General features: G+C 36.1%; 2 protein-coding genes across 5 annotated transcripts; one reads left to right on the top strand and one right to left on the bottom strand.

The window, feature by feature from the left end:
- The first annotated feature begins 2,600 nt into the window (after positions 1 to 2,600).
- On the top strand, positions 2,601 to 47,992 carry LOC127852786 (mitogen-activated protein kinase kinase kinase 7-interacting protein 3 homolog). 4 transcript variants are annotated; one of them, XM_052386758.1, is made up of 8 exons: positions 2,601 to 2,672; positions 8,834 to 8,950; positions 17,536 to 18,973; positions 20,321 to 20,472; positions 21,562 to 21,658; positions 25,208 to 25,429; positions 38,495 to 38,668; positions 42,397 to 47,992. In XM_052386758.1, the coding sequence occupies exons 2-8, from the start codon at positions 8,861 to 8,863 to the stop codon at positions 42,444 to 42,446; spliced, it is 2,223 nt and encodes a 740-aa protein (XP_052242718.1). In that variant the 5' UTR covers positions 2,601 to 2,672; positions 8,834 to 8,860; the 3' UTR covers positions 42,447 to 47,992. The 4 variants fall into 4 exon arrangements, with proteins under 4 accessions (XP_052242718.1, XP_052242715.1, XP_052242716.1 ...); XM_052386755.1 differs by having other exon boundaries at positions 38,465 to 38,668; XM_052386756.1 differs by having other exon boundaries at positions 2,618 to 2,683; positions 38,465 to 38,668.
- An 807-nt stretch (positions 47,993 to 48,799) lies between these two features.
- On the bottom strand, positions 48,800 to 50,529 carry LOC127852792 (ficolin-1-like). Its single transcript, XM_052386774.1, has one exon. The coding sequence runs from the start codon at positions 50,359 to 50,361 to the stop codon at positions 49,165 to 49,167; it is 1,197 nt and encodes a 398-aa protein (XP_052242734.1). The 5' UTR covers positions 50,362 to 50,529; the 3' UTR covers positions 48,800 to 49,164.
- Between the last annotated feature and the right edge of the window lie 11,474 nt (positions 50,530 to 62,003).

Here is a 62,003-nt window from a genome sequence, read left to right as displayed (position 1 = left end):
ACGTGGTTCATGCTTGCATGAACACAGTTTATAAATGCTGTCAGAATTATAAAATATGCAATTACTATAAATACAAATGCCAGGGAAAAGTGCTTTGTACTAAAAATTCGAATGAATATTACCATAATACATTCTGAATACTTTAGTATGTAATTAAAAGTTTTGTCTGACGAAAATCACTAAATTTTATATATTATTCAAATTCACATAAATCATATTTCCAAAAACACATATTACTTCCAATCCTTTCACACAATACTGAAAAAAATGCACAGTTTCTGATTGTTATTGATTTTATTATTAATTTATACATGTACCCATTTTTTAATCTTGATGCATCCTCAATTGTATAATGCACATCTTAATCTTTTTAACAATTATAATATAAAGAGTAAGGCTGACTCGGTAAATATAATCCATGATTTCTGCAGTACTTGCAGACAAATAGGAATACTGCTGTGATATTATTTTATCTATCTAATGGGATATTAATTTGGCTTCAATAGAAAAAAATCAAAGCATACACATGTATAAAAATGTTGTATGTATATATTAGTTAAACTTAAATTGATTGACCATCGATAAAAAGATATTATAATATATGTATGTATATATATATCCCTTGTCAAACTAAAATTAAATATGTATGTTTCTATTACATCATTTAGGACTTTTATTTTCAGACAAAGTAGAGTGAAGCTTAAACAGTATCCAATTGTAACAGTCAATTTTGGGAAAATCACCTTATATTATTTTCTGTGTTGGCCAATGTCATAATTGGTATAAAAATGTATATTGAACTGGAAGTTTTTCTTTATTTTAAATGATAACATTGCTTGGTTCAGCCATAATTGTCACAATCAAGTGGTCCTTTTTACACTGTAGTTTTCTCACTGACTATGGGTTTGTTCTGAGAATGAGCCACACAAAGTATCGTTGGGGAGATGAGTTGTCAATTTTATGTTTGTCATTCTTTCATAAACCAGTATACCTGTAAAAAGGGAATTTTGTAACTAATAATCACACAATATACACAATTAAAATTGTATGCATTTAGATTTATTTAGTACTGCACATTATCATTTTCCAAAAATAGTAGCAACATTACATTATATAATGCTGCAATACTAAAGTAATTTACTAATTAAAGGTCGCTGATGTGTAATGGATGTGGTGTCCACCTAATGATTTGGAGGTCACTGGTTTGATCCCCCGTGTGGGAGCATTCTTAGAAATCTCAAGAGACACCCAAGTACGGTTCTAGGCACAGAAAACGAACTCAAGAGCATTTCACATACATGTACGTAGTTCGTACTTTAACTTTAATACTTCGAACTAAAAATGGGTTTAAAACTAACAACTGAAACCCTTATTAATACATTTTATTTTGAATCAAGCAATGTGCAAATTCATTAAAAATAATGAGTAAAATTTAAAAATTCTACTTTAAAGTAATCATGATATTTAGATCATTTTACAGAATATTTACTGATGTTAATGATACAATTATATATTCCCTAAATGATAAAAATAAAACATGTAATGTTAATTTATGCAAAAAACGTTTTAATTTTATCAATATCATGGTAATTACAACTAGATACAGGCAATTAGATCAGAAACGTTCATTAATTATATTAACCCATTCATGCCTAGCGTCCAGAAAAAAAGGACATTGCAAACAGCGTAGACCCAGATGAGACGCCAGCATCATGCGGCGTCTCATCTGGGTCTGCGCTGTTTGCTTAAAGAAATTTCTGTAAGAAATATTCTAAATATAGAAATAAATATACCAGACACCCCTACTTTTGGAAATAAATTGATCCAATTTAGAAGGATGGGAGAGTCCACTGGGCATAAATGGGTTAATGAACAACCCAGACCTTTGTAGTGATTTATGGTCACTATTGATTAACGTTCTATACATGACCTGTCATAAAAGGTATTTTTTAGCCAGTACTACAATCGGCAATGATAGTCTGTATTGCATACATATTCCAACGTCTATTATCGATTCGCTTCCTCAAACTGAACAAATATTTAATGTTACATCGCGAAACGTAATGCATCCAGTTTTCACTTTCGGTTTGGTTGGTTTTGTAAACACCGTAATTTCATCTAAAAAATGGATGATAGGGGTGATTAAATATAATGGAAAAGTAAATCACTTGGATAATAGGTCAAAATGCAACACAAATGAACGTTATAGTGCTCTTAATATCAAAGTTCGGTAAAAAGTTTGGCGCTAGTTCAACGCGCATTATGCAGCCTCATAACAATAGACTGACAACCTTTTGGGTAGTAAAGTAGTAATACAAGGCAATATGGCGACCGTTAGCAACGAGGCCTATCTTACGGAGGAATCCGAGATAGCCGATGTATCACGATTGGTTCAGATTGCGGAACTCCTTACGGAGATAGTCGATGTTTCACGATAGCAGGCAACATATTTTTAATAATATATTTTTCTTTATTCTCTTTAAAATAAAAAATATTTAGATACAACGATTTTAAATTGAGGATAAAAACCGTTAATGTATTTTGTTAAATTATTGAGAAAATGTAACAAGGAAATGAAGATTGGTTCTTATGCCAAATGCGCATGCGCGTATATGTCCGCCATATCTCGGACAAGACATTATATCGTAAACAGAAAACAACCCGACAAAACAGTAAATCCGAAGTAGTTCTAGAAATGAAACAACTTTTATGCACCATGCCAAACATGACCGTGCCAATCCCATGCTTAGTATGCAATCATGTTCTTTGCAGTTTATTAAAATACCCATTTTGGTTTGACAGCGCCAGTCAGCTTCATGTTGTGTTGTCAAAATTCTGTTCCATGTTAGTTGTGCGGTCGCACTAGGTTTGGTTTTGACAAAACATTTGCTAAAAGCCTTTTATTATCTCATGCTTATATTAGCTTTTAAATTATACAATTCAATGTTTTAACCTTCAAATCATTGTCCTCCATTTGTTTGTGTATTGATATTCCATAGAAGACACAAGGTAGCCATCAACACTGGAGTCTTGTGATACTTAAGGAATATATTCACTTGAGGACAGAAACCATCTTCATAGATCAGATAAATTATTTAAGAGATGAGCATATTTAACTCTTTTTTTTTCTGACAAAAATCCCACAATATTAACTGCCTTAATTCTCTAAATTTCCAATCTACCTCAGTATTTTTTATTCCTCAAAGCCAGAAAATTGTGTCTGTTTTCCCGGAAAAAAGGCTGTGGCCCTTTCCCCAAAGTTGGTGTTTTGGCCCTGAACATTCTTATCTATGATAACATCCGGTATTTAAGCGACAAAAAGGATAGTACTAAAATTACATGAAACATAAAAAAGACCTGACATGCCATTAAAAGCTACAATCTATTTAGTTGATGTTATTTTAAATAATTTGAATTTAAGCCACAAAAATAAATTCATGGTATTTGAACACTGTTCCAGTATTTTCTTAAAAAATATTAAAACTGAACAGAGTCTGACAAGAATAATTAAAAAAATTGGGTTAAGCCAGAGCTCTAAATAAGGGCCGTACAGCCGTAAATACGGCTTTTTCATGAAGGTTTACGCATTAATTTTTATAAACTGGACATACAATTACGACTTTAATATCCCTTTTGCGCATTTACGAAAAAAATCTGGCCGTACCAATACGTCCTCGTCAGCGCGGCGTGACTTGTTGGTCTCTAACCTAACGGCACTTTGCATTAATTTTTAATTACCAAAAATTGTAGACTGGGTTCCTGATTGTCCATTCTGTCAGGTGATTTGGGGTAACTCGTTAACCCGTCAAAAACAATATGTCTGCGCGCAATGAAGGCCGGGTAAACCGAAAGCGGTTAAAAAACACTTTGTTGTCATATAATGGCTACATACGGTCGTCTTACCATCCTGACATTCAATCTGTAACCCCAAAAAATACATTGTCGTTCCGATATTAAACGATTTGATTGCATCGGTGGCTAAAAACGTTAGAAAACACGATGGTAAATGGATGAGACAGTGACATTAGTGTTTATTTACTTATTTAGTCATGAGTTTTTATTGTGTAGTTGTATTTGCATCATACTTTAGAATGGAAAAACTAATAAAGTAACTTTTTAAGAAGCTAAATATATTTATTATTATTGCTGCAAATTTTCTGTAAAGTCAGTTATACACCCTTCAATATCCAAGAACAGTACACGGGTAGTATAGTACTACCTGTTTTTTTGGATATGGTAGTACATGTACTAATTGATTTTCAGCGTTACTCCGTTTCTTTCTGTCAGTGGCAGTACCGTTATTAATTTCACAAATCCTTATCTGGAGCTCTGTTAAGCAGTTATAATAATGTCTGACCCAAGCTCCTGTATGCAGATAAATCGAACAAAAATAAAAGTGAAAAAATTGATTGGGAAATTTTATTTCAAAATAGAGTTTTAATAAACTTCAGCATTAAATTATGTTCTTCATTTTTAGCTCGACTTTTCAAAGAAAAATGAGAGCTTTACTACTCACCCCGGAGTCGGGGTTGGTTTAAGTTTGTTATAAAGTCATATAACTTTAACACTATCAAAGATAATTAACTCAAACTTAGAATACATCTTTATGACAATAATACAATTGTGGAGGTCAAGGTGCATAACTCTGTCAGCATTATTTTTAGTGTTATGCCCCTTTTTAAACTTAGAAAATTGAAAATTTGGAAAAGTTTTGTGTTTAGGTCCACATTATTCCTAAAGTATTAAAGCTATTGCTTTCATACTTGCAACGCTTACTATCTATCATAAGGGGACTGTGCAGGCAAAGTTAGGTAACTGACTGGCATTTTGACAGAATTATGGCCCCTTTTATACTTAGAAAATTTAAAATTTGGTCAAGTTGTGTGTTTGGTCCATTTTACTCCTAAAGTATCATTGCTATTGCTTTCAGTCTTGGAACACTCGCTTACTATCATAAGGATCTCTTATCTCATGGAGCTGCATATTTTGAGTGGTGAAAGGTCGAGGTCATTCTTCAAGGTCAAAGTTTAAATATATAGCTTGAAAGCCGAGCAATAGGGGGCATTGTGTTTCTGACAAACACATCTCTTGTTTGGCTTATAAACTTTGAATATTTTGTTAAATTTTGTGTTTAAATGCCTTTTACTTCTAAAGTATCAAGGCAATTGCTTTCAAACTTCAAATACTTTCTTACTATCATGAGGGTACTGTACCTGTCAAGTTGAATTTGACCTTGACATGTGAATGACCTTGAATCTCATGGTCAAATAAATAAACGTTGCTTAAATTGCCATAACCTATTTATTTAGGATCAGATTTGATTCATACTTTGGCGAAACAACACTTACCTAACATCCCACAATGGACTCCACCCAAACCATCCCCCACGCCCCACTGCAGAATCCCCCCTCCCCCCCCCCATAAAAGAAATAAATAAAATTGTTTTTCCTTGTTTTTCTTATTTTTGAAAAATCATCGAATAAATGACCACACACCCTCATTATTCCTTCTCTCCGACCCCACCTACAAAAAGAAATTATTTGTTTTTCAAACATGGTAAAAAAGCACAAATATTCATTTTTAGCTCATCTATTTTTTGAAAAAAAATTATGAGCTATTGTCATCACCTTGGCGTCGGCGTTGGCGTTGGCGTCGGCGTCCGGTTAAGTTTTGCGTTTAGGTCCACTTTTCTCAGAAAGTATCAATGCTATTGCATTCAAACTTGGTACACTTACTTACTATCATGAGGGGACTGGGCAGGCAAAGTTAGATAACTCTGGCGTGCATTTTGACACAATTATGTGCCCTTTTTATACTTAAAAAATTGAAAATTTTGGTTAAGTTTTGCGTTTAGTTCCACTTTTCTCAGTAAGTATCAATGCTATTGCATTCAAACTTGGTACACTTACTTACTATCATGAGGGGACTGGGCAGGCAAAGTAAGATAACTCTGGCATGCATTTTGACAGAATTATGTGCCCTTTTTATACTTAGAAAATTGACAATTTTGGTTAAGTTTTGTGTTTAGGTCCATTTTATTCCTTAAGCATCAAAGCTATTGCTTTCATACTTGCAACACTTACTAACTATCATAAGGGGACTGTGCAGGCAAAGTAATGTAACTCTGACTGGCATTTTGACAGAATTATGTGCCCTTTTTATACTTAGAAAATTGAAAATTTGATTAAGTTTTGTGTTTAGGTCCACTTTATTCCTACAGTATCAAAGCTATTGCTTTCATACTTGCAAGATTTATGAACTATCATAAGGGGACGGTGCAGGCAAAGTTATGTAGCTCTGACTGGCATTTGGACGGAATTATGGGCCCTTTATACTTAGAAAATTTAAAATTTGGGTAAGATTTATGTTTTGGTCCACTTTACCCCTAAAGTATCATAGATATTGCTTTCATACTTGGAACACTCACAAACTATCATAAGGGTACAGTAAAAGGACAAGTTGCATAACTCTGGTTGTCATTGTTATGGAATTATGGCCCTTTTTTGACTTAGTAACTTTTAATATATGGTTAAATTTTGTGTTTCGATCCACTCGAAGTATCAAGGCTTATTGCTTTCAAACTTCAAATACTTACATGCTATCATGAGGTTACTGTACCTGGCAACTTGAATTTTACTTTGACCTTTGAATGACCTTGACTCTCAAGGTCAAATTATTAAATTTTGCTAAAATTGCCATAACTTCTTTATTTATGATTAGATTTGATTGATACTTTGATGAAACTACTCTTACCTGACATACCACAATAGACTTCACCCAAACCATCCCCCGTGCCCTCTCCCCCTCCCCCCCCCCTCCCCCTCCCCCCCCCTAATTTTTTTTTTTTTTTTTTTTAAGATCATCTCACAAATGACCACCACACCCTCACACTATACCCCCACCCCCCCCCCCCAATTTTTTTTTTGATTTTTGATTTTTTTTTTTTATTTTTTTTTTTAAGATCATCTCACAAATTATCACCACACCCTCACACTATACCCCCCCATTTTTTTTTAAAAACGGTTATGTTTGAAATACCGTCCAACCATCGCACCCACAACCCCCCCCCCCCCCCCCCCCCCCCCGATTTTTTTTTTTTTTTTTTCGCTTTTTTGGAAGATAATGTAATAAATGTCCACAACCCCACACTATACACCCCTCTTCACTCCACTCCTCCCTCCTTTGTGATTGAAAATGAGAGTCCCTTCACCTTTAAAAAGAAAATAGATGAGCGGTCTGCACCCGCAAGGCGGTGCTCTTGTTATTATTTTATTTTTGAAAGACTGTCCAATCATCGCACCCAAGCTATTGCTATCCAACTTGAAATAGAATCTTATTAGTTTGTATTATGTCTTGACAAATGTTCAATAGATTGTGGAAAATATACCTGAACATTGAACTCAGAATCGTTTATAATGTACCTCTTCTTAAAAACATAAGCGATCAATATGTTTCAGTTATGGTCCTCTCCCAATTAGAATATGACTAATTACCTGGGCATTATTGAATATGAACAATTCACCATGATGGCTTACGTTATACTGTCAAGCACTCGAAAAAATGAGCGCGCTGTCTTCTGACAGCTCTTGTTTTTCATAAAATTACCAAAGATCCAGTTATATTGGCAGCTAGAGATGTTTTCTTGCAGATTTAAAAAGTATGTTACAAATGTTTGTAAATTAAAACTAGTCGCATAAACCGTAACGCAACACCAGAGTAGCTGTCAGAGACCCTCATGTATACCAGGTTTGAGTGTAATTGTTTAGATTTTGTTAGGGTGAATCCATGCAATTTCCCACATTAGATATCAAGGACAAAGTTATTTTCTATTTAAAATTTCTGTTAATTGTACTGAGTGTCCTTTTTGGTAGAAAGGTATTGATTAGGTTAAATTTATACATGTACCTTATTGTAGAAGAGTATTTTTTTAATGAAATACATTCCTAATATAGAGTTTGACACAATGAAATGCTTTTTGTCCCCTACTGGTGAAACCGGAGGGGACTTATGGTTTGCGCTCTGTCTGTCTGTCAGTCTGTCCGTCACACTTTTCTGGATCCTGCGGTAAAGTTAAAAGTTCGTCATATTTTTTCATGAAACTTAAAACATTGATAGATGGCAATATGGAGATTATGCACGTCATTTCATTTTGTTCCTACATCAATAATTCTGGTTGCTATGGAAACAAATATACACAAATCTGACAATGGTGCAGTTTCACCGGTAGGGGACCATATTGCTTGGCAATCTCTTGTTGATAGTGTCCTAATGCTTATGAATTTTGAAAATGAAGTGTTATCCAAAATTGTGTACTACATGTATTTGCAATGTAATTTTGATAGCAATGCCTTGCATTGCCTGAAGTTTCCATACACTATGTGAAAGTATTTTCCAAGAAGGACTTCTCTATCAATCATCATTGCAACTGCATTTACTACAGAGCAAGGTGCAACACCATGATCTTTAAAGACATCATAGAATTGTCCAAAAATTTTACTCATTTGCCGTAATTATTTAGGCAGGCTGGTATTATTTTCTCAAGCAATAATATAAGATTTAAGACATGGTTTTGCAAGTTTTGTATTTCAAGGGCTGGGAACATCATGCATGTTTAGTTGTGCATCCATACTTCCTTGAATGGTCAAATGTTTATTCGAAATTGTGTTACCAGATTGCCACTATTAATTCCAAAACCAAATAAATATCTACTATATTTTCAACATTTGTAGGATTTGTTAACTGTATAGTTGCACAAATACATATTGAAATATTGACTATTTGATACATTTCAGTATTGAATATTTGATATACATGTTTTGCTTGTATTTTTCAGATTTTAAGAAGATGAAGGAACATTGTCATGGCCGACTTGGATCATGATCTTTATTGGGAACTAAAGTCACGTTACCCTGAGGTTCCTGATTCTGTTGTCAAAAAGTATATCCTACAGGTAAATGTTGCTTTTTGAATGGCATGTTTTAAGGGAACTATAAAGCGCTCAAGTAAGTAGAGGAGCCATTCGCCAAAATCCTCTTCGATTATCACATGACCATGGTAAACCCACCTATCTCCTGTACTGTAAGTGTTCTGTCGTGGGGCATGGACGCACTTTTGCCTCATTTGCGCTAAAAACGTAGTTTGTCCCCATCGAAGGTAAATAATGGGGGACAATTAGAAATTCCAAATAATTCATTCAATTTACATCTGGTAATAAAATTGACCAAAAGTTACATGTGCAACACAGAATTTTCTTTTCTAAGTTGAAATTACAGTTGAACCTGACTTAGCGATCACCTGAGAACACTGTCACCTGCCTGCAGCGGTCAGTCTGAATGTCCCTGACAAATCCTTTTATATAACACCTGAATATAGCGGTCATCTGTCTATAACAGCCAGGATATTTCAATCCCAACCCATTTTTCACCTGCCTGTAACCGTCATAGGTCAGCCGTTTAGATGTACGGAAAGTAGACCCTAAAATCACTCTGTACTGGTCTTCCAATAAACTGTTTAAGAACTGTCGGATTTACTGAATGAATAAGATGCAGGCGTTAACAACAATAATTTGATAAACTTATACGTTTAATAATAAGTTTGAATTTATATCAATTTATAAGATGATAAATTATGTTATTGAATATTGATATTTGTGTATTTTTAGCTCACCTGTCACGAAGTGTGAGCTTATGTGACCGTGTGGCGTCCGTATGTGTGTGCGTGTGTGCGTCCGTCAACAATTTGCTTGTGTAGACAGTAGAGGTCACAGTTTTCATCCATTCTTTATGAAATTTTGTCAGAATGTTTATCTTGATGAAATCTGGGTTGGGATTTTATTTTGGTCATCTGGGGTCAAAAACTAGGTCACTAGGTCAAAAAATAGGTCACTAGGTCAAAAACTAGGTCAAATAATTGAAAAACCTTGTGTGGACTTTAGAGGTCGCAGTTTTCATCCAATCTTTATCAAATTTGGTCAGAATGTTTATCTTGATAAAATCTGGGTTGAGATTGTATTTGGGTCACCTGAGGTAAAAAACTAGGTCACTAGGTCAAAAACTAGGTCAAATAATAGAAAAACTTTGTGTAGACAATAGAGGTTGCAGTTTTCATCCAATCTTTATGAAATTTGGTCAGAATGTTAATCTTGATGGAATCTGGGTTGGGATTGTATTTGGGTCATCTGGGGTCAAAAACTAGGTCACTAGGTCAAAAACTAGGTCAAATAATAGCAAAACCTTGTATAGACAATAGAGGTAAAAATTTTCATCCAATCTTTATGAAATTCGGTCAGATTGTTTATCTTGATGAAATCTGGGTTGGGATTGTAGTTGGGTCATCTGAAGTCAAAAACTAGGTCAAATAATAGAAAAACCGTCAACAATTTGTTTGTGTAGACAGAAGAGGTCACAGTTTTCATCCAATCTTTATGAAATTTGGTAGGAATGTTTATCTTGATAAAAACTGGGTTGGGATTGTATTTGGGTCATCTGGGGTCAAAAACTAGGTCACTAGGTCAAAAACTAGGTCACTAGGTCAAATAATAGAAAAACCTTGTATAGACAATAGAGGTCGCAGTTTTCATCCAATCTTTATGAAATTTCGTCAGAATGTTTATCTTGATGAAATCTGGGTTGGGATTGTATTTGGTCATCTTGAGTAAAAAACTAGGTCACTAGGTCAAATAATAGACAAACCTTGTGTAGACAATGGAGGTCACAGTTTTCATCCAATCTTTATGAAATTTGGTCAGAATGTTTGTCTTGAAGAAATCTAAGTTGGGATTGTATTTGGGTCATCTGTGGTCAAAAACTAGGTCACTAGGTCAAATAATAGGAAAACCTTGTGTAGGCAATAGAGGTCACAGTTTTCATCCAATCTGGGTTGGGATTGTATTTGGGTCATCTTGGGTCAAAGACTAGGTCACTAGGTCAAATAATAGAAAAACCTTGTGTAGACAATAGAGGTCGCAGTTTTCATCCAATCTTTATGAAATTTGGTCAGATTGTTTATCTTGATGAAATCTGGGTTGGGATTGTAGTTGGGTCATCTGAAGTCAAAAACTAGGTCACTAGGTCAAATAATAGAAAAACCGTCAACAATTTGTTTGTGTAGACAGAAGAGGTCACAGTTTTCATCCAATCTTTATGAAATTTGGTAGGAATGTTTATCTTGATAAAAACTGGGTTGGGATTGTATTTGGGTCATCTGGGGTCAAAAACTAGGTCACTAGGTCAAAAACTAGGTCACTAGGTCAAATAATAGAAAAACCTTGTACAGACAATAGAGGTCGCAGTTTTCATCCAATCTTTATGAAATTTCGTCAGAATGTTTATCTTGATGAAATTTGGGTTGGGATTGTATGTGGTCATCTTGGGCAGTGCCCCAGATAATTATTTCGGTAATAGGGTTTTCACCCACTGATTTTGAAAAATAGGGTGATTTCATTCTTGGAATAGGGTGAAATGAGTTATAAGATGCATACAGTAAAACCATTGCTGCTTTACTTCTGTTGAAGTTGCACACAATTGTATTGATTCAATAAAACTGTAAACTAATATAATTAACTTTAATAAACTGATGTTTCAATCCTTGAAACTGTCAATAATATAAACTTTAAACTTAAAAAAAATCGATAACACGAATGATTCGGCACTTATTGACTCTTGCTTTCTTGGTTCGATAAAGTTAGCGATCGACACATATTTTGGCGCAACAATTGCGGACGTCTTTCTCTTAGACATTTTTATTACGCATCGTATTAGAAACTGAAAGTACAGACACTTTACAAATATTTGCACAATGAACGACGGATTAAGTCAGATTGAAAACGCATGTATGTCGTCGTAAATAATTTTGTCAGCCGCTTTATTTAACTATGAAATCTAGTCCGCAGAGCGTTTGAATAGCTTTGACTGTTTTATTGCCCCGTCATCCAGGCGCTTGCTGAATAAAAGCGTCGCCGCGTAACGAAAATAATCGCAAAAAAAAACGAAAATGAGCAAAGTTTTTTCGATCAAAGCTATTGTATCGTACGCATCAAATAAGACGAATGTGCGTAAGAGGCAAATCGGGTGCGTTTTCAATACGCATGATATTGTATTTCTTTGCGTTTTTAAACATTTTAATAGGGTGAAAGACGCAGATACGCAGCTTATCTGGGGCACTGCTTGGGTCAATTAACTAGGTCACTAGGTCAAATAATAGACAAACCTTGTGTAGACAATGGAGGTCACAGTTTTCATCCAATCTTTATGAAATTTGGTCAGAATGTTTGTCTTGAAGAAATCTAAGTTGGGATTGTATTTGGGTCATCTGGGGTCAAAAACTAGGTCACTAGGTCAAATAATAGAAAAACCTTGTGTAGGCAATAGAGGTCACAGTTTTCATCCAATCTTTATAAAATTTGATCAGAATGTTTATCTTGGTGAAATCTGGGTTGGGATTGTATTTGGGCACCTGGGGTCAAAAACTAGGTCAATAGGTCAAATATTAGAAAAACCTTGTGTAGACAATGGAGGTCACAGTTTTCATCCAATCTTATGAAATTTGGTCAGAATGTTTATCTTGATGAAATCTGGGTTGGGATTGTATTTGGTTAGTCAGGTGAGCGATTCAGGGCCATCATGGCTCTCTTGTTTCTAAATTATCAGCAGTGAGCCTTTGTTAACATTAAAATGTGTCCAAAAGACTGGGTGGGATAACCACCTAGCGATACCACCAAGTGACCAACCATCAGAAAAGTAGTCCTGGGCTTTTTTTCAGCTTTTTTGGAAGATAGCACCTGGCTTTGAAATAGTGAATTTTATCAGCATTTTCAAGAAATTGGGAAAATAAATTGGGATTTAAAACTACATGAATTAGTTCAGCATCTTTAATCACAAACACCACCATGATCAACAGTTTTCCACATAATAAGCTCACACTAAGTCTTCAGTCACATCAGGAACCATTCTATTAGGAGGCACTTCTTCTTCTGAAGAAGAACTACTGCTTTTAACATATTGAATATCAGTCAGCACTTTGCTTTCGGAAATCAACGATGATGATGCAAAAGAGTCACTTGTTATAAAATAACTATCATTAACAATGGAAAGAGTTTCAATGGGAAGACTTGTTTTTCTTGACGATGTTTGTTTATTTAATGACGCTTGCTTACAAAAAATCAACAGTTTTCATTTTGGCAAAAGGATTTTGCTTAGGAATCTTTTTCACGTAATATTTCGAATTGCGCGACATCTTTGTTTTCCATTCAGCCGAATCACAAAACGCTTGAATTTCAAAAATATAAATATATAATAAGTGCCTGAACAACACAGAATATCGGGCACACGAATAATGCCAACATAATCCAAATTGAGGAATAGTCTTAAACCAGTACGAGACTGGAACGGACTACACTTTGTTAAAAAGGGAAACAGCCAATGTCATTAGTTTTTTTTTCCCAATTTTGTTTGCAAATTTTCGGGAAAAAAGGATACTTTTTGCGATTGGGAATATAGCCAAGTTACGGCTATAAAATCGGGTAAAAAAAACAACCTGTGGTCAACTGTAAACAATGGTCATTTCCCTTGACTGACCGCTGTTCTCATGTTGAACTATATAGCATGCTATCAGATACATGTATGAGGGAAATCACCAAGCCTACAGAATTGGCAAAAATGTCAAGCACCTTGAGAAAACTTTATATTAATACTTTCCGCTAGTGCTATAGTTATAATTCATAGAGGGTAATTATTTACAAACAAGATGACGATGTCCATACCGAGACAGGTATTTTTGCTATTTTATACCCTTAATTACTTTTATTAATTGGTAAAATGCCACTTACTTTCAAGCCATATCAGCAAGAAAGTGTAAGGGTTTATATCGTATTAATATACTGTGCTCTATATCTCGACTGAACACGCCAAACAAAATTCTTAGTGAGTCACAAAATTACAGCTCCTCCAAAGTTTGTGAAAACATGAGTTGTGGGTTTTCAAAATTGCGAAAAAATTAGTCCCAAACTGTTCAAAATTGTGAAAAAAAAAAAGAATTGTGAACTTGTTTAAATTGAATTTTTTTTAGTTGTTTCTTTATTTTGAAATGTTTGACAATTTGAGTTGCGAACTTCTAACAAATGTGAAAACACTGCTATTCTCTATGAAGGACAAAAGCAATGTTCTTATAACTCGAAGAAATGTGTGCCCACCATGTTGAACTCAACACATTGCCAAATAAAACTCAGTTTGATTTGCTTATGGCATGCAAATAATGAAACTCAATACGTTGATATGCTCCCGGTAAGGTGGCTTATAGCAGTCGTACTGTCTGTCAGTCTGTTCGTCCGGCATTCTTTTTTCCGGAAGTTTTTACGCATCCCTTTAAGATCTTGAGCTGATTTTTGGTATGTGAGTCCACGTACATGACCTACAGATGAAGTGTAAAATTCGTTTTGGTCCTTTGATTTTTGACGAAGATGAGTGCCTTTGACTGATGAAAAGGGAAGTAATAAGCTTTGAAGGTAGATTATATTTAAATATCATTAATCAGGTACAGGTCATTTTTGACAAGGGGAAAAAATATAGGTTTTGTATGCAATGCTTTTACCGGTAGATATTAAGCTGATTTTTGGCATGCAAATCTACAATGCCCTACGGATGAAGTTTGAAATCCGTTCCCATCAATTGATTTTTGGCCAAGTTATGGGCCTTGGACTAAGAAATAATTTCTATAATAACTATTTTCTGAAGTTTTATTACTAAACTATTTCATGATTGAGCTGTTTTTATGCCCCTGGTAGGGCGGCATATAGCAGTTGTACTGTCCGTCAGTCCGTCTGTCAGTCTGCGTCCGTCTGAAAACTTTGACATTGACCATAGCTTTTGCAATATTGAAGATAGCAACTTAATTTTTGGCATGCATGTGTATCTCATGCAGCTGCACATTTTGAGTGGTGAAAGGTCAAGCAGTGCTCACGCTGCTGCCAGACATTATCGCCAATGGCGATTATTTAATCCCACTGGCTATTATTTCTTAAAATTGTCTTGAAAAAATGGCGATTTTTTTATCTGCCTTCTTAAAAAAAAATTAGCCTCTACAAGTTTTCCAGCAAATGTGAAACGCCAGTAAATCGGGCCATCAAGCAGGAAAAATCGATAAGGAGATTACCTGTGTACACACTCGACCCTGTGTATTGTAATACACGCGTCAATACTTCTGCGACATCGTGGCCTAGAGCGTTTTTCTGAATCAGTGTCTGACAGAAGTGATATATTTCGTGAAAAACGTCTTTAATCTCTAGTGCTTTACCAATTATCGGTTACTGTTAGATTTTCCTTATTTTTTCGCCTATTATTATTTTAAGCGGCATTATTGAAAAATCGCCGTGAATATTGTCAGCTGGTTTAGTTTTTCACACCGTTTTTTTCTGCAATTAGATTACGTTTATGTTTTCTTGATTAAATAATTATTTAATCGCCATCAACTAATTATCCCCGGCATTAACGCTACATGTTGTGTGCTTCAACATTTCTTGATGTGTGATAATGATTTCATTTTTTTGGTAATTATTTTGTTTGCGTTGCTCAAATGATCCCGTAACTAATTTAAAGTCAGAGGGCGCTAATTGTCGTCTGTTTTAATGTTTCTTTATAATAATAATAAGAAGCCGATTTTGTTATTTTTCTATAATTAATGTGTTTTTGTTGCTAAAAAAACTAATTAACATTAAAAACATTCTACACTTTTCATAGGTAAATAGAATAAAAGCTTGAGTTTTACAATGTTGCTATTATTCATGTTTTCACTACTTTCTGAAAACCGTACCATTCTACACATGTTGCAAATGTCCGCCATCTCATAATTTTAAATTTTGTATCTATGAGTAAAGTAAAGCACTGCAATATCACATTTTAAAGCAATATTTCAACCTATACTGATTGCGTATTCGCAAGATTGCGGTTTTTAGTTTCTGCAGTCAAACGATATGCATATTTTATTTCATGTTCAAAAGAGGTATCTCAACATATTTTCGGACAGTCGTTTTCGGATACGATACCGTTTGTCGATTTTAATTATTTTCTGCGTTCTTTATAACATTTTAATAGAATGACGAATACATATGCGGTGTTACGGATGGTCTGGTTGACAATTTTTTGCATTGTACTAAACTGAACTTGCACCTAGACAGACTTTAAAAATTGAACAATTTGAAAAAGCAGTTTTCTTATTTTATTAATAGTACTTTAATAAAAGTATTTATCTTTTTGTTTTAAAGTATATATGTATGTAACTGTAGCTGATGTCTGGTTTGTTAAGTCACACCCACAACCTTGATTGTATTTTTTTTGTAAAGCAATGATAATATTTTATAAGAAAATAACACTGATATTATGCTTGTTTTAAAATCCAATAGATATACATTGAATAAAACGTAGATAAAATGAGATTCATTGTTTTTTTCTTTTTGCCTTCAGTGCCATTTTGCGGAAAAGTCCGCGTCTTTTTTGGCTTAAATTTTTTTTAAGAAAAAAATATGGCTATTATTTTTTGAAGGCCAGTGTGAGCACTGTCAAGGTCATCCTTCAAGGTCAAAGGTTAAATATATGGTTCAAAGCGGCGCAGTAGGGGGCATTGTGTTTCTGACAAACACATCTCTTGTTTTATATGTGATTCTACCTACATGAGCTGCAGACGAAGTGTGAAATTCATTCCGGTCTATTGATATTTGGCAAAGTTACATGTACTGTATGAGCATAGGGCTAAGAAATGTTCTCTTTGATAACCATTTTCCGAATATTTTTTCGCAAAGCTTTCAGATATTGAGCTGAGTTTTGGTATGTGAGTCTACCTTTATGACCTACATATGAAGTGTAAAATTCATTCATGTCCATTGATTTTTGGGGAAGTTATGGGCCTTCGACTTAGAAATAATCTGTATTATAACTTTTTCTGGAGTTTTTTTACGCAACTTATATAATTACTTCATATTGACATGTATGAATTTTTTGTACATTGTTTTATTTAAGCAGTTTAATTGCAAAACATATTTTTGAACCCGTCAAAGCAGATGAGATATAGAATTGATGTTTTCCGTCAGTCCATCAGTTTGTCGGTTCGTTTTTCTGTTACAAAATTGTGTAAGGGCTATATCTGAGAAACTATATAAGATATCAACATAAATCTTCATGTGTGTATAGATATCAATTAGGAGAAAACCATAATTCTACACTTCTTAGATAAGAGCTATTGCCCTTTTTTTTGTTTTTTCCACATGAAATGTCATGGGTGTTACTGTATTAAAATCTAAGAGGAGAATTGCAATTTTCGGATTTTACTGTATATTAAGAGATTTGCCCCAATCCATTAACAAAATTTTATTTTGCGGGGATTTCAATGCAACGAATTTGCTTTTAAATGAGATTGTGTACAAAAAAACAACAACAAAATGGAGTAAATTAATAATACAGAAAATATTAAAAGACAAATCCAAAATCGTAGATCATTTTGTAATCTACAACGAACATATTTAATAGAGCAATTCTTGTCTGTTTTCAGTACAATAACAATCGCGAGCGATGTATTGAGATGCTGGCCAATGAGAGTCCTAAGTACCTGTTTGAGACCTGTGATCAGCTGTCTGACCTGCACTTTGGGGGTGCGCGCCCACGCAGCAACTCCTCGGGAAACACCATGATTAACACCAACTCAGTGCCTGCCCCACTCCCGTACTCTCGCAACGTGCCAGGCTTCCGTGGGCCCATAACGGCCTTGGAGCATCCTTGCACTGCCCCTGTGATGTCAAATGATATCAATCAGTTCATGACAACTGTGCGGAGACGTGAACAGGGCTCCTGTAACGATATTCCAAATATCAATTGTAACAATGCTCACGGGAGTAGTAACAATTTACAGCATGTAGGATATGGACCAAGAACAAATTATGGCCAGTCCAACTCAGGAAATAGTTCCGCCTCTGCTTCTCCGGTCATGGTGCCAATTGATGTTCAGCACATGCAGACAAATGACAGCCAGCAAAATTTCTTGTGTAGAATTCAACTGAATCCCAGTTCAAACTCCCAGTCTGGAACTCCCAGTCGAGGATGGATTTTCCAACCGGCAACCAACCAAAACATAGCATATCAAAATGTTTTCCCAGGTGAACATAATGTCTTGCAGCCGGATACCCGAACATTGCCGATATCTCAGACATACACCCCTGGGAACCATAGTTGCAGCCTAACTAACTCGCCATACAGTTCCCCTGGAGAGGAACTGCCTGCCTTTTCTGGATACGCTGGTCAGAATAAGGGCCAGCATTCCACACAAAAAACTATTTATTTGACAAATCCCACTGCTAGCCCTAATCCTAACCAACTTTCCACTATGCCCCGTACTCCTGTGCCTGGTCACTATAATCCTGGTAGTGTAAATGATGTGCGTTTGTCTCCAGGGAATCTGTCTAGAAGTAATTCAGCAAATTCTCAACCAAGTCCACAGGGATATCCTGGATCTGTTATTGTTGAAATTAAGACTCCTGTGGGCGCTGGAGTGCAATCACAAATTAAGTACTTTGAAACAATTGGCTCATCAAATACAGGACCGCATTCCACCACTGCTAGTGGAGCATATTTGAGTCACATTTCTCCAAATGAGCCCCAAGTTCCTTCAGACACTAACATTAAACAACCGTATGTCACAAGACGCCCTAATGTGATAAACTTTCCTGGGGGAGCCTCTCGTGAGGAAAGGTTCCTGAAATTCCCGCCTATGCCAAATGAATGTCGTGTTCCGGGCCATGTTCATGGCCAGTTACAAAAAACTCCTAGTTCAGACGCTGAAAGTGTTTTTGTGTCAGAAATGGAGTATAACAGATCGTTTGTGTCGCCTGCATCTAGTCCTAATAGTGTAAGTTCCGATTCCCAGACGGCGTTATCGGAAAGGGAGCGAGCCTTGTACTACAGTGGCAGTTACGAAGAGCCAGCCTATTTGAGAGGTATTCACTTTGTTTGTGTCTGACTGAATCATTTGTTTCCCTCTGTATTTGTTTTAAAGGGGCCTTTTCACAGATTTAGGCATGTTTTGAAGTTTGTCATTTAATGCTTTATATTGATAAATGTGAACATTGGATATAAAAAGCTCCAGTAAAAAATCAAGAATAACATTTAAAACAAAAGGAAAAAAGGTAACCTCAGCAGGTTTTATTAGGCTCCAGGGAAAGGGGCCTTAGTCTTCATATACATGTAGGGGAAAAATAGCAAGTGAAAACATAATTTTGGGAAAACATTCTGTGAAACTGATAGGGAAGGAAATTTGATGAAGTTTTTTTGTTTTTTTTTTGTGGGGGGGGGGGCTCTGCTTGAAGTTAAAGAAATGTTCTATGAGGATTTAAACTATATTTGGTTACAACTAGAAAATTAAAAAAGCTTTTATAACATGATCATGTATGTAAACCTGTTGTGTACCATTCATCTCTAGCTGTTTTTACAAGGAAGAGTTTCAGTTTATTTTAATGTAGCTTGAATAAGCTCAGTACATGTAATGTAGGGTATTTAATCAGGTAGTGTATGGTGTACACATGTATTGCTTTGTATATGCTATTGCTTTATTCTCAACTACAGTGTCTTGTGTCAGTACTACATGTATTAAGGTTATGATACATGTAGGCAGGGCCCTGGTTTGGCGGTTTTGGGGGCCAAAATTGGGCCCCATTCCCATCTTAAAATAGTATACTTTTTTCTACTATTTCAGCTAAAAATTCCCCCTCCAAATTTTTTTTTTTATATACCTATGTTTCCAGCTGGTATTGTGCTATTAACCTTTGATTCAATGTATATTTATGTAAATTACATTAAAATATAGCAATTTTAAGTGTTGAATGGTTGGTGAAAAGATCGTCTAAAATTCCCCTTTTGGCTAAGACAATGCGAAATTTCTCCCTCTAAGGGCCCTGGCCCCAATCCCTTAAAGTGTAGCAAGGGCCCTGGTAGGTAAGCTGGTTTCAGAGAATGATGAAATGTTTACATACATGTACATCTGCTCCTCTTTATGTACCTTATTTACAAAGTCAAGAAAGAAGTTAAGCTCCAATTAAGATTAAACAATGTGGCAATTAGAAAAAGATTACTTTCCATATTTCACTTGCCTAAATTAATGTGAATAGCGTTGAAAATAGTAATTTGTTCATGTGGTCTTAATTGTTGAATTTGTCCTGGGTAATTTTTAAGATACATGTAGCTATGGTCATATACAAGTTCATGGGTTAAAGGGCTGTTGTGAATACCGTTGTAAGATTTAACAGCAGTACAGCTTATGTTCATCATGCAAGTATTTGGTCTTGCAGCGTTGCTGTCCCATCAAACATCGCGTGTGGAGAAGCTGATGTTTGACCTTCAGCACGCTGAAGAGCGGCTGGGGCACCTGAAAGGGGATGTCACCAATCTGGAGCGGCTGTCCATTGAACGCAAACGACAAAAATCAAATGTGTTTCCTTCGGTAGGTGTTTTCATATTAATTCTAACTTTGTACGTATGAAAGAACCGTGTTTCTAGAATGAGCAATAAATATCACTTAGATAATTTGATATCACTTGTAATTAAAGGCGTCTGTATCATAAGACAATAATGCTGGACTAATGATCCAGATATCCAGCAGTTTGATGATAAATGTGAAATTCTTCCAGATTTTATGTGGTTCAATGTTCAGTCCCTCAAGAGCAGTTACCTCAAAGTTACCTCAAATAGTGTATATCATCATAGAATATGTTTCAAGGAGAAAAAACAACAACAATGAATTGCTACAATCACTCGACTATCACATATTTGAAAGTTGGGTATCATGCCTGGGGTGATTCTTCATGTAATTCTTTATTGATATTGTTCTGTGCTTATATTCAACAACATCAATCATACATGTATGTATGCTGTTTTTCAATTAGTCTATTGCTCTATAAAAATGCCTTGTTTCCTGTGTGCATACTTAAGTTATTCTTATTAGATCTAATACTGGTATGATGATAATGTTATTGTTTATAAAGTACATGTATCTAATGTTCGTAATATTTTATACAGATTGATTCTTAAAGTCACTGTCTGATAATCTGATTTGTCCCCATACTTTTCATATCCATGCTATTGTGCTCAGGGGTTTTTATCTGATTTTGGGGAAAGGGCCTGGCCTTTATTGAGGGGAAAAAAAATTGCGCGAAATGCCGGATTTTGGGGGAAAAAATCGCGCAAAACGCTGGATTTTGGGGAAAATAAGGAAAGTCTTAAAATAATCAAATTAACATTTTTTGCTGTTTTTAAAACAAATTCAATGCAACAAATAATTTAATAATGCAATACGTCATATTTTCTACACTGGACCAGGTTGACATTTGTATATAAAGTTAATATATATATTTTATTTTTTTTTATGGGACAAAAGTGAAGTCTGGGGGAAAATTTACCTGCTGAGGGGAAAAAAAATCCAAGGGGAAAGGGCCAAATGTTGGCGGGTCCCAAAGATGGAAAAAAAGCCCTGGTGCATACAGTCAATGCTCCTGTAATATACTGTTCTGAATGTGCCTGTTATGTTTTGCAGTCTGTAGACTTAGCCAGGCTGAGAAGTGATAATCTTCAACTACAGACAGACATTCAAGTGATGACTAGAGAAATAGACCTTTTCAACAATGGACAAAGTACATTTTATTAGCTTGGCTGTTTTTTGAGAAAACCCGAGCTATTGTCATAGCCAGCTCGTCGTCTGCCGTCCGCCGTAGGCGTCGTGCTAAAACCTTAACATTGGCCATAACTTTTTAAATATTGAAGATAGCAATTTGATATTTGGTATGCATGTGTATCTCATGAAGCTGCACATTTTGAGTGTTAAAATTTCAAGATGAACATCATCCTTTAAGGTCTAGGGTCGGAAAAACAAAGTCAAGGGAAGTAATTAGCTTTAAATGGACATAGTTATCTGACCTGCCCACGTATATATTTTTGTTAAATAAATCAAAGCGTCGCAGTAGGCGGCATTGTGTTTCTGACAAACACATTGTGGTAAAAGGTCAACGTCAAGGTCTACGGTAAAAAATACACATTTATTTTTAAGGGAAGTAATAAGCTTTAAAGGGAGATAATTATTCAATATTGAACATGGCCACTTTATATATTTGGCATGCATGTGTATCTCATGGAGCTGCACATTTTACAGTCACAGTAGTGGCTTTTAATTATTTGCTACTAAGAATAGAGATTTGTTAGAGACAATTATTTTCAAGGGAAGTAATTTATATACAGTCGAAACTGACCTAACGGCCACCTGAATTTACCGGTCACCTGCAGACAACGGTCAGTCTGGAATCCCCCCGACGAAAAACACTCTATATTACACTTGAATTCAACGGCCACCTGTCCATAACGGCCAACGGCCACTACATTCCACTCCGAAATTCATGTTTTACCTGAAATCAACGGTCACGCGTCAGTCGTCTCGAGTCGCGAAAAATTAAAAACACAGCACATCATGTGTCCGTCTATTTTTCGGTAAAAGCGTCTGATAGCGGTTATTGTCTTTGATATTATAAAAGCGGCCCGCTGCGAGTAAACAAACAATTTGTGCATCCATGACCGGTATGTAAAATTGTTTCACCATTATTATTTAATTTTCATTTTGATTGCTTTAAAAGACCAATTGTCTGCAACTCATTTTGCTACCAGTTGTTTATTAAAAATATATTTTATATTCGTTATTTTACATGACTAACCCACTCCTCTAAGCCGAAATAATCCGTAAAACAAAATTGTGTCTTTGTGTCGTATGAACGAATCTGCACTTAAACTAAATTTAGGTTCACATCGTACATGCATGATCAGTTGTTTAACGAAAAGACGGTTGATATTCAAATGCATTTTTTTCTCCCTCCGGGATAGTGTTTTAGTACATGTATGTTGATGCTGAATTAACAAATATAAGTGTACATTGTATATGTAGTGAAAATACCAAAAATAAACAACGGTTGCGATAGCCAGCTTTAAACTGTTAGATGCCCATAATATCACTTTAAACAGGTGACATTAACAATAACAATGTGTATTAATAGCAATTATCGTCTGTATGCATAACGCATTAGCGTGTGACAAAGTCAATTGATCTGTATCGCTGATTAAGTGTTAAAACAACATTAAGCTGTCTAGTGTTTTGATAAGAAAGCGATAAGAGGATTCGTGATCAGCTTTAATGGCAAAATATGGACTGATTTGCAACATTTAAAGCGTCTGAAAGCGGTAATTGTCTATGATATTATAAAAGCGGCCCGCTGCGAGTAAACAAATTATAAGGTGTTGAGGAGGTTTCTTTTCCGGGGGTAATTGTGGGTGTATCTCCTAAAGACAATTTATCAGAGTTTATGACTTGTTGAAAGTAATTATCGCTAAATTAAATTATCGCTATTTCTTTGAATTAGAACGGTACAATTACACCGTACTATCGGTTTATGACACCGAATCCGCCTTTTAGACTTTTACGGACGTGACGTCAACGGAACGTGACAAGCTTTATTTACTGAATGAATGAGATGCATGAGAAAACAATTATACCAGCGTTGATAAAGTCATTGTTTAATTTAACATTATGAAATTAAATCAGTCTAAAAGATATTATTCTCTCTTATTCAATGTACACGCGTAAATTAATGCTGTTATTATGCTTTGTTAATGCAATGAGCATTTGTTTTACACTGTATGCAAACGACTGGGTGGGGTAATGACGTAGTAATACTACCAAATGACCAACCTTCTTAAAATTGTGATCCGAATTCAACGGTCACCTGTGGACAACGGTCACTTTGATCATTTCCCTTGACTGACCGCTGAATTCAGGTTTGACTGTAATTATAAATGTCTTATTATATATTTCCTTACCAAGAATTGAAGTTCTTTTCACAGTTACTGTACAGATTTATTATTTTGATTATTTATATCTCAAATGATTGATTTGTCAAAGGTTTTTTTAAAATGATAAAATTATCATTTCTTTCATGTACATAGTTGTTAATAGTATTGTTAATTACATACCTGTGAACTTAAGTCCATAGATACATGATGAACTCTGGCAATGAACTCTTTGATTAACCTCAGGCCTTGGTTGTCAGTGATGTCTGACTTGGTCATTTTTGACTGTCTCCAGCCCCCCCCCCCCCCCCCCCGGTTGGATTGGACATAATTTAAGGGAAGTAATAAGCTTTAAAGCTTAAAAGGGAGATGATTTCTATACCTGCCAAATGATAAATAGAAATTTTATTTCAAAGTGGCGCAGTAGGGGGCATTGTGTTTCTGACGAACACATCTCTTGTTGGGTCACTAGGTCAAAGTTCAAGGTCACTGTGACCTCAAAAAAACAACAACAACAAATCTGACAAGCTTTCGCAGCCGAGCGTGGCACCAGTTATGCGGTGCCATTGTTTGTTTCTTGTGTTTTCATGTATTCATAGTCTGTGTGCGACAAATTTCAAAATTTTTGGTAATCTCACATCATTTTCAAAGTGATTGATGGCGTGCTAATTCTCAAGAGAAACAACATTATCTTAAAGTGAATGTGCCTGGGTTTCATCTTGTCAGACTATAATCTGTCATGCAATTTTTTATCATAAGTTATCAAAATCTTCACCATTACAAGATAACATGATGCATGTAACTTCTTTTAACCTTCCTCATAGGTCAAGGTCAAAGTCAAATTTTGTCATAAAATACTTGTCCAGAGTGTTAACTTTGTCATTTCATAATAGAGTTTAAAATAACTTACCACAAATTACTACATATGGAGACAGTGTGTCCCGTGTAGTACAAATGGATTTAATAAAATATTAACAAGGTACGTTTGGTTCAATTGTGTTTTTGCTTTAGGGAAGATGCTATTTTCAACGAACCAAATCTATTTTGCAGTTAAATCTATTAAACAAGTAATTGTCAACATTTCTGGATATATTATGCTTAACAACTTATTTGCTTTGTAAACTTACAGCTTGAAGCTTTCACAGATTGATGAATGTAACAAAATATCTAAGACTATATATGAAGTTCCAAAATCTGAAAGAAATGGTATATGCGGACATAATTGCCAAAGCAGAGCATTATAGATTGTCCCAGCATTATAAATTGTAATGTAATTCTTTTTGTACTGCTTATACATAGATCTTACAACATAATCCATCACTACGTATCAATTGACATTACTGTGTATCCTTCAGCTCCATTGGGTGTGCTAGATCCCCTAGAACAGCAGAACTTCTACAAGAACATGAACACTGGTCAGCGCGGCTCCATCTACGCCAGCACCAGCCCCGTCAGTGTTCCCAGCATGCAGGTGTCCAGGGTGACCACTAGTGTGAACTCTGTTGTCACTCCTTCTAGGCTCCCACCTGAAATCCCCCCTCAGCTGCCTCCTAGGGACCCTCCACGTACTCACGAATGTAAGTGTTCACATGGTTGTTTTCATAATACTCAGATTGGACTTAAAAATACCTGAACATTTCAACAACATTAGTTTTTTCTATGAGAGTTTAATAAGAAAAATTAATAATGTCATGTTAAAATAAAAAGAATGTATTGCTCAAACAAAAAAAAGGTTCTTTATACTTGCTTTTAGATTTTACTTCTTGTTCAATTTTTTTTTTACTCCTGGGGTGGTATTCCAGAAGCAACTTAAGTTAAATTTTATTCTTATCCTTAAAGTGGGTAATTTTCTGAAGTGTTTCATTTCATTTTGCAATAGATTGGCATCAAGATGCACATTTAAATGAAATCATTGTGCTAATTTTATTTTAGGAATACAAAAAAACACATGTGTTTCCTTATTTAGTAAAGAAATGCAAAACATTGCAATTTTGAACTTAAGTGAAATTATTTAAGAAATTACTTAAGATGTTTCTGGAATACCACTCCTGAGGACGAAGTCTGATTGTGAGCAATTGTGGTCATAAGTCTGTGTCCAGGGTCTTCAGCCATAGTGTGGGTTTTGTCAACCTACTTACGTACATAAGCTTGTGTTTTGAAGTCCTTATTAACTACTGGGAGGATATGTCTAAAACTTTCACAGTGTGATTACCTTCCTAAGGAAAGGTACATTGACTGGAATGTGTTTTGGGAGAATTATGGCTCAGTGTGTGTTTTTCAACTATAGATGCATATACCCCTGAAGGCGGAAGCTTGTATTTTTAACTTCTCTTTATCTACTGGGTGATTTCTTTCAAACTTCCACAGTTGAATGACCTTAATGTGTTGATTCTTGTAAAGAAAGGAATTTTACCAGAATTGTGGTTCTTTTTGTTGAGGTCACTGGGGTCAAGGTCTGTTTTTTTAGCTCATGTGAGTACAAAGTGCCCACCGTAATTACTCTATGTTTTCGGACACTCTTAAGTTTTTGGACACCCCTTATTTTAGCAATAATATTTATTTTTCATGACTCTTAATTTTCGGACACACGAGTTTTCGTCCATAATTAATGTCTGTAAGTTTTCGGACAGTATATTTTACAGCGCTATTTTACCAAATTTCGGTCCTGTTTTCAATATTTAATGACACTTGGATCATGGGGTTTTACAACCAGATAAACATCATAAAACATGGCAGATGCATGCCTGAGGGCAACAGACCATAACATTTGTGTAATTGGGTAAATAACCTTGTAAACAGGTATTAAACAATTGTTTCGCCCGATAGCATAAGCGTTATGACAATTACTAGGGGTAGAGCCAATTAACAGTTCAATTATCTACCGCAATGACATTCTCCTAGCAGAGTGGTCGTTAGTGCCTCAACATGAATATAATGAACTGCAGTGTAAGAGAGTGCCGCAATGGTACTACCCCTTCTCAGTAAAATAACTGTGACAAATACTAAACGCTTCAAAGTGTGATGCACCCTAATGCAAGTTTTACGAACAATGAAAGGTGTTAGACAAAAATTATCAGAAATGAACAAACAAAGAATTCATAGTTTGCTTTTTTATTGCGTTAATTACAGGTTCATACTAGCGAGTATCGGTACATCACATGCCCATCTTTGAACTCGTTGGTCGGTGAAAATACAACCTTGTAGTAACTTTCTGTCAAATATATTAAGCATTTAAAATGCAGTGCAAACATATATACCTGTAATTTATACTATAGGGCATGGTATTTTACAAGCGCATGCTATTACCGGCAGTCGTTGATACAATTGAGGCTATTTTCGGACACTTGAACTTTCGACTTAAGTTTTCGGACACCTGTATTTTGGGAATATTTGTCGTATCTAAGTTTTCGGACACGAATTTTTATATCCCCCACTATAGTAGTGGGGGACATATTGTTTTTGCCCTGTCTGTCTGTCTGTTGGTCTGTTTGCGCCAACTTTAACATTTTGCAATAACTTTTGCTATATTGAAGATAGCAACTTCATATTTGGCATGCATGTGTATCTTATGAAGCTGCACATTTTGAGTGGTGAAAGGTCAAGGTCATCCTTCAAGGTCAGACGTCAAATATATGTGGCCAAAATTGCTCATTTTATGAATACTTTTGCAATATTGAAGGAAGCAACTTGATATTTGGCATGCATGTGTATCTTATGGAGCTGCACATTTTGAGTGTTGAAAGGTCAAGGTCATCCTTCAAGGTCAGAGGTCAAATATATGTGGCCCAAATCGCTTATTTTATGAATACTTTTGCAATATTGAAGATAGCAACTTGATATTTGGCATGCATGTGTATCTTATGGAGCTGCACATTTTGAGTGTTGAAAGGTCAAGGTCATGGTCATCCTTCAAGGTCAGAGGTCAAATATATGTGGCCCAAATCGCTTATTTTATGAATACTTTTGCAATATTGAAGATAGCAACTTGATATTTGGCATGCATGTGTATCTCATGGAGCTGCACATTTTGAGTGGTGAAAGGTCAAGGTCATCCTTCAAGGTCAAGTATATGGGTCAAAATTGCGCATGTAATGTCACAATATTGAAGCTAGCAATTTTATATTTGAAATGCATGTGTATCTCAAGGAGCTGCACATTTTGAGTGGTGAAGGGTCAATGTCAAGGTCATCCTACGAGGTCAACATCATATACGGGGACATTGTGTTTCTCAAACACATCTTGTTATTATTATTTTTAAGTGTCCGAAAACAAAGAGTAATTATGGTAATGTGAGTTTTTGTGATCATGCTATGGCCATCATCCATTGTTGAGTGGTGTACATTGTTAATTTTTAGCTGGTTGCCAATCTTTAGTCCACATTTTTCATCTTATCTTGATAAAGCTTGGGCAGAATGTTTATATGAACATTATCTGAGCCAACAGGGTTCGACACTAAGGCACGTCCGACAGACATTGTCTAGTAAGATCGGTGGTCGGGCTAGTAAAACTGCGGGCTAGCTTGTCCGACTGGTCATACATAAATTAAAAAAAATCTATACTGATTCATATAAATATAAATAACTGCTGTAAAAACCTTTTCTTTTAATGTGTAAAATTACTCTTGTATCCGTTATTTACATTAAAACAAAACTAGTATATTTAAATAAACGCGGAGCATTCACATGATTCAGTGCTATTTTAGACGCAAAGGAGAGCTTCCTGCAGAAATTGCTTGTTTCAATTGGTCAAGTTGTCATAAATATAATGATTTTCTGCAGTGTCGTTAAACTGTAGAGCATGATTTTACGACTTCTATCGAAAATCGGTATCGTCAATGTAAACATTTTTGCGTAGCATACAAGATAATGTAATTTAAAGAATGGCTTTGTTCAAGTTTGGATTTTTGTCAGACAAATCAGTTAATAAAAAAGAATCTGACGCTTAACTGACACGAAACGTAAATATGAAGAAACACGAAAACGTCAATTTTATCCTAGATGGAAAATTGAGTCAGTTCCCATGGCTTGAATTTGACGAAGAAAAGCAAAAAAAAGGGTTATTTTATTGTTTTACTCTATGCATACAAAAATCTGGTGTTCACTGATTATTTACTGATAAATCCTGATTAAACAGTTACATGACACAATTGTGTTCATTTGCTATGTCATTTATGGTCTAGTAGACATCAGGTTCGGGCTAGTACATTTTATTAGGAGCTGGTCCGACGGTCTTGCTGTAAAAAAAGTTAATGCCGAACCCTGGCAAAGTTCATATCTGGGTTAGGTGCGTTCAAAGCAAGGTCGTAGTTTAAATCTTAGAAAAATCTTATAACCACTTTACTGGACACATTTTAGTCTTGATTAAACTTGTTCAGAATGTTTATTTCTACAATGTCTAGTCCCAGTTGGAATCTGGTTAAAAAACTAGTTGAATCAAGTTGAATCGTAATTAAAAGCCCTATTACCATTCTAGATGACACATTAATGACTCAACTTTGTTGAAACTTCATCAGAGTGTTTATCTTGATATTTTCTCCGCTAAGGTAAGATCTGGGTCACTTGCATCCAATTACTAGGTCATCAGGTGGAATCTTTGAAAACCCTTAAAAACCCTTGTCACCACTATTGAGACCACAATAATGACTAAATATTGATGAAACTTGGTCTGAATGTCGATCTTAACATGTACATATAGACGGATCAAATTGGCGTTGAACCCCAAAAAAATTGATACAAAAGGTTTCTCAATGGATTCTGGTACCATTAGGCATGCTAAATAACATACTAAAAATCTAGTATAAACTGACATCCGGAAAAAGGTAATTTTCAAGATGGCGTCCAAGATGGCCGCCAAGAGCGTAAAATCGCTATATCTCAATTACTATTTAACCTAGGAAGGTGGTTTTGGTGTCTAACCCTAGGTTTTAGGGGTCAAGGAATTCAAAGAAAGCAATTAAATTACCAGCAGTTAATTATTTATTCACAAATCCAAGATGGCGTCCCAATAGGGCTGCCAATTTACTCAAACGGTTATAAGTAAAAAATATAATGGTAAATGTAAATTTTGTACACTGGAAATATAATATAAAAAATAGTATAATATACAATATGCCTTTTTAGATGACATTTTCATACAGTATACACTTAGTCACTGTTCATCCTCATCATCTGACTCCTCTGGAAGGAACTTGTTATGTGGATTGTCACATTCTTCAAGTTGGCACGGTCCACAGACAGTAGTACATGGCAGTCCATATCTTCTACATGAGCAGCGGAGGGTCTTGCAGGCAGTAGAGCAGTTACAGTGAATGACCTGCAAGAGACTGTCTGGAGCAGCATTCATTCTTGACATCAGTGGGACGAACCGATTATCTAGTAGCTTCCACCCCCACTTCATGGCATCCATACCCTCCTCCATTCCCATCCAAACCATGATCTGGTAGTACACTCTGCGACAGTGAAGTTTGGTAGCAGATTCAGTTGGAGGCAGACGTTCCGGGGTTACAAACGACGAAGAAGAGACAACCTTCTTGCTGAAGATGTTATATCGCATTGTCTCAAGAGAATCTGCGTGCTTGCCACCAAAGAGGAAAGACATCACTTGGCACCCAAGGTCTTCGATAATCTGTGTGGTCTGGTTTGGGATGGTGAAAGCATTGGCACAAGACTGAAGGACAGGGTCTCCTTTTACAAGCTTCTGGAAAGCACTCTTTTTGCCAACACCGAAAATCCGAGAAGTCGTGTCGCAACCAGTCATGGCATGGATGAACAGCAACTGAGAACACAGGTCATGTCCGAGGATGTCTTTTAGACGGTTGATGTCATACACTTTAAAACTTCCATCAGGTTTGGTTCTGTCTGATTTGAAATAAAGAGCCATAGTGTCTCCCTGTGCATAGTAAAGGAGCAAGACAAGGAGATCTGTATCTTCTCCAATCAGCGTAGTGGTGTGTAGACGAGATGCCTCCACTGCTGCCTTTACTATGTCTACATCAGCATCTCCGAGTGCATTGACCACAGTGCAATCCCTTTCTCTCAGTTCATCACTTATCATCTGGATCAGTCTCTGTTTATTGACATCTCTTGACAGGAACTCCTCCTTCTTGCCTGTGAACTCTGTTGCGGCTGTGAAGCCGACAATGGGATGAATATTTTGTCCTCTTCTCTCATGTGTGTTGTCTTTAATGGATGGCCCTTCATCATAGCCATCAAAGACAACGGTCGTAGCTGAACCATAATGTCGGATGGTAAAGTCAGCATATGACTGCGCTATGTCACCATAGCTTTCTCCATTTTTCCATGGTATTCGGTGCACACATCCTTGAGAAGGCCTGTTCTTGGTCCTCATCCTTTGGCCTTCCAGATTTCCTCCGCTTTGGATCAGGCTGAGTCAAAAACTGCAGGGGTACATCACGACCACACCTGAAATGGCTGCTGCAAACGTTATGATACACACAGTCTGCAGCGTGAAGATCACCATGATAGTATTCAATTCTACCTTTCACTTTGAAAGACCACTCGTCGCAACGGCTTTCACAGCATTGCAATATTGTCTTTGCAAAGATATCAGTTTTCACATGACTATAGTCGGCACTTCCTTTCTGAACATTAGTGCCACAGAAAAGACAGTCGGTTTGGCTATTGAATGGACCTTCAGACACCCTAACACTCCTTTTCGTAGTAGTGGTACTGGATTCACCGCCCTGTTTCCTCTTTAAATGAAGATCAATTTCAACACTGTTTGTGTACAATTTGCGACATTTTGTATGCACTATACAGCCTGCGGTCACAGCAAGGGTGTCACCTCTCCGAACACTAGCTTCATTGATCCCATCAGCACCCTTTTGGCGAATCTTGACTACATCACCTCCATCTTCCACTCTGCAAATGGGACAGATCTGGTCACTGTGGGATGCACTCATCTTGTACCTGGAAAAAGAAAAAAAGAAATTAATACACGTACGATTAATTAGTGTCCTTATAAAATAACCTGTATATCAAAAGTAGAACATTAAGACCCCAAAATTTGAACAAAACTTCAAAAGACTTTTACGTAACATGATATAATTTCTCAGTTAAAAGAAAATTTAATATACCAACTTACCCATTTATATGTATAAATCACAAAAAATATCCAATGTTGAATAAAGATTAGAAGCACTTTATTTTGAAGAAAATGTATGCTTTATAAAATAGAAATACAAGGATTAACTTTGCAATCGAATTAATTTTAATAGAAATCAATAATAACATAATATCAACTACAGCAAAGCATGATAGTTAAATGCACATACAATCACTCACGCTTATCTAGAGGTATATCCTCTCTACCTACTCTATACTCTCTATGCTCTCTACTGTCTGTCTGTCTGTCTTTCTCTCTCTCTGCTATGCATTCACACACACTAAACTATCACATCAAAATCACCTTTCTAGGTTGAATAGTAATTGAGATATGGCGCAGTGGCAAATGTTTAGTTTAGTTCTTGTATGGAAAATGAGTCAATGTCTATAACACTATTTTTTATATTATATTTCCAGTGTACAAAATTTACATTTACCATTATATTTTTTACTTATAACCGTTTGAGTAAATTGGCAGCCCTATTGGGACGCCATCTTGGATTTGTGAATAAATAATTAACTGCTGGTAATTTAATTGCTTTCTTTGAATTCCTTGACCCCTAAAACCTAGGGTTAGACACCAAAACCACCTTCCTAGGTTGAATAGTAATTGAGATATAGCGATTTTACGCTCTTGGCGGCCATCTTGGACGCCATCTTGAAAATTACCTTTTTCCGGATGTCAGATTCTACTAGATTTTTAGTATGTTATTTAGCATGCCTAAAGGTACCAAAAACAATTGAGAAACCTTTTGTATCAATTTTTTTGGGGTTTGAGGGATTTTTTTCATATATTGACCCGTCTAATAGGCCTAGTTTGAATCTGGGGCATGTGCATTTATAAATAAGCTCATTATGTCAAGTCTTCAAAAAGCCTTGTAACATATCTAGTAATAAATTTAGCTTACGTAACATGTGAAACCACTCTCATTTATGTTTAATATATGATTGAAGCAGTTACCCATTTTACTGCAATCTTTATACCCCCACAAACGAAGTTTTGGGGTGTAAATAGGAGTAAACTTGTCTGTCGGTCTGTCGGTCGGTCTGTATTAAGTGTCCGCTCTCTAATTCAAGTAGTTTTCATCCGATCTTCACCAAACTTGGTCAGAAGTTGTAATTACATGATGTCTAGGCCAAGTTCGAACATGGGCCTTGCCGGGCCAAAAACTAGGTAACGGCTTCACTTAGTGCGTTTTAAACATTCAGCATGTTGTCCGCTCTCTGTTTCAAGTAGTTTTCATCCGATCTTCACCAAACTTGGTCAGAAGCTGTAATTACATGATGTCTAGGCCAAGTTCGAACATGGGCCTTGCCGGGTCAAAAACTAGGTCACGGGGTCACTTAGTGCGTTTTAAACATTCAGCATGTTGTCAGCTCTCTAGTTCAAGTAGTTTTCATCCGATCTTCACCAAACTTGGTCAGAAGTTGTATCTAGATGATCTTAAGGACAAGTTCGAACATGGGCCTTGCCGGGTCAAAAACTAGGTCACAGGGTCACTTAGTGCGTTTTAAACATTCATCATGTTGTCCGCTCTCTAGTTCAAGTAGTTTTCATTCGATCTTCACCAAACTTGGTCAGAAGTTGTATCTAGATGATCTAAAGGACAAGTTTGAACATGGGCCTTGCCGGATCAAAAACTAGGTCATGGGGTCACTAAGTGCGTTTTAAACATTGAGCATGGTGTCTGCTCTCTATTTCAAGTAGTTTTAATCCGATCTTCACCACACTTGGTCAGAAGTTGTAACTAGATGATGTGTAGGTCAAGTTTGAACATGGGCCATGCCGGGTCAAAAACTAGTTCACGGGGTCACTAAGTGTGTTTTAAACCTCACTATGTTGTCCGCTCTCTATTTCAAGTAGTTTTTATCCAATCTTAACCAAAATTGGTCAGAAGTTGTATCTTGATAATGTCTAGGGCAAGTTTGAATATGGTCATGACGGGTCAAAAACATGGTCACGGGGTCACTTGGTGCGTTTTAAACATCACAATGTTGTCCGCTCTCTAATTCAAGTAGTTTTCATCCAATCTTCACCAAACATGGTCAGAAGTTGTATCTAGATGATGTCTAGGTCAAGTTTGAATATGGGTCATGCTGGGTCAAAAACTAGGACGGTCACAGGGTATCTTAGTGCGTTTTAAACCACACCATGTTGTCCGCTCTCTAATTCAAGTAGTTTTCATCCAATCCTCACCAAACTTGGTCACAAGTTTTATCTAAATGATCTTTAGGACAAGTTTGAACATGGACCATTCCGGGCCTAAAACTAGGTCACGGGGTCACTTAGTGCGTTTTTTAGCTCATCTATTTTTTGAAGAAAAAAAAATGAGCAATTGTCATCACCTTGGCGTCAGCGTCCGGTTAGGTTTTGTGTTTAGGTACACTTTTCTCATAAAGTATCAATGCTATTGCATTCAAACTTGGTACACTTTCTTACTATCATGAGGGGACTGGGCAGGCAAAGTAAGATTACTCTGGCGTGCATTTTGACAGAATTATGTGCCCTTTTTATACTTAGAAAATTGAAAATTTTGGTTAAGTTTTGTGTTTAGTCCATTTTATTCCTTAAGTATAAAAGCTATTGCTTTCATACTTGCAACACTTACTAACTATCATAAGGGGACTGTGCAGGCAAAGTTATGTAACTCTGACTGGCATTTTGACAGAATTATGTGCCCTTTTTATACTTAGAAAATTGAAAATTTGGTTAAGTTTTGTGTTTAGGTCCACTTTTTTCCCAAAGTATCGAAGCCATTGCTTTCATACTTGCAACACTTACTAACTATCGTAAGAGGACTGTGCAGGCAAAGTTATGTAACTCTGACTGGCATTTTGACAGAATTATGTGCCCTTTTTATACTTAGAAAATTTGGTTAAGTTTTGTGTTTAGGTCCACATTTTTCCTAAAGTATCAAAGCCATTGCTTTCATACTTGCAACACTTACTAACTATCGTAAGGGGACTGTGCAGGCAAAGTTATGTAATTCTGACTGGCATTTTGACAGAATTATGTGCCCTTTTTATACTGAGAAAATTGAAAATGTTGGTAAAGTTGTGTGTTTAGGTCCACTTTTTTCCTAAAGTATCAAAGCCATTGCTTTCATACTTGCAACACTTATTAACTATCGTAAGGGGACTGTGCAGGCAAAGTTATGTAACTCTGACTGGCCTGTTGACGGAATTATGGGCCCTTTATACTTGAAAATTTGGTTAAGTTTTGTGTTTTGGTCCACTTTACCCCTAAAGAATCATAGATATTGCTTTCATACTTGGAACACTCGCAAACTATCAAGGGGACATTTAAGGACAAGCTGTATAACTCTGGTTGTCATTTTTACCGAATTATTGCCCTTTTTTGACTTAGTAACTTTGAATATATGGTTTCATTTTGTGTTTAGATTCGCTTTACTTCTAAAGTATCAAGGCTATTGCTTTTAAACTTTAAATGCTTTCATGCTATCATGAGGGTACTGTACCTGGCAAATTGAATTTTACCTTGACCTTTGAATGACCTTGACTCTCAAGGTCAAATTATTAAATTTTGCTAATAAAAGCACCCCCCCCCCGAATCCCCCCTCAATCCCCCCCCCCCATTTTTTTATATAATTAAAGATCATCTAATAAATGACCACCACACCCTCACACTTTACCCCCCCCCCCCCCACCCCCACCCCAAAAATATAATGTTTATGCCCCCGGTAGGGTGGCATATAGCAGTTGAACTATCCGTCATAATGTCAGTCAGTCTGTCTGTCAGTCGGAAAAAAACTTGGCCATAACTTTTTCACTTTTTAAGATAGCAACCTGATATGTGGCATGCATGTGTATCTCATGGAGCTGCACATTTTGAGTGGTGAAAGGTCAAGGTCATCCTTCAAGGTCAAATGTCAAATTTATGGTGTTTGTCTGTCCGAAAACGTAACATTTGCCATAACTTTTTCAATATTGAAGAAAGCAACTTGATACCCATGCATGTGTATCTCATGGAGCTGAACATTTTGAGTGGTGAAAGGTGAAGGTGAAGGTCATCCTTTAAGGTCAAATGTCAAATATATGGTGTCTGTCCGTCCGAAAACTTTAACATTGGCCATAACTTTTTTAATATTGAAGATAGCAACTTGATATTTGGCATGCATGTGTATCTCATGAAGCTACACATTTTGACTGGTGGAAGTTCAAGGTCAAGGTCATCCTTCAAGGTAAAAAAAATAAATAAATTCAAAGCGGCGTTCTCATGAAGCTGCACATTTAGAGTGGTGGAAGTTCAAGGTCATCCTTCAAGGTCAAGGTCATCCTTCAAGGTCAAAGGTCAAAAAACAAATAACAAATTTCAAAGCGGCATTATCATGAAGCTGCACATTTTGAGTGGTGGAAGTTCAAGGTCACGGTCATCCTTCAAGGTCAGAGGTCAAAAAAAAATCAAAGCGGCGTTATCATGAAGCTGCACATTTTGAGTGGTGTAGGGTCAAGGTCATCCTTCAAGGTCAAGGTCATCCTTCAAGGTCAAATGTCAAACAAAATTTAAAAAATCAAAGCGGCGTTTTCATGAAGCAGCACATTTTGAGTGGTGGAAGTTCAAGGTCAAGGTCATCCTTCAAGGTCAAATTATTAACCAGGTTTGCCGAAGGAAAAAACTGGTTAATAGATTGGCGAATGCGGGCGGGCTGGCTGGCTGGCGGGCGGGCGGAACAAGCTTGTCCGGGCCATAACTATGTCGTTCATTGTCAGATTTTAAAATCATTTGGCACATTTGTTCACCATCATTGGACGGTGTGTCGCGCGAAATAATTACGTCGATATATTTGAGTTCAAAGGTCAAAAATGGCCATAAATGAGCTTGTCCTGGCCATAACTATGTCATTCATTGTGAGATTTTAAAATCATTTGGCACATTTGTTCATGGGACGGTGTGTCGCACGAAAGAATCAGGTCAATATCTCCAATGTCAAGGTCGCCACGACTAAAAATAGATTTTTTTTTAAAACAAACTTACAAAGGGGGTTAATTTTGTTTGTTCATTTCAAAAGTTCAGTTTGAATTTTCTCCCTTTATCAGATTTTTTTTCACAATGAAAACCTGGTTTTGTGACAATTTTGTCCCTTGTTTTTTTTTTAATTTCAAAGCGGCGTTCTCATGAAGCTGCACATTTTGAGTGCTGGAAGGTCATAGCAAGGTCAAAGGTAAAATTTTTTTTTTTAATTTAAGCGGCGTTCTCATGAAGCTGTACATTTTGAGTGGTGGAAGTTCAAGGTCAAGGTCATTCGTCAAGGTCATCCTTCAAGGTCAAAGGTCAAAAAATAAATAATTTCAAAGTGGTGTTATCATGAAGCTGCACATTTTGAGTGGTGGAAGTTCAAGTTATCCTTCAAGGTCAAGGTCATCCTTCAAGGTCCAAGGTCAAAAAATTAATATTTCGGCGCGGCCTTCTCATAAAGCTGCACATTTTGAGTGGTGGAAGGTCAAGGTCATCCTTCAAGGTCAAAGGTAAATTATTATTTTTTTAATTCAAAGCAGGGCAATAGGGGGCATTGTGTTTCTGACAAACACATCTCTTGTTTTTTTCAAACATGGTTAAAAACACATATATTTATTTTTATTATTTTATTTTTGAATTACCGTCCAACCATCCCACCCAAGAATCCCCCCCCCCTAAAAAATATTTTGTTTTTGCATTTTTTTGGGGCATTTTTGGAAGATTATGAAATAAATGACCACACCCCCACACTATACACCCCTCTCCACTCCACCCCTCCATCCTTTGTGACTTTGTGATTGAAATTGAGATAGGTCCCTTCACCTTTAAAAAGAAAAATAGATGAGCGGTCTGCACCCGCAAGGCGGTGCTCTTGTCAGCATGGTGGCCGCTCTCTTATTCAAGTAGTTTACATCCAATCTTCACCAAACTTGGTCAGAAGTTTTATGGAGCTGATCTTAAGGCCAAGTTAGAACATGGGCCTTTCTGGGTCAAAAACTAGGTCAAGGGGTCACTTAGTGTGTTTTAAAAACTGAGCATGGTGTTCGCTGTTTTTTGTGAAGACGACATGCAAAATATTATATGTCAATGCAGCATGTGGGGGTATTCGTCACATCTGTGACAAAGCTCTAGTTTTCATGATAGTACAGTTTACTTTTACTGGTCATTATTATTAGAGGTTCGATAGTTTTAATGCCCTTCTTCGTAGAAGGCTGCATAAAGCAGACCTATTATACTTCTATGGGAAATTACCTGTCTCAGAAATAACTTTGCCACTTCTATATTATTCTCTATTGGCAATGTTATTGACATTGAGCTCAACATGTGACCAACAAATATCTTGTAATGAAGAAAACATTTAGCCAAATATACCCATAATTTTTAAGCCAAATGTGTTAGTTTGAATTCATTAGCTTAAGAATTCAAATAATATTTTCCAATTACAATCTACTGAAAAGCTGTATGCATGTTGCATGTATAAATGTACACACACAGACTGGTTTATCTTACAGTGCCTCCCCCCCTCCCTCCCCGTCTTTCAGTCGTGCCTCCCAGTCCCCAGGCACAGGCCCCAGTCACCTCCGGGGACCTGGACGCGGACGGAGAGCAGTGGAGCTGCTCAGCCTGCACCTTCCTCAACTACCCGGCGCTCAACAAGTGTGAGGTGTGCGAGATGCCCCGGATGTCCCCCCTGATGAGCCCACGTGGCGGGGAAGGTAGTCTCAGACTCCTTGATGTTGGCCCTCATGTTCATACTGACCAGTGTTACTGTCACCACTAACACGTGTGATGTTTTCACAGACGATGCTTTGGGTGCATTTTCAGTCATGAGTGGACAATGAAAGAAACTTATGTAAATCTTTAGAAATGGAGACATTAATGGCAGATTTATTTTATGCTGTAGGTGCTCAACTAATATGATTATTAACTTAATTTTGAAACAGACATCAGTTGTTTTTTTAATTGTCCTTGGCTATAGCAGGCTTTAATGGATTGGGCAAAATAATGTCTCTCTACAACGATACGTACATCCAAAACATGTATTTTAGATAATATTCAGGTGCTTTTATGTTTGTTTCTTTCATTGTCCATGGCTACATTAATTGCTTATTTCTATTTGGAATTTGCTCATTCTGTCATTGTAACTTTTTTCAAATAAGTTCATAAAGTTTTTCTCAGTATTGTTCAAGACATTTTCATTATCATCTTAAATAAAGATAATGAAAATTACTACCGGTAATTCATGCATAATACATGATTAACTGGTTTAAGCAATTTATCCATATGTTATTGTTAAATAAGCATGATTCTAATCCAGGGCTATAGATAACAAGCGTATTTGCGTTATTACGCAATTAAAATAACCAAAAACATAATTAAATTCAAAATAAAGAGTAAAAAAACGCGAATACAAATTAAATAATGTAATTCCCATAAAAAAACTTGCATCACGAAACGCAATTCTTACAAACAACGGGGGTATTTTTTAGACTGGTTATTTTCGGTACAAAAATGTATCGGATAGTTTATTTGCCGTCCCATAAAGAAAAGAAGGCAGTTTTTCCAGCGGTTATCAATCTTTGGGGTATTATTGTAATTATTCGTAGACCAGTCTGATTTCTACTTTCATTTTCAAGGTATTCAACTCAAAATGTCCCGAAAACGTGGTGCATCGCTTTGAACAGCCTTAACTTCATCAATTGTGCAGCGATTTTCACGAACTGGGTCATGAACTTTGATAAGAAATTCATTAATTGTTTGTTGTTATGTATAGGTACCTTTTTGAATTCTATTTTTATAATTAATAAAGTAACCCTAGTAGATTTTTATTATTAGCTCATCTATTTATTTTTTTTAAATTATGAGCTATTGTCATCACCTTGGCGTCTGCGTCAGTGTCGGCGTCCGGTTAAGTTTTTCGTCTAGGTCCATTTTATTCCTTAAGTATCAAAGCTATTGCTTTCATACTTGCAACACTTACTAACTATCATAAGGGGACTGTGCAGGCAAAGTTATGTAACTCTGACTGGCATTTTGACAGAATTATGTGCCCTTTTTATACTTAGAAAATTGAAAATTTTGGTTTAGTTTTGTGTTTAGGTGCCCTTTTTATACTTAGAAAATTGAAAATTTTGGTTAAGTTTTGTGTTTAGGTCCACTTTACCCCTAAAGTATCATAGATATTGCTTTCATACTTGGAACACTCACAAACTATCATAAGGGGACAGTAAAGGACAAGTTGCATAACTCTGGTTGTCATTTTTATGGAATTATGGCCCTTTTTGACTTAGTTACTTTGAATATATGGTTAAATTTTGTGTTTAGATCCACTTTACTTCTAAAGTATCAAGGCTATTGCTTTCAAACTTCAAATACTTTCATGATATCATGAGGGTACTGTACCTGGCAAATTGAATTTTACCTTGACCTTTGAATGACCATGACTCTCAAGGTCAAATTATTAAATTTTGCTAAAATTGTCATAACTTCTTTATATATGATTAGATTTGATTGATACTTTGACAAAACAACTCTTACCTGACATACCACAATAGACTCCACCCAAACCATCCCCCAACCCCCCTCCCCCCTTCCACCCCGAATCCCCCCCCCTGAAAAAAAGTGTTTTTTTCTCTTAAAGATCATCTAATAAATGACCACCACACCCTAACACTATACCCCCCCCCAAAAAAAAATAAATAAATATTTTTTTTAAACATGGTTAAAAAAAAACAATATTTTTTTGTATTATTTTATTTTGAAAGAAAATGTAATAAATGACCACATCCCCACACTATACAGCCCCCCCCCCTCTTCTCCACCCCTCCTTCCTTTGTGATTGAAATCGAGACAGGTCCCTTCACCTTTAAAAAGAAAGATAGATGAGCGGTCTGCACCTGCAAGGCGGTGCTCTTGTATTATATACATGTATGTCATTTCCTAAATTACCCCATTGAGTTAAAAAGAACTGGGGGTGAAAAACCCGATTAAGCTCAAAAGTAGGGGGTGAACAATTTTGCTAAAACTATTGAATTTACAAAAACCCTATTGTTGTCAAAAACAGGGGGTGAATTACCCAATATACCCCAAAAGTTATCTATAGCCCTGCTAATCTTTTCTGTAATTACTAAAAACATTTAATGCATTATATATTTTATCATCTTAACTGCTGCTAGTAACAAGTAAAGGTATGTTGTAGGAATCTGTATATGATATTTTTGTACTTACAATATTTTCTTATAGCTATAATTTATTATTTTTTAACTACTGTCATTTTTTTAAATGAAAGGACATTCTATTTTTACAAAGTTGTTAACCATGTTTAAGATATAGGCCTACTCCCTACTGTTCTGTGGTGTATATTGTGTCTTAATATTTTAACCTTCAAAACATTAAAGATAGGACATTGTTACATGAACACTTATTGCAGCATTACAATATTACTATTATATCCATATTCAAAGACGTAGGACATATCGCTTTGCTTCTTATTGGTCTGTAAGATGGTAAGTCTTTAGACATTTTTTCGATTTCGTATAATATCTATGGAACAGTTTGAAGTTAATATTCCACATTGATTTACTTGTTACTTGGGATAGAAGGGAGACAACAAGAGTGCCTCTCGACCAACTGGTCTTGGGCTCATATCAAAGTTGGGTTCTATATTGTGTACATGCAGTATTAAAAGGATCTCTTCACACTTACAATATAACTTAGGACTTGACTTTCAGTCATGGGGCTGCATACATATTGACAAACATTTCTTGTTGAAACTGTGCCTAATGCATACACTGAACTTGTTTCATGTTAACTTTTACTTTAGAGTAAAACGTGAGTCAGACGGGTTTTGTCCAGGCCTTGTACCCATCCTGTTACCCTCTTGTGACCATTTCTTGCATGCTATTTCGTCAGTATCTTATAATATGTAAACACAATTGATCATGTTTGTGTCAGACATTCAAAGCAGGTATTCAATGTGTTCAATATATAGATGGAATCTTGTACCGTTGTAGAATTACAAAAAATAGTTTGTGTTCTTCATTGTGATGCTTGTTTGAAACACAACATTACCGTTAGTGTTTTACATTATACTATATGTCTGTTGTATGCAACATTTTTATTTGTTACACGCTTCTTATCTCAATGCTAGGATATAATATGAATTTTATTATTAAGGACACACATATAGTTTATATTATTTTTCAACAAAGTTAAAAACAAGGCACACTTGTCATCCTTTTTATATACATATTCACTTGTGCTTAAAATGTATCTTTTTTCTAGATGATGGTAAGTACTGCTTTATGGTCAGTACCTGCTTCATTTTTTATGTTTTATTTTGCTTTAACTTGCTTGCGGGCGAGCAGTTTATTTCAAACTCCATTCTGTTGTTCATATTTGTGTTGTACTTTGGTGTAAAGCATGCATTTCTGTTTGATTGTAGATGTCCCTGACTCGTACTCGGCACCTGCCACTAGCCCGTCTGCTACCTGATCTAGGAGAGGAGTCAAGATGACATGCTATGCTCTTAATTTTATCTCCATTTTGGAAACCAGTCTTTCAATCCTCCTTTTGGTGAACGAGTCTTGGTCAAGGAAAGTAATCAAAGCGTTATGTATTACATGACTCTGTAAACATCGAAACACAGGGTTATATTGGTCTTTTTTTGTTCAGTAAATAGGTTTGTTCAACCCATATCCAAGATAAAAGGAACATGCTCTAGTTAAACATAAGTTATTGGCCAGCTTTAATGTACAAAAAGTGCTTTTTAATAAATCTAAAACATTTTCATTTACTCTATTTTCATAAGAGCTGTATGAAATAAATTTTAGACATTAACAACTTTTTAGCTCACCTGAGCACAACGTGCTCATGGTGAGCTTTTGTGATCGCCTTTTGTCCGTAGTGCGTCGTCAACATTTTGCCTTGTGAACACTCCAGAGGCCACATTTATTGTCCAATCTTCATGAAACTTGGCAAAAGTAGGTCAAAATGTTTGTCTAAATGATATGTTGTTTGAGTTCAAAAATGGTTCCGGTCCGTTGAAAAACATGGCCGCCAGGGGGCGGGGCAGTATTCCTTATATGGCTATAGAGAAACCTTGTGAACACTCTAGAAGTCACAATTTTTTCCAAATCATCATGAAACTTGGTCAAAACACTGGTTTCATTGATATCTCGGACGAGTTCGAAAATGGTCCAGATCCGTGAAAAAACATGGCCGCCAGAGGGCGGGGCAGTTTTCTCTATATGTATATAGTGTAAACATGTGAACACTCTAGAAGTCACATTTTTGGTCCAATCTTCATGAAATTTGGTCAGAACATGTGTTTTCTGGATATAACGGTTGAGTTCAAAAATGGTCCAGATCGGTGGAAAAACATGGCCGCCAGGGGGTGGGGCAGTTTTCTCTATATGTATATAGAAAAATAACCTGTACATACTTTCTAATAGTTAACTCTCTTGTATAAACCTGGGACTTCTTTCATAAAATGTGGTGTACATAAAGACAGTAGTTTGCATTCAATTTAATGAACCTTGTCATAAAATAACTGTACATGTACTAATGCACCATAGAGCCTTATCTTTGATCTTTACTGATAAGCCAAATTAACCTACTGGTGTATTTAGCAGACTACTGTGCTATGAAACTGTTTCCATTGCAACCTTGTTATTTGGCATTTTCTAAATTAGAAGGACTCTTTTGATTGAAATAACTTTTATAAATTCTTCTAATTTTTTACATTTGAGTCACTGGAGTTTTCCACTCTCCATAAATTGTGTTCTTTAGATTAAGTTAGACTTATTTTATAAACTTAATTTTTGAAGCAACTACTAGACTAACAGTAACTAATATTTATATCAGTTTTTTTGACAGATTGTGAACTTCTTTTTACATTAATTAAGGTATTTGCTGTATTTGTTCCTTTTTAACGATGCATAGATTCTTTAGACTAAAGTTAGTTACTAGTATTTCCATTAAAGCTGCTTTGGTTTTCACTTATAGATTAATTCTTTGAGTGTATTCAGGCGTATCTTATCGGACGCCTTTAGTTCATTGAATGACAACCAGTAAGTGTGTTAGAAATAAGCGTTCTTTAATTAGACTCAATAAATATTTCCGTATTACATAAGTGCTCACAAAGTTACATAACTCGTAACCGTCCCATGACCGGTTCACTTGCGTAAGCGAACGAGACCGCACTACCACAGTTTTTGTTGAAACTTTGTCAGAAAATTTGTCCCAATAATATATTGGACAAGTTCAAAAATGGTTCCAGTCTGTTGAAAAACATTTCCGTCATGGGGCCATTTGTTGTTCATTCTTCATGAAATTTGGTTAGAAAATTTGTTCTATTGATATCTTGGGCTGCAAAGAAAAGGTCATTTCTTTTTATCTCAGGTGAGCAACTTTGGGCCTTCAAGGCCCTCTTGTTTTGTTTGTTTTAAGTAAAATGACTTCAAATTGTTATCATATTGTTTAACAAATAAGAGGTTTCTGTGGTTTGGTTTATTTGGAAAATTATTTTAGCATTGTTGAAATAATAAGTAAGATTTATTTAAACAGCCTTGGTTACAGACATTATTTTCTGCCATTGCCTTTTGGAGTAAAAAAATAATTATGTAACATAAATCATACAAAAAGTTAGTGATACTTGTGGCAATATTATTGACAATACAAAATCGAAATGTTACCTTGCTGTATGTGATTATGGTAGTTTACAGATTTCATTTCTGCAGCTTTGTTGGTATTGTTGTGAGATCCTATGAGTGACCACCTGGTGAAACCAACTTAGTGTGATATTGCTGGTTAACAACCTGTGGTGAACTGTATCCTCTACATTATTTCCCTATACTTGCATGTCTGTGAAATGCACACTAGAGATTGTTAATTTTTGTGCTCACAAAGTGTATATCACATATTATGTTGACGGTGATATTATGCTGCTAGTTTTCTGGGGTGTGTGATTTTAGGTTTACCTCAGAGCTACTGAAAAGTCATTACTTAAAAAAAACTGGTGCCGGTAGCTACCTATGAATTTTATATAAAAAGTATGTATTGGGGAAACAGTTGACCAATTCTCATAACTGCTCACCTTAATGTGCAGGATTACTTGCAAACATGGATGTGTTGAATGTCATGAAAAGTAAGGTATGCGTATTGGTTGTGTGCATGATTTAACTTTAGAGGTTTGCATTAAGGATTTATATAGGAACTCTGTAAACTAAGTTATTCACTAGTTGTTAGCAAAGTTCATGCATTGTGACTTGTCTGTTTTCCGATACATAGGCCGTCTGATTTTACACATTTTTATTTATTGATATGTTTGTGCATATTTACTTTTATAAATTCTTAGTTTTATTTGCACTTCTAATTTTCAAGCAAGTCATTATCAACATTGCGTATTAATTGGATTATGTTGTTTTAAAATAAAAACAAAAAACTGATAATAGGAATAACTGTTTTATACAAGGAGAATTTTTAGATTCAAAACTATAATTTTAAAACCAATCTGGTTCAATAATGGTTAAGCATTTCTCAATTTCTGTTAATACTTTATGTTTATCCTTTTGTTTTTCTTAAAAGCGTCTGCTTCTCTAAAACATACAGAAAATAACACTTTCTAACCAATATAATAATTTGCAGGTTAAGTTAAGTTCCTAAGATATTGTGTGCATTTGTGTTGGCAGATACCCTTATATGTTTTAATGTGTTAAATTTTCATACAATTGGTAAATTTTAAAAAGCTGTGTTAAAAATGTTTGAGTTGCATTGATATTTTGGTGTTCTCAATTCAAGACATCCTGCCATTATATGCATTTATGATTGTCAGTGTTGGTATTACTTTGGGGTGGGACCAAAATTTATATTTTCGTAAGTTGGGTTATAATTATATATTTCTTTTATTAAATTATTCTGGATGCATTGCCCTTAAGCTTGTTGCAGATTATGTGGGGAACATTTCAGTATTTTATGGCACTAAATAAGGTGACATTGAACCATTTATTCAGATCATAAAAAAAGGAAAACGAGGGTTATTTACTTCTGACAGGACTTGTTTACTTATTAGTAATAATTCTTCTTTTGTGTTTGGTCTCATCCTAAATTTCTTTACCAGAAGGAAATGCATACTGCTAATATTATGTAAATAATAAACAACTACTGATTGTTACTGATGTCCGTCCTCTTCTAATTTCTGTGAAAGTGTTGATTTCCTTGTTGAAACACAATAGTTCTGGAATATGAAATTGTATGAAAGAAAGTCTGCCAGTAGCTTGGTGCGTATATGGAGACTGTTACATATACAATAGCTTGGTGCATATATGGAGACTGTTACATATACAATAGCTTGGTGCGTATATGGAGACTGTTACATATACAATAGCTTGGTGTGTATATGGAGACTGTTATTAATGAGCAAACCATGATGTGTATTTGGGAAATGTTAAGAAATCTTAATAGCATGAATACTTGTTCATATTGTTTTAAGTAATAATTTATTGTTTGTTAATGTATAGACTATTTTATGTATATTGCAAACACTGTTTTATTGTCATTTATTGTTTGTTCATGGTGATGACTGTTGATATGTATAGTGGTGTAATCCAGCCCCCCACTTGGGGAAGAAGTATTATTTCTTCTTTGAAGAATTTCATCTGTTGTTACTGAATGCTACAGAATGCATATATACATGTTAACCAGTTGCTAGCAAGGCATTACAAGCAAGATTATCAGTGCACAATATGCTCTGCGTTCTTTCACATGCAAATCAGTGTCAAATGCTTTGAATACAAATTTTCAATCACTTTAACCAGATATGGTTTAAATGATTCATAAATACTCGGATGAATGTTATATTTTATAGATCTGTCCAGCAATTGGGACAGCAAGTTAAATTTACTGTTCTTATTTTAGCTCACCTGAGCACAATGCACTCATGGTGAGCTTTTGTGTTTGCCTTTTGTCTGTAGTGAGTCGACAAGATTTGCCTTGTTAACACTCTAGAGGCCATATTTATTGGTTGGTTGAAAAACATGGTGGCCAGGGGGCGGGGCATTTTTCCTTAAATGGCTATAGTAAAACCTTGTTAACACTCTAGAGGCCACATTTATTTTCTGATCTTCATGAAACTGGGTCAGAAGATTTGTCCCCATGATATCTTGGATGAGTTTGAAAATGGTTTCGGTTGTTTTAGAATCATGGCCACCAGGGGGCGGGGAAGTTTTCCTAATATCATGGCTATATATTGCTCGAGTAACACATTATTAACACTCTAAAGGCCACATTCATTGTCCAATCATCATTAAACTTGGTCAGACAATTTGTCACAATGATATCTTGGATGAGTTAGAAGATGGTTCCGTTTGGTGCGAAAAACATGGCCGCCAAGGAGGCGTGGCATTTTTCCTTATATTGCTATAGTAAAACATTGTTAACACTCTAGAAGCCATAATTATTGTCCGATCATTATGAAACATTGTCAGAAGATTTGTTCCAATGATATCTTGGGACAAGTTCTAAAATGGTTCCAGATGCTTGAAAAATATGGCCACCAGGGGGCTGGGCATTTTTACTGATATGGCTTCATGAAACTTTGTCAGAATATTTGTTTAAATGATATCTTGGATGTGTATGAAAATGGTTTTGGTCTGTATAAAAACGTGGCTTCCAGGGTGTTCACTAGTCATGAAAGTTGGTAAGAACATTTTGTTCTTATGACATCTTGGGCTGCACAGAACAGGTCAGTTCCTTTGAATCTCAGGTGAGCTACGTTGGGCCTTTCAGGCCCTCTTGTTCACAATTTAGTTTTGTAAATTACAAAAAAAACGAGATTGTGTCAGTAAAGATCACTGTGAGGAGATACAAGTTTGTTGTGCAAGTGTCACTGAGCCTGCGGATGTATAGACCAGCTTGCTGTTTACGGACAATATGCATATTGCCATATTAGTGTATATATTACTTGTTTTCCCTGCAAAATGTACAGAATTTTGTTATATCAATAAAATTCAAAAATCAGAGAATACAATTCTATAATAACGTGTTTGAGTTGTTGTTTTTGTATTTCTGACCCCTTCCATTCAGTGGTGTTGCTGCGAAGCTGTTAAATAGTTTTTACTGGCCACGCTAAGTATAAACTTTCTGAGGAAATAACAATTGCAAATACATTGTATTCTCATAATATTATAAACGTTCTTCGGACGATTATAAAATGATAAGTCGTCAAACAGAACGTGAATGCATTAATACTTGAGCTCTATTATGCACCAAATATTCTACTAGCACATTTGTTGATGCAGCGTAATGATTATCTTGTAAAGGCTCATATTTAACGGAACTGCTACTGATATACAATTGACAATTGTGAATATTTCATAATATGTAAGGTCCATACCTGAACCACTTATTAGAAATGTAGAATAATTGTTCCATTGTCCTTTGGAAAAGTTCTGGAAAATGTTTGCGTGCGACAAATTAATGTCTTCCACTGATCATGAATCACTAGTCTCTATGGTCATTGGTAACCACATAACTGTAACAAGCAGTTCAGTAAGAAGTATGGCCCTTTTTATTAACAACACTTGTAATTCTACTTGCCCAGTGTTAGCAGTGAATCTACTTGCTCCACAATAACTTCAGGGATTTCATTGAAACATAAAATACCTATTTACACCTTAATTATTTTGTTGATTTATAAATATAAAAAAACATTTGCTTCTAACTAATTTATGTATTTTATTAAAAGAAACTAACAACTCTCTGGCAGCTACAGACGAGATATCAGTTGTTATCCCAAATAGCACAACTAGATAATAGCTCAGCACGAACACGTTTCAAACGAAGACAAATTTAGATATATACATTTTATTGTCAGTAGCCACTTTAATTTCAACGGATATGTTGTTGGGAGAAAGAGAGTATAATCTAGTAAGGCTTACAAAAGATGTACACGACGCAATGTGTCCATAATCATTGCAATAGGAGCGCGTACGAAATATGATTGAGTTTCGAAACATTAAATTTGTTCAGCAATCCATCCTGTGAAATTGTGTTATTTACTTGATACGCATTTAGAGGCTCCCTTGAGGTTTTTCTTTAATACCGCAAACATTATATCTTAATAAATGTATGTACATTTCTATAACTAATATATATGCACCATGTTACCCTGTTGTGAACCATATAAAGCGTTGAAATGTTTTACAATCCGATGTCAGCGAAACTTCATTTCAACCCACTTCAATGAGTACTTGGGTCCTTTCCACGCATCCCATACTATGCCCCTGTACGCCTCCAAGGTCTCTACCTTGTATTCGCCGTTCAGGTGACTCCTGAGACACTCGTCGAACCACCAGGCGCCCTGCCAGTAGTGAGCACAGCTGCCACTGGACCCGTCATTGTCCCGGTCCTTGGTGCTGAACCCGTGATCATTGTGGTACTTCAAAGAATTTCCAGCTGAACCGTTAAAACCGTCAATCCGAATGGCATAACTGTAGAATTCTGGAAGCACTTCGAAAAATGAATACTTTGCGAAGGCTTTGTTTCCTTCGAAATCTTCCATGTCAACGCGGAGCTCACGGGGTCGGTTGCTAGTTAACTGGTAAAGATGTTCGTTACCAAGCCAGAACTCTCCCGTCACGTCACCAAAGCCTCTCTTATACGATTCCCAGTCACGGAAGAAGTTGAGCGAGCCATCCATTCTTCTTTGTATCACCGTCCAGCCACCGCCGTCCGTGGTCATATCACAACACACGTTAAGATGCGTTATGTTCTGATAGTTAACGTTAATAGTTATTACACCGCTTTTTGAAGCATTTCTGCATGGAGAAGGATTTTCTTCTGCGGTAGTTGATTCAGTCACACCTGTTTTAGTAATTGCATTTTCGCAATTGGCAGCATTTACTGCTTGCAACTGATGCACCGTGGAAGCTAGTTTTGCATTTGTTATCCCACATGCTTCAACATGGTCTTTATATGTCTTTCGAACTGCATACATTTCTCTTTCTATAAGTTTAAGTTTTTCCCATATAACCTGGTGTTCATCATGTAGATCTTTATCCGCACTGGTTTTGTTGGAGACAATATCTATTGTGTAAATATCATCTCTCGTAATGGAATCTTGTGCAAAATGATATTTGACAATTTCTATTAATTTGTTTATACGGTCAGCAAGTTGTTCAATGACTTCATTATTTCTGGTTCTATCGAACTTCATGGTCTTGTCTTGCTCCACGAGGTGGTTTTTCACGTCATCCACCTTGAAATCGAGCTCATCTATTTTCAGTCCGATGTCCAGCAGCTGCTTTTTCAGAGGGTTACCCTTTCCACCTTGATTGCACCTTATCATGGTAACACTAAATAACAAAATTGTCCAATTCATTAGGTCGTACATATTGGAAGTCATACACATAACGTTTGTGTTCGAAATTTAGTTATATGTTTTCTTTCTATAATTTCCAGAATTATCCATTTTGCTGGTTGATGCTGTCATGTTGAGTTCTCATTGGCAATTAAGAATTCTGTATGTACACAAACCGGAAAATCCCTCTTATTAACCATTGAGAACCGAGCCATACTAAATTATGGTAAACTACGCATTTACGACAGAACGTGAGCATTTCAATACAAGTTATTCTGCCTGACAAAATGTCACTTCAGATTTCTGCGTACAGGCATCCAACAACTATAAAAGCCGACTTTATTCATGTAATTGCACGGCGCATATCTGGTTTTTACCTAACTTATATGATATTATTTGTCTATAATACAAACCCGTAGCAAGGGGAGTGCCTTGAGTGTGTTCGCACCCAACATTTTTTGACGAGTATGCTCCACATACAAAACTGTCCACAATGTTTTAATTATGTCAAACTTGACACAAGGAAATATGTCCTACTCTTAAACATAAGTTATAATGAATTTAAAATGTTATAACATACGATCAGATGGACGTTAACATTAAATATTCATTTACCGTGACGGATCTTGAGCATAATGGACAATAAGTCCATTTTTTTCTTCAACGTCCTGGTATAAATTGCTAAGGCATTTGAGACCATAGGCCCAGTAGTTTGTGGTTATAGGGTCTTTCTGAAGCTTTAATTATTATATGTTTCTTATATTCGTTTAGAAAAAAAAAAGATTATTAATTTGTTAAAAATAGTTTTAAAAAAAAGTAACCAGTTGTACCATTTTAATTTCTGTTAAATATTGATGCATATTAGAGAAGACCCAGTTTTGTTAGTCAGTGTTTGTTGTGCAACACACTATTAGCACGTTTAGAGCAATGCTAAGCTCCTGGTACTATCCATAGTAGCAGACAAACAATTGTTTTGAAAAAAAGTCAAATATTTCCTTTTAATATGCTTGATGTATGTTTATTACTTACTTTGATTTAATTATCCCCACGCTTTTCGGAGAAAAAGTGGGGATTATGTGGTTATCTACCCCATCTGTCCGTCCGTCCGTCCTGGCCACTATCTCCTCCTACACTATTAGCACTAGAACCTTGAAACTTACACGCATGGTAGCTATGAGCATATGTGCGACGGTGACGGCGACGGAAATTGATCTGACCCCTGTGTAAAACGTTATGGGGGTTGGGGTTGGGGTGGGTCAGGTCAGAGATTTTCCTGCGACCGCGATTCGAAAATGGCTCATAACTACTGTGTCCCTTCAGATATTGCTTTCATATTTGGCATGCAGGTGTATCTAAACAACACCTTTACATGCGCATACATTTTTACCCCTATGGCCTTTACCTTGAACTTGAGATCAGCGTTAAGGTTTCGAAATTTGCGACTACGATTCGAAAAACGCTTATAACTACCGTGTCCCTTCAGATATTGCTTTCATATTTGGTATGCATGTGTATCCAGACAACACCTTTCCATGCGCATACAATTTTGACCTCTGTGACCTTGACCTAGACGTTGTAAAACATCTACGGCTTTAGTTGGAATGGCAAGTTGACCTTAATCGTAATCAACGATAGTTATTATTACCTGTATCTTATATCTACGGAAATAAAAACGATATGCATGTGTGATTTTACTGTCAAAATGGGCTCTACGTATGCAGGTGAGATGCGCATACCGCTGAAGTGCCCAGCGCTCACCAATGACATGATCGATGTTGTGTCGGAAATCTCGATGAATCTTGCATCATCCGTCTCAATAAATTGAGGATACGTTTATCTGTGCACTCCTGTTTACATGCATTCTATGCGGCCTCAGTTCTATATGCGAATAGTACGATGTAGTTTTATACACCCTGTTCATAAATTTCAAACATTTGACTGCCAATTTCACATTTAACATAGTAAGGTCAGTTTGCTATATGAATAAATCAATGCCGATGTTTTGAATAATATTCTCTAGATACTGCACGCAAAAGTTATCCGCTTGAATAATACTTTTTCAAAGTCAGCAACGCCTAAAAAACCATTTTATTGAAGTGACGAAGATTCAAGCTGTTTGCGATCTTGAGTTATCACAGTTAAGTTTGTACATACCAAGGCTTAATAATTTATATGGGATATCGTTAAGAGTTTTGTGTAACAAACATAATTACAGGAAAATAAATTTGATTCCTAGTTTAACTGCATTTGTGAACAAACGACCCCGGTGACCTATTGTTTTCTTTGTATATTCGTACTAAGTTATAACTCATTAAACATTTTAAGTAAATTTGGAAAAAATCAAGGTGCAGGAACGCATGTAAAAATAAAAATGACTTTGATGCATTTTATTTGTTTTCATATGCGAAATCCTGTTGCTTTTGTTTTTGTTTAAAAAAAATGATAAAAATACATGAATCAATCGATTCACGTTATTTTTCTTTAATTGGCAGTCAAATTAAATCAGTTTTACAGATTTTGTGAGAAAAAGAGGTTATTTTCAACATTTTTCTCATTAAATTACTCAAGTTTTTATGTTATTACCTTATTGGTGAATTGTTCTTGTGCTGAAATATGCTTGTTGTTCAAGTGCGAATAAAAAATGAACAACATCGGTGACCCATGATTTTTATTTTACTTTTCCATCCACAACAGATGGTCCTACCTAAATACCAAAAATTATTAAATTCTAGGTGTAGCAAAATTTGCATTAAAACTGCAGCACACGTCCTTGAAATAATTATTAAATCACTATTGAGTTCATGCATTTAACAATAATATACCATTATGGAACGCCAATGCTGCCTTCTGATGGCACTGGTCTTTATGTTAGGTGCATTTACTAAGTTGTTTTGGGTAAACTACATTTTGTGCTGAAGAAACATCATTTTGTTCTGTACATTTTTTATAATGCTATGTGCATTTGCAATATCGTTTTGTACTAACGACATTTTGTTAGGTGCATACATCATTTCGTTCTGTGCATTCGTCATTATGTTGTGTGCATTTACCAACCCGTTTTGTACTAACGACATTTTGTTAGGTGCATACATCATTTCGTTCTGTGCATTTGTCATTATATTGTGTGCATTTGGCATAATGTTGCGTGCATTTGTCATTTTGTTGTGTGCATTTGTCATTATGTTGTGTGCATTTGTCATTATGTTGTGTGCAGTTGTCATTACATTATGTTGTGTGCATTTGTCATTATGTTGTGTGCAATTGTCATTATGTTGTGTGCATTTGTCATTATGGTGTGTGCATTTGTCATTATGTTGGGTGCATTTGTCATTATGTTGTGTGCATTTGTCATTATGTTGGGTGCATTTGTCATTATGTTGTGTGCATTTGTCATTACGTTGGGTGCATTTGTCATTATGTTGTGTGCATTTGTCATTATGTTGTGTGCAATTGTCATTATGTTGTGTGCATTTGTCATTATGTTGTGTGCATTTGTCATTATTTTGTGTGCATTTGTCATTATGTTGTGTGCATTTGTCATTATGTTGTGTAAATTTGTAATTATGTTGTGTGCATTTGTCATTATGTTGCGTGCATTTGTCATTATGATGTGTGCATTTGTCATTATGTTGTGTGCATTTGTCATTACATTATGTTGTGTGCATTTGTCATTATGTTGTGTGCACTTGTCATTATGTTGTATGCATTTGTCATTATGTTGGGTGCATTTGTCATTATGTTGGGTGCATTTGTCATTATGTTGGGTGCATTTGTCATTATGTTGTGTGCATTTGTCATTATGTTGTGTGCATTTGTCATTATGTTGGGTGCATTTGTCATTATGTTGTGTGCATCTGTCATTATGTTGTGTGCATTTATCATTATGCTGTGTGTATTAGTCATTATGTTGTGTGCATTTGCCATTATGTTAGGTGCATTTGTCATTATGTTGGGTACATTTCTCATTATGGTGTGTGCATTTGTCATTATCTTGTGTGCATTTGTCATTTTGTTGTGTGCATTTACTAATTCGTTCTGTACTTACGACATTATGTTGTGTGCATACATCATTTCATTATGTGCCAACGTCGTTATCATGTTCGGATACGTTACACTGGGCAATAAAAGAGAGAGCACCGGTGTGCACTAAAAAAGGTTACATTCCACTAGAAAACGGCCGAAAAAAAAGTTGCAAAAACAGTCGATTTTGACTTTTGACAAGTTTTTTCTTGGTTCGTACATGACATATCTTTTTTATTGCACAAATCGACTCCGCTTAGAATGGCCTTTAAGAAAAGGTATGGTTATGGGCGTCTCTGTGTGCAAAATGTTGCATTTATTTTCGCTCAAAGATGTCGCTTTTACATTGAATTATATAGGGAAACTATTTAGTATATTGTGACCTAACCACGTTTGAAGGCGCTCTCGCAGCTGTTGGCCTTAGCGCCATTTTACCAAGATGGACAGGCGAAAAAATTGATTTCAAGATAATAAAAGATATGTCTGATTGTGAATTTAGTAGAATCGGAGTGGAGACCATTGGGGATCGCTCAAGGTTGCGACAAATAGCAACTGGTGGTAGTGATACAGTTCATACAAGCCACAGTAGCACGCCAGCACCATCAGCAACAGGAAATTGTAATCAAGGTAAATTTTACGAAGAAATTTAAATTTGCTGTTAAAAAGTGTTTTTTTCAATAATTATAATATATGAAAGTTACATCCCTGGTTTTCGTCTAATACTGCCATAATTTGTTACATCCTTTTGTTCTAGTCATTCTCAGGGGCGTAAAAATGCTGTGTGTACACCTAAATACAGCAATGTATACATTTCTACGTAATGTGGCGAAATGAGGCGTAATGCTGTATGAAGAATGTGGGGAAGTTATTGCAATGTATATATCTGTCAGTTTCTGGCCAAGAAATGAAACTAAAGTGATTTCCAACAAATTAATGACAAATGCACACAATATAATGACAAATGCACACAACATAATGACAAATGCACACAACATAATGACAAATGCACAGAACGAAATGATGTTTCTACAGGACAAAATGCAATTTACACAAAACAACTTAGTAAATGCACAGAACATAAAGACCAGTGCCATCAGAAGGCAGCATTGGCGTTCCATATACCATATAGTTTTACAAAACGTTATATGCAATAACATATTAATGACTATGTGATGTTTGGCATTTTCAAATCAATATAATAGCATTCCTTTTAACAATAATAAACTAATTATTATTTTAGTTTTTCCCCTCTTTTTTCTGATTTTTTGCTCACCTGATTGCTCAGGTGAGCTATTGTGACCGGTCTTTGTCTGTCGTCTGTCCGTCCGTCCGTCCACATTTGTTCGTAAACACTCTAGAAGCCACATTTTTTGTCCGGTCTTCATCAAACTTGGTCAGAAGCTTCGTTCCAATGAAATCTCGGTCGAGTTCGAAACTGGATCGTGCCTGGTCAAAAAAAAGGTCACTAGGTCAAACAAAGGGAAAAAAAATGAAAACACTGTAGAAGTCATATTTCATGCCCAATCTTCATGTAACTTTGTCAAAATGTTTGTCTTAATGATATGTTGATTGAGTTCAAAAGTTGTTCCGGTCCGTTGAAAAACATGGCCGCCAGTGGACGAGGCAGTTTTCCTTATTTGGCTATCGAGAAACCTTGTTAACACTCTAGAAATCACAATTTTTGCCCAACCATCATGAAAATTGGTCAAAACATTGGTTTTATTGATTTCTCGGACAAGTTCGAAAATGGTTCAGATCGGTGAAAAAACATGGCCGCCAGAGGGCGGGGCAGTTTTCTCCATATGTATTTAGTGAAAACATGCGACCACTCTAGAAATCACATTTTTGGTCCAATCTTAATGAAATTTGGTCAAAACATGTGTTTTCTGGATATGACGGTTGAGTTCGAAATTGGTTCCGGTCAGTTGAATAACATGGCTGCCGGGGGAGGGGGGCAGTTTTCTTATATTTATATAGTTAAAAAAGCTTGTGAACACTCTAGAAGTCACATTTTTTCCCCAATCATTATGAAACTTGGTGAAATGATTGGTTTTATATATATCTCAGATGAGTTCGCAAATGGTCCCGATCGGTCAAAAAACATGGCCGCCAGGGGGGCAGTTTTCCTTATGTGACTAGAGAGAAACCTTGTGATCGAACACTATAGAAGTATCATTTTTTTGTGTAATCATCGTGAAACTTAGTCAATACATTGGTTTTATTGATTTCTCTGACAAGTTGGAAAATGGCTCAGATCGGTGAAACGCACTTTTTAGCTCACCTGATTGCTCAGGAGGGTTTAGAATTGGTCTTTGTCCGCCGTCCGTTCGTCCACATTTGGTTTGTAAACACTCTAGCATTCACACTTCTCAAGCATTCTTTATGAAAGTTGCTGAAAGATCTCAGTCAAGTTTGATAATGACCAATATCACACAATTAATGCCATTATTATTGCCCTTAGATTGTCCAAATTTTCATTATTTTATACAAAATCTTTGTAAACACTCTAGAGGTCACAATTTTGTTTCAGATTTTATGAATCTTTGTCAAAATATTTATTTTTGTAAGCAAAGTTTGATGTTTGGTAAGGGGGGTCAACTCAAAATATAGGTCACCAGGTAAAATCTTTAAAAAAAAACAAAAACACTACATACGCCAGAGTTTTTTTTCAATAATGATGAAACTTGACCAGGATGTTTGTCTGGACAATATCTAGGTGAAGTTTGACGTTTGGTAAAGATTAAATGAACCGACTCCTCTCAGGTGAGCGAACTAGGGCCTTCTTGGCCCTCTTGTTTAATTAAAGGCTTTTAATGTATCAATAACAATATCACTAACTTGAATGTCAGTGTGACGTCGTGTAGCTCAATTATCCTATATAAGGAACTAAAATCATCGTATCTTGACATTGTTGAAAACAAAACAAAAAACAACATAGGAACCTTAATGCTTAATTGCGTTTGTCATCTCACACATTATCTATAGACACGGCAGACAACAGACCATTGACAGAGATCAACGCAAATGTATAGTATGTTACATGACATCGAGGATGAATTGCACTTTGTTCTTAAATGCCCATATTATAATGTTAGGAATGCATTAAATCCAAAACATTATAGAATCCGGCAAACCATGATCAAGTTTTTTTAAACTACTACATAGTTCAAACACAACTGTATAAAGAAAGCTAGCCATGTTTAGTTGAACATACTTTAAAATAAAAGAAAATGTCATATATGTATAGCGTTAAATAATACTACATTTTTACAAAGAAAATAAGGTTCTAATGATTTAATTATTGCTAAAATTGTAAAACTATACGTATAACATTGTGTGATTCCTATGTATATGGCACTATATATTAATAAACATCTTAGAGCGATGACCTGTTTAATAATGTTTTAATAAATAAAACTTAATAATTGTCGATTAGTAAATTACTTCAAACACAGTAAAAGAAAAAAAAATGAAAATATAGCCATGTCGAGGAGGCGACCGGAAGTACTGCCTTAAAGATAGCCCCTACCACGGTTGCACTATTGAATTAGCTTCTCGTTTATGCAATCACCGCAAACAGACAATGAACAGCATTCTATGCTATTTCGCAAGAGCTACACAATGTGCTCCCATTAATTTATGCAATTCCTGTTTTATCGAACACCTGGCTGGTTCGGAAACAAATATACCATCAATTCTGAAAAAAAACCTGGTGTTTGTCCATACTATTCTGCTCGCCGGAAAGGCCCTATTAATATATTTAATGGATTCTAATTCGCTGATTCTAAATAAACAAAAATAAATGAAATGCCAACGCAGAGATATTCTTAGCCAATAAGGATTCCGGTTTGTCACAAGCGACCATAGGCAGAATTGAATATATTTTTTTCCAACATAGAAATCGTTATATGGGGCTCTTTTATCCACGACAGGCCTTTGCCCGTGGCAACCCCTAAGTATGTTGCTTACGAAATATATGTCCTTAAATGCAGTACCAATCGTTAATCCTATGATTATATGACAACCCCGAAATGTAGTTATAGAAGACGGCGAATAATGCTTCTCAAAACAATAAGTAACACGCATACTAACATGACTATAAGGAGCTGGCCATACTTTAGCTTACCTATACAACTCCCTGAATTTATTAAATGAACATATCGCCGTTTTATATGCTAATTGCGTGTTTTTAAAAATGCCTGCGAGTACCAATTCTTTAGCTATATATTGAATACATTCCATAGATAAGCCGTGTCCGCAAACGGGGCCGGTCTACAAAAACGCTCTTGCTGAAACCATGATAATGCATTAGCAACATCGTGTTTGCTAAAGGGAATATGGTCCGCGTTTAATACACAATTGTACAAAATTCCGTGCATGGTTAGCACTCTCAATAAAGCAAGAATGTAAATTGACATGGACGACATCGACTTCGAAATGTAAACAACGGCCTTATTGTTACAACGAAAGAGACTTTTCTTGTAAGTCATACGTTAACCGGAAACGACCGTGGCTACCACTATAGGAAACAATTCCAGCAAAATTATATCCTTAGCAAGTCCTTTCCGAACCAATTGCACTGATTACCTGGTTAAAACAACAATCCAAAACGACATAGATTCAGATTGTTTGTCATTAATTAAATAATTTAACTTTTAAACTGTTATTAACGATCTTGTCCCTATTGATTTAGTTTTTTTTAAATATACTCATTTAGCTATGTTAGAACCCACATTCGTTTACTTTACGTCCTGTTACGGTCATGGAACTGTATAACAACAAATATGAAAGAGCAGGAGCATACGGGATGAAGGTCAGCACGCAGAAGTCGAATATCATGATGAACAGCACGACCAGTGCAGACATCACCATGAACGGCGGGAAGCTAGTAGTGGCCCGCTTCGAATCCTTGGGCGCAACCCTTTCCACACATGATACCAATATCGCTGAGGTCCGAATAAGAATTGTCATGGCGACGGCAGCGATGGCCAGACTGAGCAGATAATGGACAAGCAATTCCATCAGCTTCACCACCAAGTACATCCTCTACAAGACCCTAGCGGTCTCAATCCTATTATACGGCCGCAAGACCTGGTCGCTTGACGCGACACAGAACGCAGGATGCAGGCATGCATTTTACCATAATTGTCTCCGAAGACTACTCCGCATCTCCTACAAGGAGCACAGACCCACGAGTACGTCCGGAACATGGCTGCAATACTTATTGTTCCTAATGGCGACCGTCAAAGGACGACAAGCTGGCTTGGTTTTGACATGTTACCGGGCATGACTCTCTGTGAAAGACCGTTCTCCAGGGCACGTTAGAGAGTGGTCGACTTCGAGGCCGTCAGAAGAAATGCGGGATTGACAATGTAAAATAGTGGATATTTATCCTCATGGATAAACTACTCCCAGCAGAACACAACATACCTTACTGGTGAGGATTTTTGTATCGTCGTCCGTAAATTTACCACCCCCCCCCCCCCCCTCCCCCCAAAGGTCGAACCGGTCAAAAGGATGGATGAGGATGATGATAATGATGATGATTAACATAATTTAAAATATAAACCAAAAATATCCGTTTTAGATGATCTACATGCATCAGTGAGAGTAAAATATATGAAGTTTGATCTATTCTGAGGAAATTCTGAATTTATACACACATGTTTGTTAGGTATTCGTTACAATACAAACGTACCTTAACGAAGAAGTGAACAACTTCAGATTTTAAGTTATATTGTGAATGTGTACATGTAACAAATGCAAACCAATCGTACGTCAGAAGAAGAAGCGTGAACTTATAGAATTTTGGCTGCTTTGCCGTTCCTCTTAAAATTATAAGCATATCTCGATTTTCCTATGGAACCTCTTATAATCTTTTTCCCAAACTCTTAAAATGAATGCACATTCTCATCAGACCCAGTCATTATCCTATTGGCAATGTTTTTCAGATAATGATCAGCTGTTTAGGTAGAGCAGTTTGTAATCTGTGTCTGCTTTTTCTTGAGATAAGAAGAATCTCGTTTGATGCGCGACTCAGTTGAGTCTGAGTGTTGTTGACTTAGAGTAAAAGCCAGGCGTGTTTAATCTTGCATCGCACGGTTGTACTTGTACAGATGCAGATAGGTTCAGAAGGTTTTGCTCGGTTATCGCACTGCGGCTAGATAAATCACCTGTGCTTTTTAAGGTTTGCTCAATGACAATATGCTTAGCCCAGCACAGCACCGATTCTTTTTACGAACAACGTGAAAATCTTCAACAAATTTCGATAGACGTATGGGTACGTTTCCTCTGTTCTGCTCGTTTGCTGAAGATACACACTAGGCAACAGAAAATAGACGTATACCAAACTTCGTCGGACCGACGGACATGTCTGACAAATTGTGACAAGGTCCGATCGATTTTTCAATTCCGTCGGACCAAAATGTCCGACTCCAAAAAATATCATAAATATCCTATTAATCATCGGCATGATCCAGCAGTATGTGAATCTCGGGATCTTCCTTGGTCTTTTCGACAAAAATCTGGCTGTGTAGAAACTTGTCAACAAGGAAATGGCCCTAAATACCCTCTGGGCAGCTTTTTCCGTCATAATGTGCACAATTCCATTTTCCCCAAAGACAGTCTCATGTATGTTTTAGACGAGTTCCTTCTATGAGAAATCCTATAGCCCCCGTCAAGTTCACGCGTCTATCAAAATAACCAATTATCAGAACGATGTTTTTCAGGCAACTACTTTGTGGCGCATCACTGATGAATTTGGCAGCCTTCCAATTCAAGTATTGGTCAAGCGTTACAACGTTGGAAAGGTGTTCTTCATGGCATGGTTGCAAACAAAGAATTGAGTTTATAGATTGCACAATTTCTCCCCTGATTAAATATTTATCAAAGGCAAGAATGTGACTCACGACTACTCAAGGTGCTGGCTTCCTCGATGGAAAATATGCGTAATTCCCTGCCAATACGGTGTTTCCTACCTGAAGCGGATGGAGACTTCCAACAAAATATCGATCCTCTTGCCATAATCTAGAAATCGCTGCAGTTCCTCGAATAATTTCTCATGACAAACAGGAATTGCCGGCCGGTACTCAAATGTAGGATGTTATGTCGTATTTTTAGTGTTCAGCTCTAATGTCTTGTGTGTGTAATCAGAAAGTTCTATAGTGTTTCGGGGGTGATAGATGTCATCACACCCATCCTATGAACAGTACCTTTTCCGTCAATTGTGGTAAAATTGTGTTCCACATAATCGGCGGAAAAGATAACAGACATCTTCAACAAATCTATATCCTTGCCCAGGACATTACGTTCTACAAATTCTGCTGCATTTTACTCAAATCTCATAACTTATGTATATGGGCCAAAAATACTGGCATTGTTGACACAACCTTTACAACAGGTGTGAAGCAGTGTTTGGTAAACGCAGGCCTGATTTGGGTTGGTGTGATATGTTTTATATAATAACCTGACTACATCGTCGTTCAATTCAGCAAGAAGATACCATGAGGATTTAAAAGGCGTATTTGCAAAGCTTGGTTGTATATACAAATCTTTTCCGACATAGAATAAGGCACGGTTATTAAAAAAAATTCAATAAATAAAATGATGGTAGTCAGGTACAAACAAAAATCAAATTTATAATAGGGACTTTAAAATAATTTCACTCAGAAATA

This window comes from Dreissena polymorpha, chromosome 12 (assembly GCF_020536995.1).
Source record: "Dreissena polymorpha isolate Duluth1 chromosome 12, UMN_Dpol_1.0, whole genome shotgun sequence".
Lineage (NCBI taxonomy): Eukaryota > Metazoa > Mollusca > Bivalvia > Myida > Dreissenidae > Dreissena > Dreissena polymorpha.
The sequence above is the reverse complement of the archived record's forward strand: the minus strand, read 5'-3'. Positions and strand labels throughout refer to the sequence as shown.

Excerpts from the sequence above, each read along its gene's own strand:
- LOC127852786 (XM_052386755.1), top strand. The coding sequence starts at position 8,861 with ATGGCCGACTTGGATCATGATCTTTATTGGGAACTAAAGTCACGTTAC. Across the intron at positions 18,974-20,320 it reads AGAGCCAGCCTATTTGAGAG|CGTTGCTGTCCCATCAAACA; the intron begins GTATTCACTTTG and ends TTGGTCTTGCAG. Across the intron at positions 21,659-25,207 it reads CCTTTTCAACAATGGACAAA|CTCCATTGGGTGTGCTAGAT; the intron begins GTACATTTTATT and ends TGTATCCTTCAG.
- LOC127852792 (XM_052386774.1), bottom strand. The coding sequence starts at position 50,361 with ATGTGTATGACTTCCAATATGTACGACCTAATGAATTGGACAATTTTG.